At 29.7% G+C, this 72,089-nt stretch overlaps 4 protein-coding genes and 1 pseudogene across 5 annotated transcripts; 2 read left to right on the top strand and 3 right to left on the bottom strand.

Moving 5' to 3' along the window:
- Positions 1-5,890: 5,890 nt before the first annotated feature.
- Positions 5,891-7,931, bottom strand: LOC123203996 (myb-related protein 306). The gene is made up of 3 exons (XM_044620510.1): positions 7,656-7,931; positions 7,376-7,505; positions 5,891-6,990 (listed from the first exon to the last, which is right to left on the bottom strand). Exons 1-3 carry the CDS (start codon positions 7,786-7,788, stop codon positions 6,267-6,269), a joined length of 987 nt encoding a protein of 328 aa, XP_044476445.1. The 5' UTR covers positions 7,789-7,931; the 3' UTR covers positions 5,891-6,266.
- Positions 7,932-29,603: 21,672 nt separating this feature from the next.
- LOC123204958 lies at positions 29,604-33,547 on the bottom strand. The gene is made up of 4 exons (XM_044621784.1): positions 33,199-33,547; positions 32,615-32,930; positions 31,342-31,501; positions 29,604-30,203 (listed from the first exon to the last, which is right to left on the bottom strand). The coding sequence occupies exons 1-4, from the start codon at positions 33,406-33,408 to the stop codon at positions 29,735-29,737; spliced, it is 1,155 nt and encodes a 384-aa protein (XP_044477719.1). The 5' UTR covers positions 33,409-33,547; the 3' UTR covers positions 29,604-29,734.
- Positions 33,548-35,645: 2,098 nt separating this feature from the next.
- LOC123204652 (tetraspanin-10-like) lies at positions 35,646-39,780 on the top strand. 2 transcript variants are annotated; one of them, XM_044621425.1, is made up of 11 exons: positions 35,655-36,126; positions 36,593-36,705; positions 36,817-36,871; positions 36,966-37,021; positions 37,983-38,030; positions 38,244-38,292; positions 38,433-38,516; positions 38,595-38,662; positions 38,921-39,046; positions 39,135-39,210; positions 39,418-39,780. In XM_044621425.1, exons 1-11 carry the CDS (start codon positions 36,073-36,075, stop codon positions 39,481-39,483), a joined length of 795 nt encoding a protein of 264 aa, XP_044477360.1. In that variant the 5' UTR covers positions 35,655-36,072; the 3' UTR covers positions 39,484-39,780. The 2 variants fall into 2 exon arrangements, with proteins under 2 accessions (XP_044477361.1, XP_044477360.1); XM_044621426.1 differs by lacking the exons at positions 36,817-36,871; positions 36,966-37,021 and having other exon boundaries at positions 35,646-36,126.
- A 3,417-nt stretch (positions 39,781-43,197) lies between these two features.
- On the top strand, positions 43,198-53,155 carry LOC123204291 (annotated as a pseudogene).
- A 2,980-nt stretch (positions 53,156-56,135) lies between these two features.
- LOC123204651 (salutaridine reductase-like) lies at positions 56,136-57,635 on the bottom strand. Its single transcript, XM_044621424.1, has 5 exons — positions 57,552-57,635; positions 57,224-57,467; positions 57,059-57,142; positions 56,790-56,972; positions 56,136-56,705 (listed from the first exon to the last, which is right to left on the bottom strand). Exons 1-5 carry the CDS (start codon positions 57,599-57,601, stop codon positions 56,331-56,333), a joined length of 936 nt encoding a protein of 311 aa, XP_044477359.1. The 5' UTR covers positions 57,602-57,635; the 3' UTR covers positions 56,136-56,330.
- Positions 57,636-72,089: the final 14,454 nt, after the last annotated feature.

The following is a 72,089-nucleotide window of genomic DNA, read 5'->3' as shown; positions in this document are numbered from 1 at the left end:
TGACCTATGTATTTAAGTCACAAGGATGCCAAAAGAATATGGATAGACATAGGAGGATGTTAGAAATCATTCGTTAGTAACCACATAAAGACTTAGTGATAGAACACTAGGTTTATGAGTTATATTGTGTGCAAGTTGTTGAGAAATCACCTACTTACTGAGTGTTTTTTATTTGCACGTTCCTTTTTATGGTTTTACAAGTAAAAGTGAGTAGTAGGGCATGCAAGAGAGACAACAGTCTAGCTCAGGTAGTTGCATTATTAGCATGGAGTTTGTTTATGTATTTATTTTTTTCCATTTGAGACGATGTTAGTGTTTTAATTACATTTTTTTGCAAGCATTTAAGTTTTATATGATCTTGTTGTATTTTCATTGTGTTTAAGAAAGATATCAAGTTGTGCACGTCTCTTTGAGTTACATTTTATGTAAAGGTATGTACTTGGAGAGGGTTTTACACTATAAGAATAAGTTTGTGGATGAAAGGATAGAGCCTTAACTTAGAGGTATTCTCGATCGAGGGGTAGACATGGATGATATTGTGGTAGAAGATCTTAAGTTTGATGAAATAGTTCACGTTGATACAAATCCATATACATTGGATGTCGATCAAAGTAGGAGAGTCAAGTCTAGTGGAAGGCATAAAGGTCTAGTTTGTCATGGTGCAACCATACTATATGTGTTTGTCACTATTACTAACTCAATACATTGGATTCCACCTTATCCAAATCTTCCTTATGTGGATATCAATGATAGTGATACATAAGGATATAAGGTTTTAAATTACTTGAAATATTTGACAACAAGGATGCGTTATAAGATGCATTTTCAAGACATGGATTAGAAGTGGGTTTTAATACAAAGTTTTATAGTCAACCAAGTCTTAATCGGATGTCAAATGTTTGTATGAGTAATGTCGACAATAGGCATAAGCAATAAGGATTGAAGGTTGTGACTATTTTCAACTGGGTTGTTTAGATATTAACCACACTTTTCCTTGAGATCAAATAATTTCCTATCATAGACAAGCTAGTTCATGGGCACTTGGACAAGTTTTAAAGGAATTCATAGTTTACTATATTTATAAATCGAAAGAAATCATCACTAATATTGTAAACAACTACAAAATTGATATTTCTTACATATAAGCATGGTGTGTCAAGAACTGGGCTATGAATAAGTTAACAGGTTCACTCAAGGAGTCATTCATGCTTCCATCAGAGTACTAATGCAACCCCCAAGTTACATAAACTTGATGTAGTGACACATATTGAGATAGATCATTATAATAAGTTGAAGTTTTCATTCATGACATTGGTGTGCTCAATAAAAGGCATTTCAAGTATACAATCATCAATGATTTGCATAAACGGTGTATTTTTTTAAGGGCAAGTATCACAAGACACTCTTTTATAGTTGTAGCAATAGATGGTAATAACCAAATTTTTTCATTGGTGTCATAAAAAGAAAGAAACAAAAACATCGATTTTGTTTATAAGGAAAATGAATGACGAAATTGGTGACCTTCCAAAGCTATATCAATTAATTTAGATCGACACCATGCCAGTATAGTTTTTGTTACGAACATTTTTCCCAATGCATACCACAATTGTTGTGCTCAACATTTTAAAACCATAAATTTGATAGCATTGTCTTTGTTGTCTCCGTAAGCCTATGCCTCAAAAATTTAATTAAATGTATACTAAACTATATTTAAGGAAATATCTGCTCTTTAGTTGGTTCAACCTTAAAATTGACACAGATGAATATATGTCTATTTAGTGACTAAACCTCAATCCAATCACTAATGCAAACTTCAAAGAGCTAAATCGGACAGTCATTTTATTTAGTTGGAACCAAAACTCTAAAAAAGGTTCTCGATGATTAATTCGCCTAAAAAGCACTAAATGGACAAGCACAATACTAAATCTATTGTCCTTCATATCAATAAATTTTCCAAAACAAGTCCCTAAGAATAATTGCCTTTGAGTCCTACCCAAATTTTCTTGAGTTTTTCCTATGGTGTCCTCATGCCTTTTTACCATTAATTTCGCCCTAAACTAATATGTTTTGTTAAATCTATACTACTCTTCTTCAAAATTAACTAGATATACAAAACCCTTACCCTTTTCTTCTTCCAAAACTGGTCTCTAAAATAAAACAATAAAATTTAATTTAGTGTAAGGAAAATGAATTGTTAATTAAAATAAAATGTAAGAAATAAAAAACAAACAAAAGAAAAAATTATAGAAAAAATATTTAGAAAAGAAAATTTTCATTTCACCCCTAGTAAATGTTTGTTTGCCCCCAGGTAGACACTTCACTTAACTATTTGTCCCTTTTTTATTGAATAATAAACAATATTTATTTGTCCACAAGTAGGCGCTTCGCCTATCATTTGGCCCCCTAATTTGGTTGAAAAAATAGGTGGAGGTAATGAAGAGTAACTAGTTTGATGAACATTAAGTGGATATGATCTTGCCTATTGGGGTTTTCACGCCTAGCAACAAAAAAATCGTCTCATTTCTTATCAAATTCATCATTCCACTTAACAATTCAAACTAGAAGTTAACTAGAAACAATTTTCAATCATCTTATGACTAATTTAAACTAAAAAACTTCATAATACTAATTAAAATTTGAAAATTTAACCCTAAACCCAAAACTTTCTATCAATAGAAAACCTACTATTTTCCAATAAAATAAACAGCTTCTACACTCAAACCCCACTGTGGTCTAACAAATAAGTAATATCTATCAACTAACAACTAATTTCAAACTCTAGAATATGATATTAATTACCAAAATTAGATATTCTAAATGGAAAAGAAAATAATGATTATAAACATTAAAAAATCAAATAAACAAGTTAATGCTAACCTTGTAACTCATTTTGAAGATGAATTTGACGAAAATATTAACGGAAATTGAAGATTTTGAAGGTGGATATTTTATTGTAGGAGTGGATATTTTATATTAAATTAATATGTAAAAGTAATGCCATATTATTTTTATAAAAAATTTAGTTTATTCGTGGCCTCTTGACTGAATTACCAATGAAGAAACTATTAAGGTGCTATTAGGGAATGGTTTTCTGAATAAATTTTCGACTTTACAAATAGTAAATATGAGAACCATAAATATGGTAACAAATTATATGAGAATATTGGCCATAAAATTTGTGTACGTGAAATATGTGGAATGTGTATAAATAAGTTTAACACGACATATCATCGACAATGTATTTCTAAAAATAGGATGATATTAAACCTAATTCAATCACATTTCATAAATTATCTAATTAAAATCAATATAACATTTCAAATACAATTTGTTCAATTGACTGTTAGACCTGATATAACACATTACACAATTTGTTCAATTATACTCTCTCATACACATGACAAATCCCATTAGTAAATTATAACAATTTATTTTTTCTATTTTACATGCATAAAGAGATTCAACAATAAGATATTATTTATGTTTCTCTTTTATACTCGATAGAATATAATCAAGTCAGATTCATGTCAAGTAGACATCATCCTCATAAGTAAAAAACCACTTTCAGAAAATTTTTAAAAAAATCCTAAACCTAAATAAAATAATTCTAGTGAAATTACATTGTATCCCTAAAATCTTTATCTTATCCTACGTGATTTGTTCTAACTAAAAAAAACTTTAAGTTTTAGTGATTATATCAGAATAAAATTAATTAGGCTTATATTTTATTTTAAAAAATGAATCAAAATTTGACTCTAATATCAAATGATAAAAAAAAAAAAAAAAAAGATTTATCATCCTCCGTGCTATCAATCAACTTCAACAATTTTTTTGCAATAGAAAACAATAAAAACTAAAACCTATCATTTTTAAGGATATTTTGGTATAAAACTAACAAAATAATAAGTTTCTTATTTTGATTAGGTCATCAGTGTGAATTGTTGTTTTTCAATATCAACAAATTGAACAATGAAATGATGATTTTATGGTAAAAAATACAAATGGGAAAGAAAAATTATGCGATTGCTATGGATATTCAATTTTGAAAGAAAATGAATACAACTAGCTACCACTTATATTTGGGTTGTGTATGCTTTATACAATGTCGTTTTGTACTTTGTTAAAAAATTTTAAAAATATGATAATGTATAATACATTTATTCAATACGTGTTTAATACGAAAAATTTATAAATAGAAGTATTATATACATAACTTTATACACAGATAATAATTTATTATCATGTGATTAGACAATTAAAAATTAAAGATAAAACAATACCCAATCACATAATATTATATCGTTGTTTATATACAAAGTTATACAAAAATATTATATGCATAATGTTATTAATTTATAAAATATGTGTTTTTATATATTTTTGGTTCAAATATACAATAGAACATGTTATAAAACACATATTTACTAACTAACACTACAACAAATTAAATTTGCATTTGATATTGTGCTTATTTGAAGTTCAAGATATAAAAAATAAAAATTTTATCAGAACGATTATTGTATCTTTTCAAACACTTTATGAAACTCTAAAAATATTGAATATATTTTTTATTTAAAAAATAAAACAATAGCCATGCAATGTAAATAAAAGAAGATAACAATAACATAATATATTGACTAATTGAAATTGCATTTATTATTTATTATTTCCAGATGTAACAATCTTATTTAATTTTAAAAGTAAAATATTAATTAATCTGAAATGTAATGTAAGTTAACAAATAAAAAATTATACCATAATTTAAAGCTGTAATCTATATAATATTTAATGCAGGCGATGTATCACGCCACCCACCCTTGGTATAAACAAATTAATAAATTAAAATGTGTTTTTCCTAACAGAAACTCTATCAAATCATGATATATTTTGGTAACCATTGGTGAGCCTGTCAATAATTCGCCCCTGTAAAGTTGTGTTAGATATTTCATTTCTGTGGTCACATTTGATTCATCCTTCCAATCAAAGTCATATACACACCATGTTTATTAAATTGAATTTAACCAAGCATTTAAAAGATTTGGTGTGATATCATGTCTATTTCTATTGATGCTTGATCAACATCTCTTCTTTTATTAACCGTCAATTAATCACATGCTTATATTTATTAAGGGAAACACCAATCATACAGGCAAAATTAAATTCATTAATATTCCCATTCTCAAATATAAATATATATAACAATTATTTTTAATTAATCAAACAGGAATTAAAACTGTATTTCTTCGATGCTCTGCCCTAAAATTGTACAACATATCACAATTGAAGAACAGTAACATCATTGACATTGGAAATTGGAGTCATTACTAATGGAATACACCAACGGTAATATGGCCGTGGGAATCATAATTTTAGTTTTGAAAGAATAGTTTAAATAAGGAAAAAAAGAGATTTTAGATGTGAGAGTAGTAATTCAAATTTATTTTGTCGGTATTTTAAAATTAAATTTTTTATTTATCTTCTTTAAATTGATTAATTCAATTTCAAAATGACACTTTAGATTGTATTGGCATATGAATTAAATATCCCAACATAGCCGGCCTAAGATAAAGGTATCTCAATATTGTCAAGACAATTATAATAATTTTAAAAGATTCCAGAATTAAATAAAAATTCATATATTCATCATCTTATTATATGAAACTAGAGCATCTTTATGATGAAAGAGTATCAACAAGAGAATCCAAGAAGAAATTTATTGTCTAAAAGAGTACCTAGCACATTAATTAATGGTAAAAGATAGCATATGTAATTTACATTGTACTTTCTTCAACTAAGAGGAGTTGATACTGCTTAGGCAAGGAAGAGCCCCCGGAGTTACTTCATCAACCAAAGTTGCCCAAAGTACAACGATTACAATTTCTAAGAACAATAGAGAAATAAGAGATTTATTTTATGAACTAATACATATTATAACATATTAATTTAGTAATATAATTTACAGTTTTTGTTCTTCTGCCAGGGAGAGAGAGTTTTAAGTTTCTGTTTAGGCTGAGCTAGAAATGAACAGCTTTGATCTCTTCTAGCTCAAGGCCTTAAACCCCCAAAAACAGAGAAATAAAAGGTCTATGTTTGTATCTCAGTAATTCTATACATACCCCTTTTGAGTACACAAATAGGTTATTATCATATAATTAGATATTATTTTATCTTTAATTTAATATCACCTAATTATATGATAATATATATCACATATCAATGTGTATTTATTTGCATGCTCAAGCTTGGTAGACATAGTTTTGTTGCTTCTAAAATAACGCTGCACTATCCTCTAACGACATGTTAATTAGGTCTTCATTACCCTGAACGGCACCATCATCAAACAGCCATTTCTCCAGCAATGTTAGAGGGACTTGGTTAGTCTCCGAAGTCGGCTTGCTTTCGTCTTGAAAGAGGCTTGTCTCGGGTGTCAAATTCGCCGTCGCTGTCGTCATCGTCTCGTCCAGCGACATCGATTGAGAGGCGTCTGAGTTAGAAGAGTTGAAGCTGAAGAGTGAGTCAAAACCCTCAGGTGTGGTGGTACTAGCTGCCCCTTCACTGCAATTGGAACCCGTTGTTGCAACGGCGTTGTTGAACGAATCTGAGTTTTTTTGAGGTTTTTTTGATGGATTTTTAATCCATTTTTCAAGCAGTCTAGATATATTTTCAGCGCTTGATGCATAGGTAGAACCCTGACTTGGAGCTGTGTAAGGAGGATAGATATTTGTAGTGTTAGGCTTTAAGCCAGCCGGTAAAGAGCTTGTTTTGTCAAGAGATAAAGCCTCACAAAGGGCTTGTTTCGCCATGTGAATGTCTGTTTGCAGCCTTCTCTCCCACTGGCCCTTTGAGACTTGTGAAGCAGACAACACATCTTGATTGTGACCATCGACGCCCGTTTGAAGCTTTCTCAGCTTCTTCTTCAAATGGGTATTCCAATAATTTTTTATATCGTTGTCTGTTCGCTGAGGAAGGTAAGACGCTATGGCTGCCCATCTGCACCAATATAACTTAGTCATATTTCAATTCCAAATTCCATACCCATAAACAATTGACAAAAAAAAAAAAAAAAGAATTTTTCAATATCTTATGGTCGCCTTGATATCATCAGAAAATAAAATTAACATTAAATTTTCCATGTTGGGGATAGCATCTTAAATTTATTAGATCCCACCCAGATTCTGAAACCTTGAGCTTAATTTTGAAGAATTAAAAGAGGTAAGAGTAAGATTATACGCACAAATGATTATATGTCATTATATGATGCTTAATTGATATTGTTTTATTTTTTATTTAAAATTATTCAATGATATAGTTATATATTATGTTTAAACACATGTTTGTGCTTAATGATATAGTAATTTTATTGCAGTTTTAATACCTGTTGCCTAAAAGAGCTTGGAGGTGGATGATCATCTTCTCTTCAAGATCGGTGAAGTTACCGCGTTTAATACCTGGCCGTAGGTAATTTGTCCATCTAAGCCTGCAGCTCTTGCTGCATCTAAGCAAACCTGAATATCAAAGAAGAGAAAGAGAACGCAGATTATTGGTAAAGAATGAAGAAGTTGCAGAGTATTTATTACACCAATTTAATGAGTTAACCAAGCGAAACCTAAAAGAGAAGAGAAAGAAAAAATCTTGATGAAGTTATCATTTAATACCTGTATTAGTAGGAACCGATCTCCAATTGCCAGGTCCATGATCTTGAATATAAGAGACCAAGATGATATCTTCTTCAGGAGTCCAAGGTCCTTTCTTGACACCAATCTTATCGCAGCAAGGAGGTCTTCCCATTTAAAAACTTTCTACGAAATTCTAATTTCAACAAAAGGGTTGTTGTAACAATCAGAGAGTTGAGTTGAGTAAAGACTGTTTGTTTGTTTGCTTGCAGAGAAAGTGAGAGAAGCTAGAGTCCAAAGAGGTTGAGACTGGGTGTAGAAAAAGAGAAGTGTATATATAGGAAGAAGAGCTGACCGGTGTGAGGTAAAAAAGGACTCGGTGCTTACAAAGATTCAAAACGTGTTGCATTTGCTCATTTGTTTGGAAAAAGAAAGAGTCAGCTATGCCTTGGCCCTTTCCTTTTTCCTCTTTCTATCCATGGGCGGCTGGCGCCCCACAAAACCGTGTTGCATTCATTAAGGGCATTTTGGAGAGGTGGCATGCTCTGAATACTCTCTTGATTCTTCAAATATCCTTCTCTATTACCTAAAGATGTCGAAGGGTTGTGCTAGGTCAAGCTTTATCAGGATATGTTACTTAGCCCATGGGCACGACCCAGTTATCCCATGGGTTTTGTATGACCTATAATTTTATGGATCATGTCATCTACAACTCTATTTAAAAAAGAGGTTCGGCTAAACCTCCATCTAACCCCCTCTGTCATCTCTATTGTTAACTAAGCTTCTTTAACTTCACTCATTAAATACTTTTACTAACCTAAATTACCAAAGAATTTAAACCTCTACTTGTCCAATTTTATGTGTGAAGCTATAGTTTTTAAGTAATCAAACCCTCCTATACAAATTTACATGGTATAATTCATTTATTAATGCACTATTTATCTATGTGAATTCAGTATATATGAAACTGATTTATCTATAAATTCGTCCACTCACTTTTAGCCACATAAGTTTGCATAAAGAGTTTGTTTATTTGGAATTATTAATTCATAAAATATTTTGTTTGTAAGTCAACTCCATAAATATTGAATTAATATAGATAGATGATTTTCAAAGAAAAGAAAGCTTGTACCTAACCAATTTTAATAGGACACAATAATCTAAATAACTCAATTAATAGATGATATAAGATATTTGTTAAATGTAGCACGTGTCAATACATATATACCATATATGAGATTAACTAATATTTAACAATAAAATATCAATATTATGTTTACATATTTTTAATATATAATTTATATAAGCAAACATATCTTCATTACTAATACAAAATTTATTAATTTTTTTAATTAATATCTTTTTATAGGAGAAAAATAACTTGTTTTATCAAGACACGATCATGAATAGATATACACAAAAAAAAAAAAAAACCTAATCAACTACACAAATTACTGTAAATGAAAATAAGCAAATATATTTGTTCTCAAAATCAACCACAATTGTATATTACGAGTTTTCTAACGCAATTCATTCCAAACAAATAATGAGAAAAAGAATAAAAAATATAATAGATGAGTAAAAATTGTGGAGTTCTAGTGGGGCAAAGGAGACCTAAAAGGCTTTTTGAAAAAATATGGATAAATATAAATTGATGGTTGACTTGTGAGTTTTAATTTGTGAAGAAAAAAAATCTTATAGATAAAATTATTATAAATGTCATAATATATATTAAACTTGAATTCTCATATTTTTTTAGTGGTTTTAAAATAAATACCATAACAAAAATGCCACTAAATATTTTTTAAGTGTAAATTATTATAAATGTCACAATATTTATTAATTTTTTCACTTTTCATAACTTTTAGTAGCTTTTGATTAGATATCACTAAATATTTTCATAGTGTCAATTATTACTAATGTCATAATATGTTATTAATTTATTTTACTTCACATAATTTTTAGTAGCTTTTTATTAAATATCATAAAAGATGTCAATAAATATTCTGTTTATTGTGGTGTTATGTTATGTCCAATACGAAAAAATTAGGAAGTTAATTTTTTAATTTAAATTTGATATGTAATTAATAAAATTGTAACCATTTCCCTTCTTCCTTTAAATATAAAAGATCATTCAAGGGCAAAGCTTGAAGAGAAGAGGAAAATTGAATAGCAAACTGTAGATACAACTCCATATAACCAACATCTGACAATTGGGTTAGATTAGTATCATCTTAAGATATGTGAGAAGACTTTCATAGAAATCCATCTATTTTATTTAGAACACTTGTCAAACATCAAATCCTTCTTAATACACCTCTTCTATAATCTTTGATTTACACTTTACAATAGCACATTTTTAGAGTTATCAATAATATATTATGTAACACCCATATGTTAGCCCAAGGGCATTTTAGTCTTTTCATTTATTTAAATTGAGTTGATAAATGTTTTCTAGAGGGATACATGCCTTTGTGTGTGGGCATACACAACTATACATCATTAGCAGAATTTAAATTTTGGATAAGATTACAATCGCAACGAAATCAGATGAATTTTCATAGTTGTGTGACACAACACACACTCGTGTATAGTGGCTACACTTCTGTGTCTTGTCCAGAGGCAAAATAAATGCACGTTTGACCTAATTTTTTCATTATCTTTCATTCACCCTAGCCAGATTTAGAGAGAGAGAAAAGGAAGAAGAGATTCATGGTTGCCAGAGGAAGCCACTAATCATCAAAAATCACTAGAACCATGCAAAGAACTGTTTGTAAGCCAAAAGAGAAGTAAGTAGAATGGCTTTTCGATTAATCATCCTATGAAAACATGTTATCTAAGGAATTATTGAGATGCTGAATTTTATTTGATGCTTATTAATATCATTTTCATGCTAAATATATGTGATTATTTGAATACATGATTGCATACTTATCAATATGGATATTGAATGGATTATATTGATGAACTTAGTACCAAAGGCTATGATTAGAAGCATGCATGAACATGTATATATTTATGGTCATATTAGTGATTATATACACATATACTTAGAAGAAGGGATTGGCAAATTCTTGGGTGAACTTTTATATATGCATGATTGAAATGAATGTGATAGATTGAGGATAATGATGATTTGATTGTGAATGTTAAGTATGTTCTTGTGTTTTCAAGTATGATAAATTTATTTGGGAGGACTAGAAATAGGTTTTGAAACTTGTATTGGCTTGCATGGTTGGAGACTGGTCGAAAAAGCATAGAACTCGTAAGCTTCATGATCTCTAGATCACGACACACAGTCGTGTATGACCTCATACACGTCTATGTGTCCTTAGTTTCAAATAGAAAATTTTGTAATTTTCATGCTCTCATTTTGAGGAAAGACATGCATGATCGTGTGGTATAAGACACAAGGGTGCACATTAGACACACACCCATGTAGTAAGTTAAAAGACTATTTTACCCTTAGTTTAAGCACAATGAAGGGAGAAGAAAAGAAAAAGAAAATAATAGGAGAATTTAGTTAAAAAAAGAAAAGAAAAGAAAAGAGTATTTACACCGAGTTAGCCACCATTTATGTGCATGAGTGACAAGATACGTGGAAGCAATAAGGTTGGATACCTATGAGATGTATCATGCACTCGGTGCCAAGGTGTATAGCCATTTAGTTTAGTTTAAGTGTGCATGATAAGGGATTGTGGCTTTTTAGTTATTCCTCATGTGATCAATAGGATGCATCACATACGTACTCATGGTAGAGGCCATCCCAAGATGGTTTTGGCAGTAGTTTTGATTAGTGTATGTGGTAAGGGAAATGAGTAATCTCGAATTTCCTCGTGTGACTAAGGTGTCCCAATTAGTAAGCATAATAGAGCATATGACATGTGCATATGGCATGTGCATAAGGCATGATAAATAGCGACAAACAATATGTCTTATGCTTTTTCACTAAGACATCAAATATGTCGATTTTAACTTAGACCTTAGTAACCTTTGTGGATGGCCTATGTGGTTTGGTTACCAAGATTATTGATGTGGTTTGAAAGGTCTTCGTATGTAATTTTTTTAAGTCATTTGTAAACAACACAAACTAGTGTTTTTTTTTTTTTCTTTCGTAAGTAACACAAACTAGTATTATATTATGTGTTTTGCTAATAGTTAATTAACATATTTGTGAGAAGAAAATGAAATACTAAAAAGAATTCAAGAGAGTGAAAATAGTTGAAGATTTTGAGTTAATTTGGATTGTATCACATCAATTTAAACATAGTTCAAATCGGGTTAAAATTGAGAGTTTTCATCACTACTTTAATTTGAAGTAGGTTAAAGTTGAGAGTTTCTAAATCAAAATTCAAACTAATATGATACAAATATATTTGAAATAATCCTATAAAGTTACCAAGTCAACCCTAGGTGGCACCCTGTATTTAATGCTACCATGAGTTTTTTTGTTTTCCTCTTCCTAGTAATAATTTTAAGAGAGATTAATTTTATCTTTTATCATTTTCAAGTTCGAATATCTAGCAAAATAATAACCCTACTATTGAAAAAGTTAAACTATTTTCATTATTTGCCCTACAGTAATAATTTTAAGAGAGAAATTAAACTTTTTTTCCATTTATATTTTTTCATTATTTGAGATTAATCGTATAACTTATTCATTTAATTCAACTAAGGAATCAAACCCTTAACAAAATTAGTTGTTTACAGTGGATTGATTTGTGATCTAAAAATAATTTTAAAAAATTTAAGAAATAATTTATATTTTTGAGTTACATTTTAATATTTTAAATTTTATTTTATATAATATTTATACATATATTGTTTTCAAATTATAGAATATAGAGGAGGATCGAAAATTGTAAAATCTACGACTAATTATTTTTTATATTTACACAAGCTAAAAGGATTGTATTAAAAAACTATTTTCTGAAAACAACTCAAGTCCCTTTTACAAAACATATTTATTTAAGATTCCTTTTATCTCTTGTTAAAAAAAAAAAAAATGTATTTAAATTCTCTATCAAAACAAGTTAACCTTACATGTAATTTTGATTAGGAAAGATCAATTATTATATATGTCACATCTTTATTTGTTGACCTCTAATATAATGTATATTAGTTTTTTTTTTTTTTTCAATTTTTTCCTCCCTAATTTACTTTTATATTTTCTCTATTTTTAAAACTCTTCCTTTTTTTTTAACCCATCTTAATTAGTTATCAAATTGTAAAAATAAAAGTCCTCATATATATATATATATATATATATATATATATATATATATATATATATATATATATATATATATATAATATAAATTTATATATAAATAATAATAAATCATTATATAATTTAGTGATTTTGAATTAAATATAAAACAATAGTCAATCATATAGTGATATATTATTGTTTATGCATAAATTTATGTCTGTTGTTTATGTGTATAGTACTATTAATATAGGTTTATATAAACAATATTTTATATATATATATTGGAGATACAATCAGATACATGAATAATATGTTATTATGTGATTGAATGTTAATTTATCTTTAATTTAAATAAATTTAATTATAGAATACATTTGTGTATTTAATTATGCATAAAAAATATGTACACATAATTTTATTAATATTCGTATAACTAAGTAATCATGGACCAAACGAATGGCATGAATCACAAGTTAATATATTTGGAGTTTGATATCATTTTAAACACCTAAATAATTTTAAACACATGAATTGAACACCATGCACCATTTTTAGCTTCCTATTTTCGATGCTGATTTATATTTCTTATGTAATACTTTAATACATTATTCAATTATATAACTAAATTTGTTGCATATATATATATTTTGCTATTATAGCCTTAAACAATAAAGCCCTAGTTTTATTTCCGGGAGCTAAATGAGGAAATTTTCACACATTGTATCGAAAATCAATATTATATATACACATTTTGTATACATAGATGATGAGTCATCATATGATTGAATGTTATTTTTATTTTTAATTCAAAATTATTCAATCGCATAATGATATATTACTTATATACTCAATTTATATACTAAAAATATGTATACGTAGTTTTATTATTTATCAAGTTGTTGGTGTAAATTAAATTTGGGTTATAATTGGAGAGTGTGTATAAGTAAAATATAAATTGACAACTCTTACAGAGAAAATTGATCATTTTATTTTATGAAGAGATAGGTCATGAGTTGTTTTTAACGACTAATATTTTCATAGTTATGTAGCATATTAAATCATTTGAGGGTTGGGTCAGTTTAATTAGTGAACAGATTAATAAACTATATATTTAAATAAATATTAAAAATAATATTTAAATTAATTTTTTATAATTAATTATTAATATATAATTTTAATTACTTTAACTTAAAAATAAATTTAGTCTTATGGCATATGAATTATACTAATACATGAGATTTTGGGTTAAATACTAGAATTGTAAAATTTTTATTATCTACTTACTAAAAGAAAAATTATTATTTTCCTTATAACATACAAAAAGATAGATTAAAATAACTAAAGTAATCTTTCATGTGGCATGCGGCTTTTCCACCTTATGGGCTTAGTTTTGCAAAATAAAATAATTCTTTCTTTTTTCTTTAATTTTGTGTTAACATCTTCACAAGAGTTTATTAGGAGTAAATTGTCAATTAAACTGCGAACCCAAATAGTGCTAAGAATTTGACCGAAAATTACGTTGATCTAAGAACTAACCTTGTTTTTGTAGTCCAAACTTGTCCCATCAAATCAATCTGATCAGAGTTTTAAGTCATTGCTTACGATTATGAGAAGAGATACTATAAATTCAAGGGTGGTTTGAATTTAAGGATGGCATGGTAAGACAAATGGATGGTCCAAGATGTGCCATGATTAAATGAAAATGATACAATATAAGCTTCAAGAGTAAGAGCCCTCTTATCCCTCATCCTTTTCTCTCTTTGCACTATCTTATTGGAGAAGATGAAGTGCTATTGATTAAACCTATCACTTCTCTTTATTATTTTTCAAGTTTAATCTCATTATTTGATTTTATGGTTTAGTTGCTAGATATTTATTGTCTTCAATGAATTAAATTTCAAATCCACTTAATTAATGTGATGAATATAGAAAAGACAATATGATATAAACATAACAAAATTAATTATCTCTATTTCGCAACAACCAATTTATCAAAGCCCTAATTTTTCAAAATTTCGAAATATTTCATAGAAAAACATATCAAAGTTCATCATCAGAAACCAATTTTCATAAACATACAAACATGCACAAACTAAGAATTGTAGAGTGCTTTGGAAGATTGTGTTATGCAAAGTCTTGAGACTTAGGAAACTTATCCAAATGAGCATAACAAAATTGAAGACACTTTTTGTATTCTTGTAAGGATTATATAATGCCACATGTTATACAGTAACTTTCGGCACACAGGATTTTTACTTTGAGAGTTGCCTCTGAATAAGTTCAAAATGTCAAGACAAGTTATCAAACTCTAATCAACGACCAATTGATATTTTGAACAATTTGTATTTGATATTTTGGATAACAAGAAGACTACCGCTAAAAGATATGTCTATTGAAGATATTCTTTTATTATGCATCAATAACAACAAACAAAAAGGTTTTTTCACCTTCCTAACTAGGTTATTTTCAATATTCATAATATTCATTTTCAGTTAAACTGAAACAAGAATGCACTAATAAGAATCTCATAAGGATCGGAAATCATGAAATTTCTCCTCGTTAATCCTATAAATATGAATAATTATTTTATTATAAGAATCATTATTCATTTTCAGTATATGAATATGGGATTTCAATACTCACTTCCTATTTTGGCGTTCAATATATTGCCTTGTTTTGATGTATTATATGTTTCCTGAATTGTATTTCTTTCCTTAGTTTAGTTTTTGTTGCTGCCAACGAAGTTGTATATATGTACTCTTATTACCAATGAATTGGTAAGCTATTCAACAATTAAAAATTTGCTCCAATCAATTTTTACATTTGCAATCAATTTCTTCTCTTGTTTTAGTTTTTCCTTGTCTTACCACTTTTTTTTTTTTTTTTGGATTGTATTTGTGTCCTATCTTATTTTAATAGTTATATCAAAAAATTTTCAAATTCTAAACACCATTAGTTTGGTATATCTTATTCAATGCTAAAATTTGCATTTATTAATTGATAAGGAAAAATTACATCAACATCACATTTACTGTTAATGAATAAGGATAGAAAAGCTACTACCCTTGAAGAAAATGGAGTGGGAAAAAGACAGCAACTTGTGTGTGTGCCTGCGTGTGAAAGGAAAGACTTGTTTAAGCTTACTGGATTTTTAAATAAACACAATTTGACTTATTTTCCTTTTATCATTTGTTGGGAGGAAAGCTGACGAAGACACTTCACACAAATGAAGCAACGTGTTAAACTGAAGCTCCATCTATGTCAATTCATCCCCATCAATACAAAAATGTGGACGTTCCAGAATTTTTTTTTTCTGTGTGATAAATTTTTGGTGTTCTTGCTATTCACATTGTGTTCGCTAGCCAGGAGGATATATAATTATATTATAATATTGCAGTAATTATTTAAAAGCTATGCATCAGAAAATAACGATGGAGCTAGCAAAGCTATTGTGCTTTCAATTCTGTAGAGCTCACTGGGAACCAAATAAAATAAAATAAAATAAATTCAATATTATTCATAATCAAGATGTGGTTGCATACTCTGGTGGGATAATTTGAATGATAAAAGAGAGAGATACTAAATATGAGTACAGGGGTTTAAATCCTATATACGATATATAAAAAACTTTTAACTTATTTGGTATAATGTTTATGGGATCAGTCACTGAACCCAAGGTTTCACTTGCTTAGTATGTTGGTTCAACTCTTAAGGGATGATTTGACTCAAGTACAGGTTTCTTGTTAAAAAAAAAGTAGATGCATAAGAGTCATGAGGGGTAGGCGTGATTTAAGTCAATTCAATATCAAATCGTTATTTGGTTTGAACAAGCCAAATTCAAAGGAAAAAATTTTAGCTCATCAATCTTGAGCTTAATTTGAGAGCAACATCGCACCAAAACTCATCCTATTAATGATTTTTTTTTTTTTCCATCAAATCTTGTTCTTCCTTAGAGATTCTTGTTCTTCTCCTACTTTTTTTTCTCTAACAATTCTTCTTCTTTTTCAGTGACTTTTCTTCTTCTTTTTTAGTATTATTATTCATCAATCAAGAGAGTTAAGCTCAACTTAAACTGATTATTCTATATTCTAATCGAACTTAAATTATTAACTCTTATTTAGATTCTATTTAAATCTGCCTCCACTTACGAACTGTACACTTTATTTAATGCTTGATTATCACCTTGAAAATATATTCCACACTCTCTTATTTAAAATGAATCAAATATTTGTTTTCAATTTCCAAATATTTTTTAAAGATACCCTACAAAATTAAGAGATGTGTTTTTTTAATCCAATGATAATATTAAAAATTTAAGAAATACTTTGGCATTTAACTTAAAGAAGTAATGAAACTTGAACAGGATGCATCAGCATGTTTCAAGAGTAAGGTATTTTACACAGTAAAGGACGCGAAAAATCAAACAAATACTTAAATTCTGGAAGCAAATTCAAGGTGTTAATTAACTTAATAAAAATGATAATAATTTGGTGCACCAAAGTTATAACACATGTTTTTAGTTTAAATTATTATTTTTTAATTTCAAGCCTCTTCGTTGTAAAAATCAAAGAGAGGTTGCAATTGAAGGCAATTCAAGGTGTTAATCAAACGAGATGAAAAAAGAATGGCATATCTAGAAATTTTGTGTTCAGGATATATTTATTCACATGTTTTTAGTGTAAATTGTTGTTTATCGAACCCATTATTTAACTTGCGCAACATGTGCAAGACCACAATTGATGTATAATCGTTCATTTTTAATATTTTTATATTTACGAACAATAAATGGGATAATAATCAAATCGCTATGCATGTTTAAAAATTTTGAAAATATATATTAGAAAAAGTATGCTCCCAATTGTAAAAAATTAAATTGTTTTCATGTTTGCTTTTAAATATTGGGTTAAAATAAGTGAAAAACTTTTTAATTTAAACTACAATAGCATTGAGTGCTTGAAATAGTGTTTATAAGTGGTTGTTAGAAGGATATAATATCCAAAAAACGCCCATTTAATTTGAAGGAGATGTTTGATTTAAGTATTCAAAAATTATTTTAAAAATATATCTTTTTATTTCTTATATTGATTTGTTTAGTTTCTCGAATAATAAAATATTTTAATAATTTTTTATTATCAATTATGCATTTGATTTGAGTAATATTTTATTATTAAAATTGAAAGATTTCATTAAATATTGATTATTTGGAAATTTTATATGTATAAATGATTACGATGTTTAACAAAAATTTAGTAAAATTTGATAGATATAAATAATTATTATGTTTGATTAAAGATAATAAAAGAATACTAGTATATTATTTTACTTAAATGTTCTATAAAATTTTGTTCATATTACTTGTTATATTAATTGGAAATTAGATTGTTTTTATCCTAAAAAAATTAATAAATAAGAATATAATTATAATAAAATCAAGGTTATTTTGGTAATCTTTTACTACTTAAAGTGAAGGTGGTAATCAGATTGTCACTTACATTATATGTCACATCACCATTAGTAATAAAAAATTATCAGAATCTTTTATTATCTTACAACCGAACAAAGTAATGTCATTAATAAAAAATAAATTACCAGAGTAATCTTTTTATACATTAAAGCAAACTCCCTCAAAGAGTAATTTAATTACCATATCTATCTTATTTAATCTTTATTTTTTTACAAGTTTATCCTTGTTAATTTTCTAGAACAAAAATACTTTCACTTTCAATTAATATAACAAGTTATATGAAAAATATTTTAAAATAATTATATCTAAGAACATTCAAATAAAATAATATCTTATTTTGTTTTATTACATCTAATCAAATACGATAATTATTTATACTTATAAATTTTTATCAAATATAAAAATAATTTATATCTAATAATTTTTTAAATAATCTAGATAATCTTCATTTTTTATAATAAAACATAACTTAAACTAAGCACACCTAAGTACTTTGGTAATAATAAATTGCTTCAATTTATATGAAAAATATATAATTATATAATATCATATTAACCCCACTTTTTTTTTTTTTTAAAGAAAATTGGAGATGCCCTCTGGCTGCTAGCTGCCTTTAAATTAACAATGAAATAATAACCATATATTAATGGTTGATGGTAACTCACCGAATATAAGTATTTTCTCAAGAGCCAAAAAAGTTGACAATCTTCGCCAAAAATGCTGGTAGAATTTGACTTGGATATATTAATGATCTTATCGATCGATAGCAACGAGAAGTTGCCAATATTTCGATTAAACTATAATTGTTATGACTTCTTGAACTTGGAATTAATTCGCAACCAATTTACGTTTTGATAAGCTTTTACTTAAATTAATATTGAATTAGTTAGATATTTATCAATAGCATTTAAAAAGACTAGTATTGATTCATTTATTTTTCCTGTTTTGGACTCTTTTATCATCCATATATTCTAGACTTGACACTTTATATCATTAGATTATATTTATACCGTATTAATTTAGATTTTTTATCAAAAATTTTTAATTTTAACTTAATCTAAATTAGAATCGTACTGAAATTTTTTAACCTTAACCTAACTCTTTAATATTCGAATTGACCAAACTCAACCTAAATTAATCGAAAATTATCTATTGTTTTTACTCTCTAAGTGTTTTTACCGTTTTAGTTTTTTACTACTTAATAATCAAACTATATTCTTACTACTTAATAATAAAATAAATTATTTAAATAAAAATAAAAAATAGTATAAGTAATTATAATTATATAAAGATGCAACCGTATGCAATATGTAAAGATTCCAATTGTTACTAATATTATCTTTTAACATTTTGAAAATTTATTTCTTGTAAATTCTGTTAAAGTAATATTTCTCTAAAACATTTTAATCAATTTGAATCATATCAAGTTACTTATATATCAATTCTAATACTACATAATTTAATTTTGAATTGTGTCAAATTTATCCAAAACAATTTTGTATCGAAAAAACTTAACCCTAGATTTTTATCATATCAGTATCGTATTAATGATATCAATATCATTTTAAATGAATCATATTGAAAATTCCCAGTTTTAGTATAGTCCTAGTTGCCAAAATCTACATCAATTAGATAGATTCACAACCCTGAATTATTTATATCATTGGCTTTGTTTTGAAACTTTTTTTTAAATTTTTTAACAAAGGAATCTCCTCTAAATTATATCGGCTTACTGAAGCAGGACTAAACAAATCAAATTTTCAATAACAGACCACATTTATTTTGGTATATTGTTGGGGAAATTGAATTCAAATTTTTCATCTTAGAATTTTACCTCTTTACCACTCAAACCAGTAAACAAGGGCCTTTGCTTTGAAACTTTGACAAGCTATGGATTTAGATAATTACATAAAAATTGGCTTATCAATCAATACCAATAATCCTCCAATTTCGCGACAAATCAAAACTATTGGGGTTTGTTTAAGTTACAAGATTTGTTATTATTTTACTTTTAAACAATTAACTATTAGGGTATACTTTTCATCTGTGTAAATTTACACATCAATGAATTGGCAACAGAAGGTGGCCCTCTTATAGAAGTTCTCATGTTTCCAACATAATCTTTTTTTTTTAGCACATATCTTCATCTTTAATGACATCACAACGAAAAAGAATTACCACTCTATGGTTATTATAGTGCCTGTAAGGACATCAATTCCCCGCAAGTAGTTGATGAGAAGTCCCACGCCTCTTGACCAAATTCTCCACTCCTTAAGGGAAGATGATGGACAACTTCTATGGTGAGGAGTAAGTCCCGTCTCTGGTGTGCAGATGATAACTCATGCAACAAACTTGTCATATCTCATCATGGGATTGGCACTTATAATACAGATCTAAACTGACTAGGTGATGATACTTACCCACAAACTATATCTCATAACTCATAACCTGTCAAGGTTGATTTTCAGTATGCAAAGCATTTCATTGTCACACGTATAGGCAACCCATAACATGTTAAAAACCGAGACCGACACCACAACAGAGCCACATAATATCATGTGGATCTCCACCCACCACTTAAATATTAGTTATAATCATGGAGTTAAGAGAGACTACTTATATGTCTAACTTATTCAGCTTTGCAAATAGTGTAATATGAAAGAATATCTTGTTTATATACAGAGGTGTATTTGTTACATAAAAACTAGTAGTTAAAATAATATATAGTTAAATTTGTTGGTTTAAAATATACTTATATTTTAATTAATATTACCTAAAATTCACTAAAAAATATTATATTTAGAGTTATAAAATATCGACTCCCTAAAATTCTTTACAATAATCTTTAAATATTTGCCGCCCATGTGGCTTGCGAGAGTGAGGAAGACAAGAAGTAACAATCACACATTTAAATACAACTAAATATGTTGGACATTTACCATTCAAAAGACTGTGGTTAGGTATAATAATAAGGGTATAAATATATATTTTTAATAAATAATTTAGATATGAAAGTGATATATTATATCATATCATTAAATATTATTTTATTTTTAATTTAAAATTATTAAATTATATAATAATATATTAATTAATTATTTATATAAATTATATATAAAAATTGTGTGCGTACAAATTTATTTATTATAAATAAAGGCTAAAAGACTTATTTTTTGATGTCATCGGTCTAATATTGAGCATCAAAAGGAGAGACAACACTAGGAGGGAGAGAGATCAACCATCATTGGCTAGAAATTTGTTAGTGAAATTAGAAACCCTAAGTAAGAAAAAATATTACTTTTTAAAAGTTAATTTAAAAAAAATTATTAATTTTTTAAATTAAATAAGTAAAATAATATAAGTTTTAAATATTATTATTAAATAATGATTTTACCCTTGACTCTAACTTAATTTTAGAAAAAAATTGTTAGTTTTCTAAATTATTGACAGATGTTTGGGTTTTTGAAAGTTAGAGGGTTGGACTAGGATTTTACTATACCTTGGGTGGGAATAAGTGTTTTGGCCTTAAATAAATAACATTAATTAGGCCAATTTAACTCACACACCTCTATTTTAATGCCACGTGGCCTTATAAGATCCACTTTTGCTCTGAACTCTGATTTTTTCGCAGGACTAAAACGATCCAGGGGCAGAGGTATGTAATTCTGCCACAAATTTAATGCATTTAATACTGATTTTTTTGCTATTTATTACTCACCAGAAACCAACCATAAACTAAATTAATTTCTTTTAATCACTGTGCTTTAACTTGAGCTTAAAAGAGTTCGGATTTGATTTCGAGAGTTAAATATTTTTAAATTAGAATTTAAATATGAGTTTTAGGATTGTTTAGTTCATTAAACTTATGAATTTAACAAATTTTAATATAAATTAATTAAAATAATATTATTTTAATTAAAACACAAAAAAAATAAGATTATTTTAGCTATTTTTCCTTTAAAACTTAACTCAAACTTAAATTCAAATCAAAATCAAACTTGGCTCTCGTTAAATGAGTTAAAGTCAAACGATTTTAAAATAAACTTGAATTTAAATTTAGTTTTATTCAAATTAAATTTAAATTTAATTTAATTCAAATTCAAATCGATTCCAAATTTAGTTTGACTCCACTCTAATCCCTATGTTTGGCTACAATTAAAAAAAATCAGAAGTGACGTTTGCAATAATTTTGGATCACATAAATGCCACACAAATCCTGCGGTCACTCAGCATGTCTCTGAAATCCAATTTAATGCTGTCTCAGAGTTGGTTGGCTATGCATCTAATTCAAGTAAATGCCCATGAAAATATTGTCCACATATTAAGTAATATTTTATATATAAATAAATTATACAAATTTATCTATATATATTAAAATAATTATATTTAATTAAATAATTTTAAAATAAAAAAATAATTATATTACTTAATCATAAGTTATTATCTTAATTTGTTAAGATAGATTTATATAATTTATTTGTATTTATAGTTATATTCTTCTTTCATTACTCTTTAATTAAGTCATGTTAATATTTTACTTATGAATAATATTATATATACATAATTTTGAATACTTAATTAGATATATAGTTAATATGTCATTATACGTTAACAAAAATGTTATTCTAAATTAAAGATAAAATTGCTCATAATTACATGATGATATTTTTTTTTTTAACGCAAAATTTATTTCGGATAAATCCGATATGACTCAAAATTAAATTAGGTAGTGTTAGAATTCATATAAAAGTAACTCGATATGATTCAAATCAATTTGAATGTTTTAGAAAAATGTTATTTTAATATAATTTATTAAAGATAAATTATAAAAATATTAAAAAATAATATCAATAACAGTTAAAATCTTTATAAATTATATATAATTGTATCTTTATCTATTTGTAATTACTTATATTATTTTTTATTTTTATTTAAATATTTTATTTTATTATTAAGTAATAAAAATGTTATTCAGTTAGTCAAATTATAGATATGTTTTAAAAGTTTTAATATGAAATTTTCAGATTATTTGTAAATAAAATAAAATCTTATATTGTATGTTTTATTTATAGTAGTTTAGAATAATTTGACGAAAAAATTAAAACGATAAAAATACTTTAAAGAATGAAAATAATAGATAATTTTAGGATAATATAAGTTGAGTTAGATCAACTGAATATTAAATGATTGCGTTAAAGTTAACAAATTTCAACATAATTTTAATTCGAATCGTATTAAAATTGAAAATCTCTAACATAAAATCTAAACTAATATGATATAATTATGATCCGATGATACAAAAGGCAAGATCTACATACAACAAACCCTTTCGCTCCTCCTACTACATGATTAAGTTATTTGTACAAAAGGACAAAAATATCCTGACGTCATTTGGTGGAAGATAACGACTTGATCTAATAGGAATAAAGAGACTTGATTTGATCTTTCTGGACTAAATTGATAAGTTTACAAACCCGGGGGATGCAAAGTTAACTCATGAAGTTCACCGACACCTAAGGGGCATTAAATTATCCTATTTCAACTAAATTAGTGAAATATTAAATTATGTTTACGTCGATTGTTGTCAAAAGAAAACCAGTTATCAATCAATTTAGATTATAATTTGTATATAAATAATGACATATTATAATATGATTCAATAATTTTAAATTAAAAATAAAATAATATTTATTTATATAATAATATTTTATTATTTGTATATAAAATTATACACATTATTTATATATATAATTTTATTATTATTATGTATAAATATAGAGGTAATTCCTTTTGGTCCTTGTGGTTAAATATACTAAATTTTAGTTCAATCATTTCAAATGCAAGTCTTGGTCCTTTCTCATTTCAAATTACTACTATTTATACCTTGGACTTAATAATAATGGTTTACGTGACTATTAAAATTTAATAATTGAGTATTTAATGAAATATTCAGATAATATATTATTATATAATTAAGTGATTTTGAATTAAAAATAAATAGACATAAATTACATTATGATATATCTACGTACCCCATAGGTAGGAAAAAATAGGAGCACATAAGAATAAGATTGCTAATTAAAATTATATTAAAATGACAAGAAACCCTTTTTTTAAATGAAGCATTACTTACACAAACAACACTAAACTGAAAAAAAAAAAAAAACCACATTACAAGCCACATTGAAATTAAAAAAAAAATGATCCCAAGGGTTAGCAAAACTAATTGAACATTAAAGTTTATAAGAAGAAAGTTTAAGTTCGAATCTTTGTCATATTTGTGAAACTTTAACTTATTTAATACAATAGCTATAGGCTCGATTGAGTTTATACATCCAACTAATACGGGCGATATTTATATAATTCTAAATCTCTAATGTGTGTTATGTTTTTTTTTTCAAATTTGTCATATACAATGTGCTTTTTTTTTAATTTTAATGTATTAATTATTTACTTAATGTATATGTAGACACACTTTTTATTGCACATATTTTTGAAAATGCATTAATAAACTTTTAAGAACTTAAAAAAGGAAGGATATTTTTGTCATTTCAATATAAATTTAACAATCTACTAACTAACGTAATTTAATTCAAAGGACAAAAAGAAAACGTATTAATAAACTTCTAATAACTTAAAAAAGAAAGATATTTTTTTCATTTCATTATAAATTTAAAATTGACTAACTAGCGTAATTTAATTCAAAGAAGGAAAGAAAATAGTAATTTCAAATGAAAAGGACAAATATAATATTTGAAAGGACATTAATATTAAATTTGATTAGTACTTATTTAATGGTGAAACACGTGTATCTAATTAAAGAGAAAATAAATAACACCAACCCAACCCAACCCATTTTCTCACAAATAGAAACACAATATAATTGCAAACAACTAACCTACACTGACGTTAGCCCGACTTGTACAATCTTCAATCGTACTTTTTTTTAACATTTTAGATTCTTCTATATAATGTATGCATATTCAATTTTAAATACTCAATTAGGTATTCAAATAATACATTATTTTTTAATTGCAAAGTGCAAACAACCGCTTTTCATAATGTTATAGGGTTTATTTGATTAAGACATTATTTAAAGTGTCATTTGAGTGATGAAAAACAAAATTTATGAGTGTGTTTTTTCTTTTGTCTTAATTTTAAACCTATAATTGTTTATGACAATAGAGGCTGCCCAAAGCCCAACATATATTTAAAGTGTTGAAGGGCCCATGAAGATTAAGGCTCAGCAGGATGGGATGGCAACATTGTAATAAATGTTGGGTGTTCTGTTTTCAGGAAACACACAAAACTGTTTCAAACATCCAGCATTAAATTACACAAAACCTGCTCAGTCAAGCTATAAACGGCTAAATTTTAAGGATTATTTTAGGGAAATTGAATTAATTACCCATTTTACCTTTTATTAAGCAAAAATACCCACTTTTTCTATTCCTAAATAAAAATACCCACTTTTCAAACTTTTAAGCAAAAGTGCCCTAAATATTTTTTAAAATACTAAAACTACCTTTTACTACATTTATATAAACTCTTTCACTCTCACTACATATATTTCTCAAATAATTTATATACTCACTCTCACTCTCATTTTTACTCAATATCAATTACTGCGGGTTCGTTTAAAAGAAAAAAATTCATATTTTTTAATTTGAGTAAAAAAAAAAGTTAATTTGTGATAAAAAAAAAATATTTATACGAATCTTAACTCAAAACTTAATTTTAATTGTTAAATCTAGTTCATATGTCATATAAAAGAGGTATTTGGATATTTGATAATAATTTAAGGGTTAAATGAAATGTCAGAAAAATATGGGGGCATTTTAATATTACATAATATATGAAGAATTTAAATAAAATGTTAAGAATAGATAGATGTATTTCGATACAAGATAACCTATGAGGTTGTTAAATGAAATGTTAGATAATTATAGGAGGTTAAATGAAATGTTAGAAAAATATAAGGGCATTTTGATATTAAACATTGTAAGAATGTTCTAAATGAAATGTTAGAAATAGATAGATGTATTTTGATACAAGACAACATATAAGGGTGTTAAATAAAATGTTAGATAATTATAAGGGGTTAAATAAAATGTTAAAAAATATGGGGTTATTTTAATATTAAACATTTTATGACGATTTTAAATGATATGCTAAGAGTAGATAAATATATTTTCATACAAAACAACATATGAGAGTGTTATATGAAATATTAAATAATTATAGAAAGTTAATTAAACTGTTGGAAAAATATGGGAGACTTTTTTATATTAAACATTTTAAGATAGTTTTAAATGAGATGTTAAAAGTAGATAAATACATTTCGAGACAAGATAATATATGTGAGTGTTAAATGAAATGTTAAATAATTATAGGAGTTAAATAAATGTTAAAAAAAATATAGGGGTATTTTGATATTAAACATTGTAAGATGGTTTTAAATGACAAATCAATAGTAGATAGATGCATTTCTAGACAACACAACACTTGGGGATGTTAAATGAAATGTTAGATAATTATAGGGGTTAAATAAATGTTAGAAAAATATGAGAGTATTTTGATATTAAACATTGTAAAAAGGTTTTAAATAAAATGTTAGAAATAGATATATGTATTTTGATACAAGACAACATATAAGGGTGTTAAAAAAATATTAGAAAAATATGGGGATATTTCGATTTTTTATTACATACCTTATTTTGTTTGGTTTATAAGTAATAAAAGATTCTTATAATATTTTATTATCAATGGTCATATAACATGTAATATAATAGATAATCTGATTATCATATTCACCTTAAGTATTAAAATGTTACAAAGATAATCTTTATTTTATTATAACTATATTTGTATTTATTAATTTTTTTAGAGTGAAAATAATCTCATTTTCAATTAATATAACAAATAATATAAAAAAATATTTTAGAATAATTATACCCAAATGTATTTAAGTAAAATAATACATCAATATTCTTTTATTACTTCTATCAAATAAAATAATTATTTATACTTATTCAGTTTTATCAGATTTTTTCAAATATAATAATAATAATAATTTACACTTAGTAATTCTCAAGATAATCTATCTTTAAGGTAGTCTTTTAATTTTAGTAATAAAATATTTCTCGAACCAAACTCCCATAAGAGAAATTAAGGGCATTACATTTGATTTGCTACATTTTCTTTATTTTTGACATTTCTCATTCTTAATCATTCGTCCAAACAATCTGATTCCTTAAGTTTAAATGTAGAAGATAGTTGATTATCATGGCTAAATCAATAAAGGTTTTTTTTTTTTGGCAGGTTAACAATAATAATAAAATTATATATATATATATATATATATATATATATATATATATATATATATATATATATATATTTAGTACATAATTTAACTATATAAATAATATGTTATTACATAATTAAATAATTTTAAATTAAAAATAAAGTAACACTAAATCATATGATAATATATCATATATATATATTTGAATTATGTACTAAAAATATATATGTATAGTATTACTTTGATAATAATTAAAAATTAAAAAACACTATAGTAATGGAGGTGGGTGTACGAACACAAAGTAAAATAGTTAAGGAGTCACAATAATAAAACTATGTTTATCTAGTTTTAAGTATTTAATTTAGTATTTAAATAATAAATTATCATATAATTAAATAATTTTAAATTAAAAATAAAATTAAATTCAAACACTTAATGAAACATCGTTTAAGTATTTAATTAAATATTCATAATTAAATGTACATATAACATGACTCTTTGGCACAATTTGATTTAAGTATATGTTTTGATGGTCAATATAATTTTTCTCCCGAATTTTGTTTAAATAAAATTTGTCATCCCTTGAATGCTCTAGATTATTCTTTTCATGGGCTTACCATTTGTGATGATCATTATACATTTTCTGCCTAAAATGTCATGGGTTCTGTCTAAGCATGTAAGCCCAAGACACTCTAAAAAGTAAGCTTATGTCATTCTAGTTATATAAGCCCAACACACTTTTCTTTTAATAACCAATGACGCTTTTAGACTTTTTCTGCTAAACAGCACATCAAATGATGGCACAAATTGGCTCGTAAGGCCCATCACACATATGTTGCTATAAAGCCTATTATATAATGAAGAAGTGTTATGGACATAAATAATATGTATGATTTTATAATTTCAAGAGTTAAAAAAATTAATAGAACATTAAACTTTCAAAATAAAGACTTAAGTATAAATTTTTATCATGTTTATGAAACCTTGACTTATCTGATACAGTGATTATCTGAGTTTACCCATATATAATTTTATATACAAATAATAATATATTATTATACTATTAGATTGTTTTAAATTAAAAATAAAATAATATCTAATTATTTGATGATATGTAATTTTATTGTATATGATCACACTCCATTGCTACAAAGGGCTTGATACAATGACACATGTTGTTAACAGCCCATCATATGATGCCGTTCCTCACATAAAAAAGCCCATCACACAATGAGATCTATTGCCACAAACCACATCCTGCATTGGCTTAAATTTATACATAAATAATAATATATCATTATATAATTAAATATTATTTTATTTTTAATTTAAAATTATCTAATTATATAATTATATATTATTATTTGTGTATATAATTTTATTGTTGATTTTATTTCAAGCACTCGAATCTATACATATCCTTTCAAAAGCCTTTCCTTGAACTATTCCAACTTAAATTTTGGTAGGTTTTACAAGCAAAAAGGCCTACAAACAAAGCACATGATAAACAAGAGTAATCATTTTTCACTCTTAAGGCTGGTGTACCAAAGCCACTTTATGAATAATATTATACGTACAAATTAATACACATTTATATGTGTCATTATATAATTAAATATTATTTTATCTTTAATTTAAAATCACCTACAAATATTAAATATTTATTTATTTGTATATTTAAAATCAATACCTATAGTTTTATCGGCTACGAGTAATGTTATATATCCACACTTTGAATATATAAAATACACATACAAATAATATATCATCATGTGATTGAATATTATTTTATCTTTAATTTATAATCACCTAATTACATAATTATATATTATCTATATACCTATTTTATATACTTAAAATATATACATATAATTTTATTATAAATTAATTAATCAATTAACTTTACTAAAATTAGTCATTAATAGTAAAAAATTATAGTCTTAAAGTCTATGTTTTTGAAGCTAAACCACCCTTTAAATACTCTTAGAAAACCCTAAACCCTAGACCTTAAACAATCGCAATTATTTTCTATTCATTTCCTTCTACTAACCTCTACAACGCATTAACCTGTTTGCAGTAATAAATTTACTTATTATCTCAACAGCATTACTTCAATAAAAAAAACAATTTGATTGATATCATGCGTTTGCTTCAGAAATTTCTTGCAGAAACCGGTAAAGCTCCTCTGCAACAATTGTGGGAAACTCTTCTTGTGGCAACAGAGCACCTGGAACCTCAACAAACTTGCTGACCCCTTTGGCTCCTTTGAGTGCTTCCATCTCAGCTTTTGACCTCTTTGGAGAACTTGCACTTGACATGACCAGAACCGGTATTTTTCCCTCCAAATCTGCAAACAATTCAAGGAACTCCTCTCGTGAATTAACTGGGTCGAGGAGACCAGTCAAGAAAGAAGCAGGAACATATCGTGCTCCTTTCCTTTTTGTAAGAGCATATCTGCTTTCTACAATGTCTGAAGTTACATTGTCAGGATTTTCATAGACATGAGATTTATATTGGGATTGAATTGCCTTCTCATTGCTGACAAGCATGTTATACATCATCCAGCCTACGCCTGGAGCCCTTAAGGTTCCCCTCAGCAGCCCATATCTTGTAATTTCACACAAAATCGGAAAAATGAAATCAGTTTCCTGAACTAAACAGACATATAATCCTTATATCCATATTTCTCATTAATTTCTGGTTCAAGCGAATCAATGTAGAGTCAGAAGAACAAACTAATCAAATCAGCTGGAAAGAACCAATAACTATCTTTTGTTCACTTAAAAGAGAACTTGCACACTTATTTTTAAGAGTTATGGAGGACACATTATCTTGTAAGATAAAAATTTCAATTCAGATTTTACACTGTACCATTACAGGTACTATTAGGAAGACAGCTCATTTCTAAATACATTCATGAAGAGGAAATAAAAGAAAGAGAAACTACTACCATAAGGCCTTGCAGCTAAAATTTTTTCCCTTTCTGGTAATGAAGTTTGAGTAGTAACAAAGGAAATATTAGTATTAAGAAGACCCTATTCTCTTAACAAAAGAAATCAGATAAAATTCTTAAATCCTAAAACAAAATTAGTTCTATATATGCTAGACCTTAATTTTACCTAAAATTGAATAAACCCAGTAAAAGCCATTGTGGAGAGAGCCAATTGTTTCTCTGATGAATGCTCTAAAAACTTTTGTGCCAGTAGGTTCCTTCTAGTTTAGAAGAGGTACAGTTTATTAAAATTTAAAATAATGATATTCTTGGGGTTTATACATCTGTTTGTAATCCTAAAATCATTACAAAAGTAAATGCTTAGATAAAAAGACTTTGGAGATGGAAATTATTCTTTCTCTCTTTTATAACAGGATCTCATCCCCATTCAAACATGACTTTCTTGCCTTGTCTTATTTAGTAATCTATTCTATGCAACTTGAATTCAAGTGAAAGTAGGCACTAAGCCAGAATCTAAAAAATCTAAATTGCATTCTATCTGGAAGAAATGATTAGTTACGGAGATAGCATGACATATATCTTCATCCTTGCAATAACCACTAAAAAGACTCCTAATAGTTTGAGTTCTCACACGAGATTATTAATAGATAACAAGGTGTACTAGTCTGAATTTTTGTGCACCTTGCACAATCCTACCCTACTGTGCACAAACATCTTAAAAAAGCACACACTGAATTTTAGGAACAGAAAACAAGGTCTCTACACTGAAGTTGATACAGAGTTATAGCATACCTTGTTTCCATGCTAGAATCTCGACCAAATACAATGGGGAGTGGACCAGCCCAGGTGGGTGCAACAGCAGCAATTGCTGTGGGTTTTACCAAACCCTTTTTTGCAGCACGAACTGTTATTGTGGCAGCATGCCCCCCTCCAAAGACGACCAAATCATTTTCTGGTTCAAAAATTGAAGATCATTAGATGCAAAACTTGAAAATTGCCCAGCAACATTTGAAACAAGTAATTTAAAATAACAAAAACTCAAAAGAGACAACAAACAAATTATTGTATCAGTTAAAAAACGAAAAACATACAGCCATTCATAAAGCATGACAGGGAATGCAGAAGAGATATATAAGGATGGATACAGGGAGGAACATCAGCTCAAGAATGCTAAACACTATAGCAGGCATGAGCAAAAACAACTGATACAGGGAGATGAAAACAGTGTGTCCTGGAACTAGCATATATATCTATTGCATAGAAACCAACTTGTGCACATATCTTGACAATCAAATTATGAAATCCATGGTTTCATTTTATTAAAAATGGAAAATGCAAGTTACTTCAAATATGTCATTGGATTGACAGATAGTATAGACATTCATAAAATGTCCCCATAAAACTAAAAGCTGGCATGATAAAAGAGAGAAAATATCAGTTAGAGCTAAAGAAAGTTCCTGTTACGATCCATTGAAAAAATTATAGCATATTAACTAGTTAAATCTTAGATTATCAGTTTATTCCTTGCTTTCATACATACAGACTCACGTAATGAACTTATGGTTCATCAAAAAAGTTAGTTTCTCCTTTTATTTCATCTTCTTCATTTTGTTAGGCAGTGACAGGGGCACGGTTTGGACGTAGGTACTGTATATAGGAAACAATTGCATCAGAGAACAAGATATGCTTCAAAAGATTATGACATAAGCTGAAACAAGATTCAGAAATGCAGTTAAACCTCTCATAAAAATAATTACACTGTCAAGAATTAATCAATAAATAAAATCAAGAATAATGAAACTAAATTTAAAAAAAAATTAATTATTCAAACAGAGCAATCACGTTAACAATGATGGCAAAGTGATTAACTCTAGTTAGTAACCTCCAACAACCACAGCCACAAGATAGTTTAATATAATAGGGGTATCTGAACATAAACCACTAGGTGAACCTGGCTTTCATAACACATCAAATAACTACTAGAACTAAAAGTTTAAGTATATAAATAAATGGTTGAATGGTAGACTTAAACTTTAATAAACACAAAAAGTTTGAAATTAACCACCTGATGAGCTTACAGGGCTATCCGGCGCATTGATGAAGTCAACCACGAACGTCTCCATGACATCAGCATTGTAATCCATTTTTGGCCTATCAGAGTAACCCAAACCAGGCCAATCAACAATAGTAGTCCTCCAATTGACTTTGCCCTCTCGTTGAGCAATGTCTTTAGCCACAGATCTCCATTCTTCAACAGTGCTAACATCAGAAATCGTTGGTATCATAAGGATATTTTTGGGAGGGTCAGAGCTCTCCCTGTCATGTTCCTCATAATAGATATTGATTAAATTATCCTTGAATTTCCATTGCCAATTACCACTCTGAATAAACCAACACCATTCGTGAGAGAAAAAAATTAATAGAAACCGAAATTAAACAAAATTAAAATCATAATCTGCTACATCACATTGATCAAGATCAAAAACAATTAATTTCCTATTACATAATTCACAAACTTAAACCTGCAAATTATATAATTACTCAAAAATTCCATCTAGAAGACCCTGAATAATTTCTCAATGAAGAGAAATGAAAAAAAAAACTCAATGAAAAATACAAAACTAACACATGAAACCAAATTAGTCTAACCTTTAATGGGGCGGGTTGTTTTTCGAGGACTGAGGGGGTAGAGTAATCGAGAGAAGTTGAAGAAGCCTTGACTGAAATGGGTTTTCGAAAGCAGAGTTTTTGAGGGACAAATGATCTGTAAAGTTTTTGAGGGAAAAATGGTCCGTACAGTTTGCGAGAAAGAGTGAAAGAAGAAGGTGAAGAGATGGAGAATGATACAGTGGAAGCCATGAGAGGCAGAGTAAGAGAAATATGTGTGAAATGTATTAAGACACGGTCGAAAGGGAGACCGACAACGAAGTTGGCTGGAAGGACAACCACTTGAGTTTACTGTCGTTGTCCGTTGAATAGAAAATGTCAAAATTGGGCATCTTCTTTCAAAATATCAAAAATGAAGGCCAATCCTAGTTGAACAAAATTACGTAAATAATTTTTGTGTGTAACTTTTTTTATATAAATAACGATATATATATATATATATATAAAATTAGATATTATTTTATTTTTATTTTTATTTTTTTAATTATATAAAGATATATTATTATTTATAAATAAAATTATACATATAATATTATTTAATCTAGTTTTAGAATTTTTTAGAATCTTTTGTTATGTAATAAAATTATATCTATACGTTTTTGGTACATAATTTAGATATATAAATAATATGTCATTATACAATTGAATTATTTTAAATTAAATATAAAGTAATACTGAATCACTTAATGATATATTATCTATATATTTAAATTGTGTAAAAAAATATATACATATAACATTATTGTTAGTTACATATAGGACCTCATAACATTTTTTTTTTCATTTTCTCATGTTTTTACATACAATTTCTTCATAGATTTTTAAGATCCAAAGGTGACAAAAATAATGAAATTATTTTGAATTAAAAAAAGAGTAATATTATATACATATATTTTTTAGTATATAATTAAGTACACATATAACATGTTATTATGTGATTATGTATTTCTTTATTTTTATTTTAAAATCTCCTAATTAAATAATAACATATCATTTATCTAAAGTCCTTATGTGGAATGAGTATAGTTGCATTTCAATTTTGACTACTAAAATTTAGAAGAACAATTATTGGAAACGTTAAAAGACCTATTCTCACCCAAGGTTAGGTCTATTCTTAAATTTTATTCGTAAAGTTTTAAGAACTCAAATACTTATAATTTTGTTAAAAGTTTTTGTTATGGCTAAAGGTAAGACCCTTCTTTAACAAAAAATATTTAAAAAATTAAAATTTTTATCTCATTTTCTCATTCATTAAAAAAAAACTAATAACTCCCTCCCCCCTAACTATTATTTTAAAAAGTTATATTTGTCCCTTAGGGTTTTTTTTGTCACCACTTTCTGATGAACTCCATCTTTTTTTATTGCATTCTCTTTCCCTCTAGGTCTTTCTTGGCTCCCTTCATGGTTGTGAGATGAATATTATTATTTTCGTTTGAGATGAAAATTACGAAGATGTCAAATTTTTATCTCATATGAAGACTATTTGTCTTCATCTCAGATAAAGATACACGATTGGAAAGAGAGACGAGAGAGATTGAGGGGAAAGAGAATGTGGTTAGAGACAACAAAATTCACCAGAAAGTGGTGAAGAAAAAAATCAAACCCTAGAGGAGAAAATACAATTTTGTAAAAACTATTAACAAAGAGAAATTATTTATTTTTTAAATTATGTAAGAGAAAATAAGATAAAATTTTAGCTTTTAAAATATTTTTTGTTAAATAATATTTTACCATTAATTTTAATAAAAAATTTTAACATAAGAGATAACCATTTGAATTTTTGAAATTTTACAAACAAATATTTAAGAATTGAACCCAACCTGGATTGGAAAAAAGTCTTTTGGGCTATTGAAAATAGCAAACAATTATTAATGTAAAATGATTGTTATAACTGTGATGGATTTGATCCTCTATTTTCTATGTTGTGGCACTTGAAAGAAAAGATATTCTGCTCAAAGCTCGTCCTACCATACGTTTAAATAGACTGGAGTGACATATCCACTGACTGATCATTGTGGAGAGTCGTGTTCATAAGTTAATTGGAGAAAAAATTTTGACCGTGTAACACATTCCATGTTGTAATTAAAAATAGCGGTAATTTCATATATTCTCTTAAAAGAATTCAGATTTATAATTTTAATAATATTATTAAAAAAATAAAAAATTAATTTAATTTTTCTCTCAAATTTTTAAGTTTTTTCTCTCTTTCTTTGACAGTTAGTTCTTTTTCTCTTTCTTTTTGGTTGATGAGTTCTTATTATTTGAATAGTTTAACGAATAGTATGATGGTACAATAAAAAATCTTTACCTCTTTGTTATAGGTGTGACAAAGAGCGATCTGTCTCATTGTTATATCGCTGTGAACCAGCCAATCATCCTGATGATGAAAATTGATCTGTCGAATGGAGAAAAAAAAAAAAAAAGAAAAAAAATCTCCGGATTGTCTTCAGAGAGGGAGAGAGCAAGTCTTTTGGCCTGAAATAATTGATATTTTAAGAAGAACCCGTTAAAGGCACAATATAAAGTGACATGTCTTGCATTCAGGCTCAAACAATTATCTTTTGAGACACAAATCACCGTTGGAGTTCGACTCAGTTGGACAAATATGTTTCCAACACTCCACTTGACTCACTTCTCTCTACTTTCAATTAAGCTTACTGTTGTCGACCGTAACGTCTGCAACATGATTACCATGAATGCCTTTTTTTCTTGACAATATTACCCTTATTCTCTTTTCTTCTACTTCAAGTGTCATTCCCTAAGCCTACTCACCACCTTTTACTTGTAAAACTTGTCTTACTTTGCTTCAAATCTTATAAGAGAGAGGTAGATTAATCAGCAACGCACAGCTCAACAATGGGTATGGGAACAAGCACTTTTTTAATCAGATGGATTAACTTTCTAACCATGGTACTATCTTTATTTCCCTTCTTTTTACTTTTCATTTTTCTTCTTGTTATTACCAGTGTTTTTCTTTCTTGCCTTTTCCAATGACCCTTTTGTGTGATTGCTCCATTTCTTAATGGGTTTGTTCTGTTCTTGAGTTTATGAAACTTGCTTTATTATAATGTTGTAATTGTTAGGTCTCCATGTGTTTTTATTTTTTGTTTGATGGTGTCATTGTTTTTTATAAAAATTTGAGCTTTTTCTGCCGTTTGCTTTGGCAATTGTACTATCTTATAGCAGAATGAAAATTTAAAATTTTTATTCCGATTCATACAGTACAACACTGGAAAATTTTACTGTGAGATGCTGGGTTAAGTTGGTTGCAGTGTGTAATAGAAGAAACATATCAGGGAAAAGCAATGAAGCAAATGGGTTAATTTATTATTCGAGTAATTGTGAGTTTATTCTTGTTTCTATATCTAATGTGCAGCTCTTTGCTATTGCTGTTATAATTTTTGGGGTATGGATGAGCACTCATCACGACGACTGTCGAAGGTCCCTCACTCTCCCTGTCTTAGGCCTTGGTGCTTTCATCTTTGCAATGTAAGGATCAATTCTAATTCAAGGCTTAATTTTGTACTAGAATGTATATATTTGTTGATATTATTGCTTTATTTGTTTCTGATACTTTTGTTTTTTCCCTTCGGATTTTAGATCTATAATTGGCTTCTTGGGTGCATTGAAGAGAAATTCCATACTATTGTGGATTGTATCCTTATTGCTCAAATAATCTTTCTTCATTCAAGTTCAATAGGTTTTGATATTTCTCTGGTGAAAACATTTCTTTGACTTTTCACTTACAGTATCTCATCATGTTGTGCTTGGTTTTGGTGGCAATTTTGGTGTTCACAGTGTTGGTGTAAGTATTCTAGTGCGGTTTTAGAAGTAGATTTCTATTGTAGTTTTAGCATGAATACATAATAACTTTTTCTTTAACTTTATGCAATTTTTTAGGACCTCATTTTCTTTGTTCTCTGATTATTCTGAAATACTGATATTTTGAACTTTTTATATTTTTTGTAAAACTTGAATCAAAACTTTTTATTTTTTTCCGTTCCGTTATAATAAAACAATATTTGGAATGCAGTTAGGCTTACTTAATCCTATCAGTTTATTGAGTGGCTGATGTGGTGCTTTTTTTTTGGTCCCAAATTTATTGACAAGAGATGGTTGCTTTGTGATATCCAGTTAGGCTCACTTTTCTGTCTTAGCTAATTATTGATCATGCTTTTAGAAAAATGTGGCTTCTCTCTGTTTATGAAATTGTTTATCATCAACCTTCATAGATGATCATTGAAATGTGTTATGTTGCAGTTTGGCATAGTTCATATGAAATCATTGTAACGACTTATATGGGAGATATATCCTGTATAGGTTTAGAAATATATGTTTTTCAGAATTTTATTTATCATTTCCCTTTTGTGGGTACTTAGAATACAACTTATCTGTTGAAGAGACAATGAAGAAACCCTACAATTTTGCAGATTTAGAAACGTTAATAGTTTTTCTTTTCTTTTGAAAGCTCTCCCTGCATATAAATAGAAGATTCAATGTTGCCTTGTATTGTGTTGACCGCTGTTAAAGAGTTTTAGTGGTGGGATGAAGATTTGTTCTTATTACAATGCTAATGGTAAATATTGGGGAGTGGAATTGTAAATTATAATTAGCACATTAGCCTCCAGGGTTTTAGTCTTTTTATATATTAATATAAGCAGTGAAATTATAATTAGACAAGATGTGCAAAATGTTCAGGTCATGAAAGTCTAAAATAATTATTGAAACAACTTAATCTTTCTCACATTTCCTGCTTTTTGTTGCAGGTTTATTGTCACAAATAATGGATCAGGTCATAGTGTGGCTGGTTTGAGGTAGGAAAAGACTAACTATTTTTTTCCTTCTTCAGTCATAAAATCCTGTTAGTCAGTAGCCTTTCTTTATCTTAGAAAAGGTACAATATGACCTTTTAATCAAATAAATAAGCCAAATATGCTTCTTTCTTATTCTTATATGTGTGTGTGTGTGTGTGTATTCTTGGAAATCTGATACTGTTATGGTAAACTTTTGTTTTCTTAAATGGTTAGGTACAAGGAGTATGAGCTTAAGGATTACAGTTCATGGTTTCGTAAAGAGGTTAAGTTTCCTATTCTTATTTTTGATTTACAGCTGAAGAGAGATGAATTTAATTTATGCAATTTGTGGCATCCACTCTTAACCTTCTGAGAAAAGAAGTGGTCTGTTATGCTACTATTAATGGAATCTCCTTGTTTCAGCTGAACAATACCGAAAATTGGAAGCGCTTGAAGAGCTGTCTTGTGAAAAAACATGACTGCAATAATCTATCAAAAAAATATAAGGTGCATTTTCAACTTCAAGCTCTCATCACTTGTCTTTCTCCACAAAATCAATTGTAATGTTTTCATCATTCATGACAGACTCTTAAGCAGTACAAGTCAGCAAAATTGACCCCCATTGAAGCTGGTTGTTGCCAACCACCATCTGAGTATGTTCCTTCACAGTGTTTTTTCAGTTTCATTTTAATGTTACCTGCGTTGTAGTAGAATTTTCATTCACAAATTCAGTACCAAAATTCATAGTTTTCCAATGAACTATTTTATTTATGTTGGCAGAATTTACTAACCAAGTTTGGTTTGTGCTAGATTGTTCATATTTGCTATTAATTTAACCAAAAATATTCATGATAACTGTAATATCGTATTACTGATGTGATTCATTCATTGGGATTCACCTTTATCTATAGATGCGGTTATCCAGTGGTAAATGCAACATACTACGACTTGAGCTTTCATCCTGTTAGTTCCAACAAAGACTGCAAACTCTATAAAAATTCTCAAGCTGTGAAGTGCTACAATTGTGATTCCTGCAAGTAAATATCATCACTTACCCATACTGTCATTTTTATTCTCTTTTATTTTGATATCTCCTTTACATTTTTTCGCTTTGATCATTTACAGGGCTGGTGTTGCACAATACATGAAAACTGAGTGGAGAATAGTTGCAACTTTTAATATGGTTCTCTTTATTGTGCTGGTAAGAAACCATTCACCAATCTCTGGCAGTCTTAAATTATTCATTAATTATCATAGAAAAAATTGATGCCTTGAGTTGCTTCTGGTTCTTTATTGTGCCTTATAACAATTTTGGCAGCTCTGAATTGCTGCTATTTCTGCTTTAGCGTATATAACTGTCAAAAATGCTATATGCTCATCGATCTCCTATCTTATTTTCCACTGCCAGTCAATTGTATACTTTGTGGGATGCTGTGCAAGGCGAAATGCTGTAAGAAGACGCTCAAAAATTTGAAAACTCTCCATCAATGTGCTAAAAAATGTGTTCAAGAAGCAAATCTACTCGTGCTCCTGAATATTCTGATGTTCTGTAAGAGTGGTTTTGTTTAATTACTTATAATCTAAGAAAATCAGATAACCAATTGTCGTTCTCTCATATGAAGGGTCAAAAAGCTTGTGGCTTTAGGTCTGTATTCGAATTGCTGAACATTGTCTCGGTAAAATTGTTTAATCATCTGAGAGAAAACTACTTCAACAAAACAATGCAGTATCTGTAAATTGTTCATCAGAGTATTCAGTGTTATTTCTTTTACATCTTTCTCTAGCTTGCACAGAAGGAAGTACTAAAATAAACAAACATTGTTGCTTCTGGCACCTCCTTTGGGCGTCAAGTTGCTGGTATAGCAGGTCATATCTGCTTCGACCACTCCAAGGTGGACACTGTTTACCTGGAAACTGATATATTTTCTTGCTATGATTCTTTTATAAGCACTGCTTTGTACACTTTATCTGCAGACACTGTTGAAGGACACCCATTTTTCGGCATCTTATTCTCAAAATCACTCTGAAAGCGCTGCAGAATTTTGTCCAGTTTCTTCACTGTTAGGCCATCTATATCGTCAAGCTCTGCCTTAACGTTTTAATTGTTGATGTACCGAAAGTGAACCACACGTTATAATCATAACATGTTTCTAGCCAAATTCTCCCTTATCACCAATTTATCTCAGTTTGAGTTACCTTTAACTGACCCTAAAAGAAGGCCATGTTCAGAATTCTCGGCGACTAGGAGAAATGCAGTAAAGGGAGAAGTTCTTCACTGACTTTTAATTCCATGGTAATTTGTCTCCACAATTTCTTTTGCATTCTCATATGTTTGCCCCTCCTTAACAAGGTGGCATTTTCATCACTAGGTTGTATGAATACAGGATTAGTCAGTTCTATCTAACTGTTCAATGTGTGCCTCAAGATGCTGAGTAGATTAATTGAAGAAGATGCTGAGTAAATTACTTGGAGAAGAGGTTTTCAGTTAGCTGAAAATAGACATTAAGATTGTTACTTGAAGGATAAGTTTTTTCTCATTATTTTACATGTATAAATTGCACTTTTATTCAATGAAACGAACACATAGTTCTCTATAAAACAACATATTGTTGTCAAAGCTTACTTCTCAAGGGATGTGTGAGTTGTCCTTAAACACAAACAAAAGCATCTTTACCATGGCTCCAAAACTCAGCAATAACATCACCAGTGTTTTCTGGGGAGCATTGCCAAACTTGGGCTGTCAAGATGACAACGCATCTACTGGCTAATGATCGATGGGAGGTAGTTGAGGAGGACCACGAGATAACACCATTGTTAGGATAATCCTACAATGGCTTCGTTGTGGAATCACAAGGAGAAAAAGACAGGTACAAAGCAAAGTATTGCATATGTGCTATTGTGTTGGAAGCGATGTTCATCAAGATTATCAACTTAGAATAAGCAAAAGATAATTGGGATGGGCAAATGATATTAAACTAAGCAATGATACAACTTTACAGTGGTCACAAATTTAAGTTATTATAGATGTCCATCACTAGGTCAATAAGAGATATTAATTCTCGCATTTGAGAGTGATGAATCATCAACCGAACAAACATATGTTTCACGCATCTATCGAAATTCCGGTTACCACTATTTTGATATTCATTTTTCAAGGATTACGTTAAATCAGTATTAAACTATATTAATTTTTATACAAGATGATTCGATGACTTTAAATTAAAATATCACATATATCATTATTTATTAGAGAATATATTTTATAGATACTAGAGTAACTGTTCATATAAAATTCTCTTAATAAATCAGTCTTGTAGACATGTTTACATAATGCACACTTATATATTGTATTAAATTATCAATAAACAGTTTTAACATGTAAGAGCGTTCAATATTACGAGGGTTCTAACTATATTACCTAATTAAAAAAATAATAAAAGAGGACAAATAATTTTCTCATGATTGCAAATTACACAATTAAAAAAGAAAAAAGAAAAAAGAAAAAAGAAAAAAGATTAGAGTTGGATAAACAACTATTGAGAGTCATTTCTGTAATGAAGGCCCAATGGTAATGACACCATCCAGGGCAAGGGGAAATTGCCCACCTCGATTTAAATTAATTTTTACTCAGTATGCCAAAGTGTAATCCCTCTAGTATATAATTTTTTTTCTTAAATTATTCCTACTGAAAATTCATAATATAAGCTCTTTTATTTCATTCGTCCTTTTATTTTAAAATTTTCATTTAAAATTAAAAGAATAACTCATTTTCCATGTAAATTGCCACCATAAAATTCTCATTAAATATAAGTAAGTAATATTATGTGTATCCATTTTATATATATAAGTAATTATATACTTATATGTGTCATCATGTAATTGGATGTTGTTTTATTTTAATTTAAAATTACTCAATTATATGATAATATATATTAAGTGTATACTAATTTATGTATTTAAAATAAATATACATAGTTTTATTGAATATAAGTTGTCCTAGTGTTAATGCCTTCCCTATCTCCAAAATTTTCATTAAATTTTTATATAGATACCTTTATTCACTTATACCTTTGTATGTTCAAAGGTATAAAACATATTTTTTTTTTCACATCCAAATAAATTGTCCACCAGTTAAGTTTGGAAAAGTTGATTTTGCACCCATCTGTCAAAATTTTTAACAAATTTACACTGAAAAGACAAAATAGCCATCAAGCTAAATATCATTTTACACTCAAAATTTAATTCTATAATTTACATCTAATTTATATTAATATTAATTAAAATAAATAAAAATTATTAATATAAATATAGATAAAGGTGTCAATGACATGTAATCATATATTTGAAGTAGGCTGTAATTTTCAAAAACAATGAAATTTTTAAGGAGTTTTTAAAAATTGAAAAAAAGTTTGAGGTGTTTTAATTTTAATATGCACATTAATAGTTTCAAAATTGATAATTACACTTCCAAAATACACAATCAATAAGAGTTATAAATTTCGTATTATAAACTATTGAAACTATATTACATTTTTTAAATATATGAGGTGAATAGTAATTTTTAAATAAGACAAAAAAATATTTATTTATCCTTAATAAATTTAAAAAAAATGACATTGACACCCCCACAATTTATGTCTATTATAATATTAAAAAAAGATATAAATACCCTTTAATGGTAACAGTTGATTTTAATAAATAGATGATATATTATTTTTTAAATTTAACAGGTGGGAATATCATTGATCAAACCTTGGGCGGGAATTAGACATTTGGCCTTCTATTTCCTACCAGACAGGAGCCGCCAGCCTTTTTCACTTCCTGTGTCTGGTCAAGTTATGTTAATTTTAAGATAATATCATAAGTTTATTTTGATATATATATATATATATATATATATATATATAGAATTAAATAATATTTTATTTTTAGTTTAAATTTATTTAATCTTATAATAATACATATATGCATTACATATTTAAAATAAATTCAAATAATTTTGTTATAATTTTAAGCCAATATATTATATTATGGTAAAATCAGGTGGCCAGAATGAGGTCACCATATTGCTGGAAATCTGTCATGGCATACGTTTACAGAAATTTTTCTGTGAAGATATAAGTATTACCCTTGACAATCGTTTGAACATCAGAAATCAGCTTATCACATACAAATGAAAAAACGAAAAATGGAAGAAACACTTGCACTTCCCTCAAGAAAAAGGTACTTCTTTCTCTTATCTTATGATGTGTAGTTTATGTTACTCCTGCATTAAAGCTTTAAGCAAAATCTCTTAAAACTTTCTTCCCTTTGTTTTCCTTTGAATTTCAGGATTGCGGTTGTTACAGGAGCGAATAAAGGGGTTGGCTTAGAAATATGCAGGCAGCTGGCTTCTAATGGGGTATTGGTGATTTTAACTGCTAGAGATGAGAAGAGAGGCCATGAGGCTATTAAAAGTTTGCATGATTCAGGACTTTCTGATGTACTTTTTCAGCAACTTGATGTGACGGATCTCAGTAGTATTGATTCCTTGGCAAATTTTATCAGAACCCAGTTTCAAAGGCTTGATATACTCGTAAGCTAGTTGGTGGAATTTCTTAAATTGGTATTTCATGAATAAGAAAATATTTATATTGAACTTAAAATGTAAATTGGGCAGGTAAATAATGCAGGAATCCCTGGAGCTACATTTGACGCTGAAGCTTTTATTAGCTTGAATCTCAAGAGTGGTGAGGTAAATAAAGCTTTATTAGCATAGATGTTTTAATACATAATCATGGTAGTGATTGATAACCAGATTATGGCTTTTCATGTAGATTTTGGGCGAAAAGGCAGACTTGGTGAAACAAATAGTGAAACAAACCTATGAGACAGCTGAAGGGTGCTTAAAAACAAACTACTATGGAACTAAGAACGTGACAGAAGCACTTATTCCACTTCTTCTACAGTCTGATTCACCAAGAATAGTGAATGTCTCCTCAGCCTTGGGGCAGTTAAAGGTATAAAAAGATTATTATGTCTTTGTCTTTGAGAAGAGCAAATATTATGTGTATAAATTTTTAAGTATATAATTGAATATACATATGATGTATATAATTAAATGATTTTAATTTAAATATAAAATAATACTCAACATATAATAACAAATTATTTGTTTACTCAATTATGTGTTACTAAAATGTGTACATATGATTTTATTGTTTTGAGATAAAGACACAAAATATGACATTTACTCTGTTCATTGCCAATTTATTTCAGTTCCTCTCACATGAAAGGGCTAAGGGGCTACTTGGCGACATCAATAGCCTGACAGAGGAGAAAATAGATGAGGTTATCAAGGAGTTCTTGGGGGATGCTAAGGAGGATTTGCTGGAAACCAAAGGCTGGCCGATTAATGCCTCGGCTTATGTGCTCTCTAAAGCGGCTGTTAATGCCTATACAAGAATTTTGGCCAAGAAACTACCTAATATTAACATAAATGCAGTGAGTCCAGGGTTTGTGAAAACAGACTTTAACCATAACTGTGGGCAGTTCACTGTTGAAGAAGGTGCAAGAGGACCTGTGATGCTGGCTTTAGCGGCTAATGGTGGATCATCTGGCCTATTTTACAATCAGATGGAATTATCAACATTTTGAAATGAAGCATCATAAGAATTTACTTAGATAACTTTTGGCATAATTTTGTTTCAATAATATTTGACTTTCTGTAGCCTCACCTAAGTAATTGAACCGCCGAAATTTCACAATAATAAACTTGAAGGCTTGCTTCAAGCAAAGAAAATGCCTGTGATATGCACCTAGATATTGGAAAAATATATCCGTTGTTCGTTGCCTCCTAGATTTCACTTAGAAGGGAATGTTTCAAAATTATCCTGGGTTGAAGAATGGGGTTAACTCTTCCAATATTAATGAGATCATAAGCTCGAAACATGTATATTCAAAATTGTTTTAGCATTGGCAGATGAAAATTTTCATTGAAGACCATGACAACCATGCTGCATATGTGGAATAACAAACTTAACGATATAGGATGAAGTTGTTTGCTATATTCAAATTGATACTTACTATAATTATATACTTATAATAAGTATACATTTGAATATTAATGATGATATATCATTAATTATATGATTTGGTTTTACGTTTTTATTAATTCAAAATCATTCAATTATATATTTATATATATCTTGGTAGTTTTATTCATACAAAATTATTAAAAGTTTGGCTTGGGTTGCTTAACTTTTGTCATAATCTCTTATGAACGAAGTTTTGAACAAAAAAAAAAAGAGAAAAAAATCGGAAAATTTGTGTGACAGATTCACTGCCTGACAACCAATAACAATTATTGGAATCCATCATCAATGGCGAATCCAGTAACAGTGCAAACACGATTGAGATAAAATGGTTGTTTCTCGTTTTAGTGTAGAGTCTAAGTGTCATACTCTTGTTCATGTTGTTGCTGATATTCAATAATTTTGTTATCATCTATGTGAGTTCAACATTCATCTCCGCTCTTCTTTGCTATGCTCTATACCTATCAACCGCTCTTTATTCACCAGTTAGTTGATCAAGGAACTCTTCATCTTCAACGTGTTCCTATGGTCTTTGAGCTTACAGATAATTTCATTTAGGGGTTCTCTCATAAATGCTTTCATTCGTTATGTCTTCAATGGAAACTCCGCAAACTTTTGTTACAATTTCAGGGGAGGTATTAAATGAATATTACATTTTCATTTGTTGATTACATGTTTTCTATTATTTATCATATTTTGTTTTCCTTGTTTAATTGAAATTAATTTATTCTTTTATTTTAGGATTATGATTCCATTTTTAAATATGCTGTAGTGGAATATATTGAACAATTCATTATTACTGAATTACTCAATTTTATTCACAATTCTTAATTAGTAGCGCTCTAGGTAGAAGGTTTATCTTGCCAAGTAGATCGAGACGAAGCATCATCTTGCATCAACAAATCACGTTCAACCTCAAAAATTTGCTCAGGCAGGTACATCAACACGGACTCATTCTTGACAGGTTCAAGTTTTTCTGGCCAAAATAGACGTCAATGTAGAAATGGTTGCCTTAAAAGAAAAGAGAAGGCAACACAAGTTTGCAATTCATCTTCGGGTTTTTATGTCTCCTGTTCGTACAGAACAAAAAATATCACGACTATAATACAAGTAAGCTCTCGATTGCTTGTATTCTGTAAATTTCTTTTTGTTCTCTACTTTATTTTATCTACTTAAATTTCTCTGTATGGTTTGAGTACATCAACAAAGTCGTTGGTACTACACTGCAGTAGTAGGAGGAAAATATATAATTGGCAACAAGAAAGCTATAATTTATTAGTATGGTTTGGAAGCAACAGTAGATGTAAGAAATGATAAAAAGATGTAACAATATATTATAAGCATGAGTAGAACAAATTACTCATGTCTTGCATTAGAAGGATGAGACTTCCATTCGATCATAGAAGAGGCCAGAAGACCCACCATCGCGCAAAGCTAGCATTACAGGACCTTTTGCACCTTCTTCGACAGTCAACACCCCAGTATTGTGATTAAGGTCAGTTCTGGTATGGCCAGGACTAACTGAGTTGATCACAATTGTGGTGTATTTCTTTGCCAAAATCCTTGTGAAAGCATTGAGAGTTGCCTTGGAGACAATATAAGCTGAATAGTTAGTAGGCCACCCTTTGCTTTCCACTAAGTTCTCCTTCACATCTCCTAGAAACTCTTCCACCATCTTGTCCACTTTTTCCTCGGTGAGACCATCAACATCTCCCAGGACTCTCCTGACTCTTTCATTTGGAATACGCTGAAATTGGGTGACACATTTTATGCTTTGCTAAGAAGGAGTGTATTATACTACTAATAATAGATCCTTTTGCAGGAAATCATGAGTTATAAATTTTGTACCTTTAGCTGACCCAAGGTGGAGGAAACATTCACAATTCTCGCTGAATTAGATAGTTGAAGAAGTGGAATAAGCGCTTTGGTCACTTGCTTGCTTCCATAGTAGTTTGTTCTTAAACAGTTCTCAGCAGATTCAAAGGTTTGATATGCAAATTCTTTCAAGGCTGGTGAACTTGCTATTTCAGTCTGTCATCACACACACTGGTTAATAATTGTCTTTTGGTAAGATTCTGACACTGGTAAGATATTTAAATTTCCATCAAAATACCTACTTCATCCATATCAGGCTTTATAGTGCGTCGAAATCCAGAATAACCTGCGTTGATCACTGAGCCAGCAACTCCTGCATTGTTTACCTATAAATTGAAACAATATTAGATTCAGAATACTGAACAATTATTAGAACTTAAAAGAGATATGTTTAGGAACGACAATTACCAGTATATCAAGCTTTCCATAATTGGTTTCAATGAAACTTGCAAGAGAAGCAGCACTGGCAGCACTTGTAACATCTAGTTGATGGAAAACTACATCACAAAGCCCAAAAGACCGGAGCTTCTGAACAGCAGCGTTCCCCCTCTTCACGTCCCTTGCAGTTAAAACCACACTAATACCATTGGAAGCTAATTGTCTGCAAATCTCAAATCCAATCCCCTTGTTGCCCCCTGTAACAGCTGCAATCCTACAGCAAAATTCAGACAAAAAGTGACTTCCAATTGGATTGCTAAATTCAATAATACTCACAGAAACATTATGAGATTTAGAAAGCCCATATTACCATTTTGTTGTCATTTTTGTGTATGATTTATGTGTGTAATTTGCCAACAAAGATGGATTCAGGTTTAAAAAAAGTTGTTCTGAGGCGTTGTATATTATAGATATTTATAGTTCAAATTGTTGAGCTCACTGCTTGCGTGGGTTCTCACATGTGCCATTACGTCAGTCTTCCTTATTTGACCAAGTTTTAGTTAATAATGCAGTAAAAGTTTTTATTTATTAGTGCCGCTGATGTTTGGATTCATTCAAGTGATTAATCCAAATGTTAATAGCTTCTCTATATCCAAAATTTTATATGGATACATTAATCACTGAGCCGCCTGCCTTTTTGACTTTCTGTATATTTGGTTCTCTTACAATCACTGGTCAAGTTACATTAATTTTAAATCAAGAGTGGTGCTATCACTCCAATATTATATTATGGTAAAACCTAAATCAAGAGTGGTGCTATGACTCCAATATTATATTATGGTAAAATCAAGCGGCCAGAATGAGGTCACCATATAGCTGGAAATCGGTCATGTCATATGTTAACAAAAATTTGTCTGCGAAGATGTCAGTATTATCCTTGGCAATCATTTGAACATCAGAAATCTGCTTATGATTACATACAAATTAAAATAACTGGAAGAAACACTTGCATTTCCTTCTACAAAAAGATTCTTCTTTCTCTAATCTTCTGATATGTAGTTTATGTTTCTCTGGAATTGAAGCTTTAAGCAAAATTTCTTAAAACTTTCTTCCCTTTGTTTTCTTTTGCACTTCAGGATTGTGGTTGTTACAAGAGCGAATAAAGGGATTGGCTTAGAAATATGCAGACTGTTAGAAATTTTCTGACATGGGATTACATTAATTATGATTTTGATTTAATAAAACCGGGTAATTGAATAGTCCAATGTCAGTTTACAGACAGATTTAAGTGATCAATAAGGGTAAACCTAATATACTTAAAGATTATGATATAGGTAGACAACACAAATATGAGTCTTAAGGTTTATTGGACCTTGATGGGGGGTCAATTAACCTACTATAAATTGGCTAGGTCTCTACTCGAAAACCTAATGCAATATAACTTACCCATTTAAAACTATCATTCATGGAGGTTTCTGGAGTAGAAAACCAAGTCACATGAGAGGTAATCTCGATAGATAATTTTAGGTGATTTCGATAGGTTTTTCAGTTTCAAATTACGTGAAGATCCAAATATTTCTAAAACCCTAAAATTTAATTCAGTATTTTATAATTTATGTGTAGATCCTGGGATTATAATTGAATAATTTATTTTATTCTGTTTTATGAAATAAATCTTACATGTGGTATCAGAACAATACGCATTAGGTTATAAAATCTAAATTTGGTGATTAAACTTTGAAATTATATTTTGAAAACTCTAAATATGGTGCTTTAAAGTTTTTTTTTAATTATTGTCTTTAATAATTCCAATTTTGAATTAAGGTTATTGAATTAGAATTAAGACTTAAATTTTTTTTTTCATTAGGGTTTTACTTGAAATTGGGGTTTCAAATTTATAGACAAAACTCTAAAGTTACGGTCCGAGAATCATTGGTCTAAGTTTTTAGGGGTTGAATTTCAATTCGGTTAGGTTAATTTTGGAATTCGGCATCATATTCTAGCCAAAATTGGTTTAGAAACCGCCATGTGCGGCGGTGTCACCAGATCCTTGACCTGCATGAGTCATGAGCTCATGCCCAGTAAAAACCCTAATATTATGAACTCAAACGGCGGCTAGAGAAGACAAAATAAAAATCGTTGGGGTCGGTAGATTTCCTTCCTCTGCCATGTGTCTCCAGCTTGAATCTGAGATGTTTGTGGCTCCTCAGTCGTTAATGGTGTATCAAATGCCTTCATTGTTGGTCAGAATCATCAATTGTTGCCAGAATCGGGCAAGATTGGTGTCGACGTGATGAAATTTGTCAGTTAGGTTTTATGCTAATCACGGGTCCTAACAGGGTTAGGAAAACCCAAAAACCCGACCTGCAAGTGAATGGATTAAGATCAACTCGATCAAAATCAAACCAGGTCATAAAGATTCGGTCAATGGTCAACACAATTGCTTTGACCCATGTACCCGACTCGTGTGTCAACTGAATTACCCAGCTCAAGGCGCATGAAGCTCACGTGTAGAAGCATGCAACATGGCGCATGCATGCGATTGTGAAAAGACATTGAAGCACGTGACAGGAAAAGATGGAGCAGGGGACTCAATTAGAGGCACATGTTCATGCGTGAATAGTTTTGGATGCGTGTAAAAGCGCATAGACGATTCATGGAAATCCATGAAAGCGCGTGAAACATTATGGGAGCTCCTTTTTGTTGTGTAAGCGTCCTTTTAGCATGTGCAGTGTGTTGACATCCTCTATCAGTGCATTGGTAGTCCTTAAAGGTACATGCAAGTTTATAATTTGCGTAAGTAACATGTACGGTCTTTTAAAAGCATGTTAATGTATATAAATAATTAATTATATTGAGTGGTTGTATATAATTGTGTGCAATTTGTTCCTAATAAGTGTGTGCATGCATAAAGAATCATTTGGACAAATTTTTGTATGTGTCAAAATCCTTTGATAGCATGTAATAAAGTTTTAAAGTTCTTTTGGGGTATGTAAAACACATAAAGGTTTTATAAGGTACATGTGAGTATATGATAGTTAGTTAAGCACACTAGTATGTGTAAAAGCCTAAGGTAATGTGTGAAACCCAATAAGAACATGTGATTGTAAGTGATTTAAAGGTTTAAGGGTGCACATTACAACATATGAAAGGCAAACAACAACCCTTGACTAGCATTAAAGACAAATATCAACATGTGAATGGGTTGTGGTGGCATATAAAGACATATTAGATATCTTATAAGTCTCCAGTTGAGATGAATTGAATTTTAAGTTAACTATTGTGACATAAAATACTCCCTTAAAGTAAAAAATTATTGTTTATTGGGATAGATGCAATAATTTAAAAAAGATTGTCAGAGACAATAAAGTATTATGGCTCATGAAATCTTACTTAGGATAATAATATTTAGTATCATTAGAATATTTTTTGAGTAAGTTTCACTGGTTTTCTGATAGTGATTGGGCAGATTCAATTGATGACATAAGGAGTATAACTAGAGTTATTTGAGATTTGGTTCAAGAATGCTTTCTTGGTGCTCAAATAAGCAAGAATTAGTTATGAATTTGAACCATGAATTTGAGCTATAATTTCAAATCATGAATTCAAAACCAAATTTGAGTCGAATAATTTTTATTTGTGCCAAACTCAAATCATTTTTTAAATTTGGCTTGACGAATTTGAGCCAAATTTGAATTGAGTTTAGTTTAGTTTATATCCACTCCCACTTTTCCACTTTCTGTAAATTTGGTTCACTAATAATCACTGGTCAAGTTATATTAATTTTAAATCAAGAATGGTGCTATCACTCCAATAATGTATCATGGTAAAATCAGGCCGGCCAGAATGAGGTCACCACATAGCTGGAAAGGTGTCATGTCATACGTCAAGAAAAATTCGTCTGTGAAGATATAAATATCATCCTGACAATCAATTGAACATCAGAAATCTGCTTATCAAATACAAATAAAAAAAATGGCAGAAACACTTGCATTTCCTTCCACAAAAAGGTGCTTCTTTTTCTAATCTTCTGATATGTAGTTTATGTCACTCCGGAGTTGAAGCTTTAAGCAAAATCTCTTAAAACTTTCTTCCCATTGTTTTCCTTTGAATTTCAGGATTGCGGTTGTTACAGGGGCGAATAAGGGCATTGGATTAGAAATATGCAGGCAGCTGGCTTCTAATGGGGTATTGGTGATTTTAACAGCTAGAGATGAGAAGAGAGGCCATGAAGCTGTTAGAAGTTTTCATAATTCAGGACTTTCTGATGTACTTTTTCAGCAACTTGATGTCATGGATCCGATTAGTATTGATTCCTTGGCAAATTTTATCAGAACCCCTTTTCTAAGGCTTGATATGTTGGTAACCTAGTTAGTAGAATTTCTTAAATTGGTATTTTATGAACAAGAAAGTATGTATATTCAACTTAAAACGGAAATTGGGCAGGTAAATAATGCTGGAATCCTTGGAGCCACGTTTGACGCTGAAGCTTTAATTAGCTTAGATCTCAAGAGTGGTGAGGTAAATAAAGCTTTATTAGCAATGTGTGTTTATACTTTTGGATTAATTACACGAATTCATCAACAATAGTCATGCAACACAGTTATTTAATTCTCAAGTATACAAGTGATAGAATACTAGAAATTAAAGTTTTAGGAATTTGGACAAATCTAATGTGTCAGAACTAATGTAGAACCATTTCAAATCAGATTGATTCTCGATCTACAAGAATTTGTCTTCCTTTCCCATATCCTCCTATATAATTATATTTTGATGGATGAATAAAGATTTGCATTGGAAAAGGGAACATAACCTCTTATTATAAAAGAATATTCGGTTCTTTCATCAAAGACCCAATAAATTCAATAGCTCACATTTGTATTGTCATAACCTAAATTTTATTTATGAAGTATATGGTGTATTTAACAAAACTGATCATGGTATGCCCACAAAACCAAATTCACTGTATTAAAGCAATAAAAATGTTTGCTCATGTTCAGGAAATTTTCTAACATATACATGTTCATATATGGGAGTGATAGATAACCAGATTATCGCTTTTCATGTAGATTTTGGGGGAAAAGGCACACCTAGTGAAACAAATTATGAAACAAACCTATGAGACAGCTGAAGGGTGCTTAAAAACAAACTACTATGGAACTAAGCAAGTAACAGAAGCACTTATTCCTCTTCTTCTGCAGTCTGATTCACCAAGAATAGTGAATATCTCCTCAGGCATGGGGCAGTTAAAGGTATAAGAAGATAATTTTGTCTCTGTTTCTGATATAATGTTACCAAATTTGACATTTTCTTTGTTCATTGCAAATTTATTTCAGTTCCTCTCACATGAAAGGGCTATACTTGGCGACATCAACAGCCTGACAGAGGAGAAAATAGATGAGGTGATCAAGGAGTTCTTGGGGGATGCTAAGGAGAATTTGCTGGAAAACAAAGGCTGGCCAATTAATGCCTCGGCTTATGTGGTCTCTAAAGTGGCTATTAATGCCTACACAAGAATTTTGGCCAAGAAACTACCTAACATCAACATAAATGCTGTGAATCCAGGTATGGTCAAAACAGACTTTAGCCATAGCTATGGGCAGTTCACTGTTGAAGAAGGTGCAAGAGGACCTGTGATTCTGGCTTTAGCGGTTGATGGTGGACCATCTGGCCTGTTTTACAATCAGATGGAAGTGTCAACATTTTGAAATGAAGCATCGTAAGAATGTTGTACTAAGAGACTTTAATTTAAGGGATATTCAAATTTTTAGCGTTATTTTAATCCGTGTATACATATATATCATTCATTTCAAACTCTAAACAAAAATAGCATAATAGTATTCCCTTTTTCTAAAATACTCTCTTAATGCTACACATGCAAGGAGTTTTTCTCTCTTTTTCGTTGTAACTTTAAAAAACATTTTGTGCCAATAGAAAATAATTGAAGCATTAAAAAACTTTAAAAAATAATTGAAGCACTTGAGATTGATGCAACCCATGACATTTTTTTAAAATTAAATTTAGAGAAAGAGGGTCAGTGTTGGCTTTTAAAAATGAAATTTAGAGGCCAACCCTTGGCTTTTAAATATTAAATTAAGAGAAAGAGGGTTGGTGCCACTCACTAATTAATTCCAGTTAAACCCTATGCGCCAAATGATCTTCTAAATTAATGTTTTACCATATTTGATTTTTCATATCACGTTGAAAGGGATATCAATAACTATCTCACTATTTTAATTTTTAATTATTATCCTATTATATATTATATCATCATCTTACTGTTTCAATTATTTTTTATTGACACAAAATATTTTTCAAAGTTCTAGAGAAGCTAAGAAAACGAAAGAAAATCTCTTTGCATGGGTCATGTCAAGAAAGATATTTTAGAAAAATAGATTATTGTTATAGTATATTTGTTTAGAGTTTGAAATAAATGGTATACATGAATTAAAATAAAGCTAAAAATTTGAATTTCCCTTCATTTAATTTCCAAAATTTCATAATTAAAAACTTGAATTCTTGCTTCAAGTAAAGAAAATGTCTGTGGTATGCATTTAGATATTGTAAAAATATATCCGGTTGCATCCTAGAATTCACCTGTCTGCCCATAGAAGTTCAAAGATACGGGCATTTAAAATTCTTTCTAAAGTTCATCGGATAAGAGTATGTATAATTTAGTTCAAATCGTAAAACTGGACCAAACTATTTAAAAATTATAATTTGATTTGGTTTAATTTATAAAACAATTTAATTTGGATTGATAAATTAAAAAAAAAAAAGTTTATAGCTTGAGTTATGATTTAGACGGTTTTCAAACTGAACCAAACTGTAAACTATATTTTTCTAAATACATATATATAAAATTATATTTGACATTCAAAAAGCAATTAGGTGTATTAATTGTTTTTTAAAAATATATTTTAGTCATTTTCTTTATATGTTTATTATATATGTATTTTATATTCATTTTACATGAATATTTTTCATCCAACATAACTATAATTCAATTATATGTATTAAGTACAAAATATTTAAAAGTGAATAATTTTTAATAAGTTCAAACTGTGATCCAAACTGAATAAAAATGTATTTTTTTAGTTTGGTTTTGTTTGAAATTTTTCCAAACTCTTTTCTTTCAGTTTATTTTGAAAAGTGTTTAAATTACACCAAAGTAGACCATGCGCATCCCTATCTCTTATAATTTATCTGCCTGCCTAAAAAGTTCAAAGATATGGGCATTTAAAATTCTTTCTGAAGTTCAACAGACAAGCTAACTTAGGAGTTAAGTGATCAATTAAATCAGAGGAACTCAGGATTTTTATCATATTGTTTTAGATAATTAATCAAAGTAAAATGGTACAAATGAATGTGCTCTGTATCTATCTATCTATCTATATATATGGCAATGCTTTATAAAATACCTTCTCTTCGTGGTTTTCTAAAATTTTAGAGATATTAAAAGTGAATGTTTTAAAGTCAACCTGGGATGAAGAATCGGGTTAAGAAATAGATGGACTTAGTATATTCAAAATTGTATTAGCACTGGCAGATGAAAATTTTCACTGAAGACCATGGCAACGTCACCACAAAAATATTTTGAAGAATTTCTTTTAATTTAAACAACTAAAAGTCACTTTTAAATTCCAAAAAGCTACAAAAATCCTACAGTTGAAATCCTTAAATAAAATAAATTATTTCAAATGTGTTCACCAAAAAGTCTTAGGTCGCTAGCTTAAGAAAATTTGTTCTTAAATATGTGTTATGGTGTGTACATTTTTATAAGTATCATATGTACAAATATATGTTATGAATTTATTCATACAAACTAATGTGACAAATATATAATTAGAAGATTTTGAAATGAGTAAAAATAAATAAATAATCACATTATTCAAAGATAAAACTACATGTAAAATAATATGATGGGGTGATCTGATTGTTTATTTAGTTTTTTTTACTTTAAAATCTGCTAATCATATGTTATCACGTAAGTTTGTATGTATAAGTTAGTAAGATTAATTAGTTTGTAATAATAAATTATTAAAATTTATTTAAACATGCAATATTACTTATTATTTAATAAGATTTTATTACATTTATTTGTTTGAATAATTTAATAAAAAATTATATTTATATAGATAATTTTATTGAGACTAATATACCAAACCACCTAAATATTATGTCTTTTTTATGCGAAATTTATATTTTTATTATTAAACTCGATGAATTTTTTTCCCTCCACCTTCAACCCTTTCTGCTACGAGATTTTCCAACAATTAATTAATGCATATGACTTATACTTGTCGTATGATATTAGAGATGATCCTCTTCATTTTTACAATTAATTATTTTAATGAAGTGCTAGCTAAAAATTTATTAGCTCCACAATGTTTCAGCCGCATCTAAAAAAAAATAAAAAAGGTTGATTTCCTCTTATTCAAATATGAATGGTGGAGTGATAAAAGGGTGATTTGAATGATAAAAGGACGTGATGTCACCTCTGGTGGCATATTAAAATTATATTATTAACTAATCTAGGGCAATGATTATTAGATCAATCACTTGATTGAAGGATTCAATTGCTTGGTATAGTTGTTTCGATTCTGAAGGACCAATGTGGCTCAGATGGGATTTCTTGTTGCAATATATATATATATATATATATATATATATATGTATAATGGAATTTGGATTTTGGTTTGCAAAATTATATGGAATTAGAATATGAATAACGGAATTAGGCTTAGCTTTCAGTTTTCCTGTGCTTGGATCTTCGCATGGTTTGAGTACATCAACAAAGTCATTGGCACAACACTGTATTAGAATGGAAAAATAATTGGCTACAAGAAAGCTAGAATCTATTATTATGGTTTGGAAGCATAGTGTAAAGTAACGGTAGATGCATAAAAAGACGTAAAATTAAGCAATAGTAGAACAAATTACTCTCTGTTCATCATTGATAAAAATGGGTTTGAACTGTTTTCCATGTCTTGCATTAGAAGGATGAGACTTCCATCCGATCATAATAGAGACCAGAAGACCCACCATCACGCAAAGCTAGCATTACAGGACCTTTTGCACCTTCTTCAACACTCAACACCCCACTATTGTGATTAAGGTCAGTGCTGGTATAGCCAGGATTAACTGAGCTGATGACAATTGTGGTGTATTTCTTTGCCAAAATCCTTGTAAATGCATTGAGAGTTGCCTTGGAGACAATATAAGCTGAATAGTTAATAGGCCACCCTTTGCTTTCCACCAAGCTCTCCTTCACATCTCCTAGAAACTCCTCCACGATCTTGTCCACTTTTTCTTCTGTGAGACCGTCGATATCTCCCAGGACTCTCCTGACTCTTTCATTGGGAATAGCCTGTAATTGGGCGACAAGAAGGAATGTATTATAACACTAATAATAGATGCTTTTCCAGAAAATCATGAGTTATAAATTTTGTACCTTTAGCTGACCCAGGGAGGAGGAAACATTGACAATTCTCGCTGAATTGGATAGTTGAAGTAGTGGAATAAGCGCTTTGGCCACTTGCTTGCTTCCATAGTAGTTTGTTCTCAAACAGGTCTCCGCGGATTCAAAGGTTTGATATAAAAATTCTTTCAACACTGGTGAACTTGCAACTTCAGTCTGTCATCACATGCACTGGTTAATAATTGTCTTTTGTTAAGATTTTGACACTGATAAGATACTTAATTTTCATTCAAAAGACTTACTACATCCATATCAGGCCTGATAGTTCGTCGAAATCCAGAATCATCTGCGTTGATCACTGACCCAGCGACTCCTGCATTGTTTACCTATAAATTGAAACAATATTAGTTTTAGAATACTAAACAATTATTAGAACTTAAAAAGAGATGTTTACGAAGGAGAATTGCCAGTATATCAAGCTTTCCATAGTTGATTTCAATAAAACTTGCAAGAGAAGCAATACTGGCAGCATCAGTGACATCTAGTTGATGGAAAACTACATCACAAAGCCCAAAAGACTGGAGCTTCTGAACAGCATCATTCCCCCTCTTCCCATCCCTTGCAGTTAAAACCACAGTAATCCCATTGGAAGCTAATTGTCTGCAAATCTCAAATCCAATCCCCTTGTTGCCCCCAGTAACAACTGCAATCCTACAGCAAAATTCAAACAAAGTGGGACTTCTAAATTCAATAATACTCAGAGAAACATTCAGAGATTTAGAAAACCCATATTACCATTTTGTTTTAGAAGTCATGCTAGAGGCAGTTACGGTTGCTGTAGTCATTTTTGTGTGTATAATTTGCCAACAAAAATTGATGAAGGTTTAAAAGTTGTAGTTCTGAGGCGTTGTCTGGTGTAGATATTTATAGTTCAATTTGTTGAGCTCACTGCTTACGTGGGTCTCACATATGGCATTACGTAAGTTTTCCATGACCAGGTCTTAGTTGATAAGAAAAATTGAATTTTTTATCATTAAATGGACGCCTGTACAAATTTATCTATTTTTTAGATATTAAATATTCATACTATAAAGATACTATAACAGCTAAATTATCATTATTTTCAACCTTATAAACACAAAGAGGGAAGAATCGGCCTTTTCACACTAAAAAGCATATATCTTTTAAAAATCTTATAAGAAAATAATTTTAATTCATGTTAGTATTAATCCATCCCCTTTTATGTTATGTGTTTTTTTGATTAAAAATTAAAAACCAAAGTGTGTCCGCTAGATAAAGTAGGTAATTTATGGGAAATATAATCTAAGTTATTGTTCAATGTTGTTATATATAAGTTAAAGTAGTTGGAGTACTAATAGTTCAACTAAGAAAATAAAAAGTGACTATGTGGAATGAGTTGACCATATCTGATAAAATTTGGATAAAAATACACCCGAATAATTGTCATAGGCAAGATCACTAAGGGTAGGGGATCTTGCCAACCTGTTCTTCCTTACCCATAAATTCCTAATTAGTTATCCAAGGTTATTTGTTTTATGTTGTAGGTTTAGTTTAAGAAAAAAATGAAGAAAAAAAAAACGCATTTAAGATTCATTACGAAGGGCAATGGATTACAAATGATGATAATGTAATGTGATATGTCAATGGGAATGTGATATGTCAATGGGAATGAGAGACCAATCTATATATGACACAAGTATTGATTTCGAAGGATTTGTGGTAAAAATATGCTATCTTCTCAAAATCGATTGAAGTTAGTCAAATGTTCATATATTTATCCCTGACAATACATTGGTGGGCCCATATAAGATTGGAGACAATAATGATCTTGAGCATGTGCTGGTTGTAGCAAAAAGTTGATGAGGATTGACAAAACTTTTTATTATTGAGAGTTTTATTGAAGAAAGAGACAATCAACAAGACGAAGAGGTTCATGAGAAAGAAATTGAGGATCATTTGACAACAACTGGGCACAGCCACAAAGTTTCTAAGAGTATGTTGTGAATCATGGTGATGATGATGATGATAATCATGATGATATGGATGAGGATTATGATGGCTAGGGTAATGACGATGACGACAACAATGATGATGATGATGAATTTACAGGGTATGATGATGGTAACGACATGTGCTACATACTGAGTAAAGATATTAGGAGAAGTCAAACCAATACTTGTAATGATGAGATCAAATGTAGTGTGGGACATCATGACTCTATAGATATCGGAACATATACAAGTTATATTCCTAATCCTAATCCATTTCAGTAGGTTCCTAAGCCTATTGTGGATATTGAGAACATGGGTATTGGTAATCGGGAAACACAAAAAGACAACCATCTAAAGGTAATGGGATTTTATAATTCGAAGACAGAATTGAAAGCTTTATTTCAAAGATATGCGTTAGAGATAGGTATTTAATAGAAAGTCAGTTACTTTAATAGGAAAAGGTATGAAATTCAATGTGTATATGAACAATGCTTATGACGGGCATAAACAAGAAGGGAGGAGGATAGAGACTACCAGGTGTTATGACGTAAATATGACATACACACTTGTCCATGAGATTAAATCTTGTCACATCATAGATAAACTAGTGCCAGTGCATTAGGCACTATCCTTAAATTATTATTCATGGTTAATCGCATATATCGATCGAAGAAAATTATTTTCGACATGACAGATAAGTACAAGATCAACATTTCATACACATAAGCATGACGTGTGAAGACATATGCAATAAATATATTATGAAGATCTCTTGATGAGTCTTTCATGCTCTTGCTTAAGAATTCTCACAATTTAGAGCTAAAAAACTTAGGAATTGTAACACATATTGATACAGGAATGAAAAATATGTTCAAACTTTTCTTTATGGGTTTGATAAGAGAGTTCCAAAAGTTTCATCGCTTAGTGATTTGCATTGACGCTTCATATTTAAATGGAAAGCACCTTGGGACTCTTTTCATTGTTGTTGCGAAGGACAATAATAATTAAACCTATCCATTGACCTTTAGTATCAAGGACAATGAGGGAATTGAGATATGGTCCTTGTTCTTAAGGTACCTATGTATCTACATCAGTGTCGTTCCAAATTCGGATCGACATAATTCAATTATTGTGTCGATGGCCAAAATAATGTCTCATGTCATCCATGGCTTTTGTAACTACCATATAAAAGATAACATGCAAACACAATCCAACCAAACCAAGCATATAGAGATATTATTTTGGATAGGGGTGAGTAAAAAAAATGGACCAAAACCGAAATTATAGGTACTCGGCTTTCAACTCTAGTCTCTACTTGAAATCGATCTATCTTGGGTAGGTTTTGGTTCCAATTTTTTGGAACTAGATGGTTTTAGTATTGGTTCCGGTTTCACCTTGCAAAAAACTGAAACCTATAAATAGACATCATGTTAAAAAAAAAATCTTCTAAATATTTAATTATTTTAGATAATTTAACCTTAATTTCAATGAACATCATTCTAATTAAATTAGGAATCTTTACTCTCCAACAATTAATTATGTATTATCTATACATAGTATGTATAAAATGTGTTATATCACCTTTCTCCCCTTAGATTTGGGGAAATCCATCTCCACGAGTTTTTGTATTTGTTACCCATCCACCACTAGTTTAGTATATTAACTTTGTTAATATAATGTTCTAAACTTGAACTAAATAAGGATGTGTCTGCTATTAACACATCTTCTAATTTAGAAGAAGAGATTGTCCATAAAGAATGTTCAATAGGCATAAGAGACGATTAGAAAAAGGCCTAAAGTAGGCATAAGTTTTCCTCTACCCCAATAGATGAAGTCTTGGCAAAAGCTTTTATCTAGTAGCGAGTTATTCCTAGAAAAGTATAATAGTCTCTAAGATACTGCAATGTCATAGACACTACATTTAACAACAATAGTATGATTTATAAAAACATAAGTAAAATTAAGATCAAATTATGATTTATAGAAACATAGCATATACTTTAGTATTTTATACTTTTTAATACAGTATAGGTTCTGGCTAGGAGTCGAAACCTACCCAGAATCGATTTTGTAGGTTTTAGGTTTTGATTCTTATTTTTAGGAGCTGACATGTTTTTGTTCTAGTTTCAATTCCTTAAAATTTCATGGGATACCTGAACCCGTGTACCTCTAATTTTGGATAGCTACTAAGACATATTGTATAAGTGATTTTGAATTTGCCATTAGTAGAATTACCTTGGTAAATGTTGCTGCAACAACTTATTTGGCCAATATTGGGTATGAAAAATAAGTGTACGCCCACTTTGATGGATGGCGGTATAATATAATGACAACCAATATTGATGAGTCCTTCAACACTTTCACATAGACTTCTTGTGCTTTACCTATCATCATATTGGTTGAGTTTCTTAGGAGCATAATACAACATTGGTTTTACAATAGGTGAAACCTAACAAGTATATTTAACTAAAAATTGGTTTTAATTTTTTATTTTTTATTACAATAGGTGAAACCTAACAAGTATACTGTTAACACCATGGGTCGAGAACAAAATTGTTGGACATGTGTGCAAATATGCCAATATAATGGTTAAACCGATCAACATCCTCAGATAAGAAGTAAATGATTCATAACAATAGATGTGGATCGTGAATATTACGCAATAGACTTACAAGTGTGGGAAATTTCAACTTTCTGAAATTCCATGTACATATGTCATGGCTATGACAAGGTTCAATAACCTCTTAAACTATTTCATATGGGCCAGTGTATATTACTTGATGGAATATTTATAGGTGGTGTATAGAGAAGATGTTAATCCAATAGAGAATCAGTCGACCTGGCCACTATTTAATATGCTAGTAATAAATTTGCCTTTGATGCAACAATAATGGTCTGATCATCTATCCAACCATACAAGGAGAAGAACTTCAACTACAAAATTATAGATGATGTCATCAACCTAAACATACTTAATTGAATTTTTTGAATCTTGCTCTAGTCTCGTTGTTATCTGATCCTACATATTATAAGGTTGAAGCAGTCATGGGGTAGCCTATCGATGAAATAGTTTATCATGGTTTATTTTTTGTATTGACTTGTACTGCAATTTAATGTTTAAATAATTTGCATCTTTATCTTATCTTTTTTGGTTTTGTCTGTTTTTTATTGTATTAATTTTGTAATGGTTTATTTTCAAGTTCATGCTAGTATAGGATCACAATGTCTCAGAAGAAAAAAGTTACTGTCTTCTTTGTAACAAAACCACTTATCCTGCATTAGATCATCCAAAGTTTTTTGGCTAAGCTGGTGTAGGAAAATGGTTTGGTTACTTAATTGTGAAGTGTGCAATCAAGTGGCTTGGATTATCATCATTTATTTTGTGTACAGACTTTAACTTTAATATAATGCTTTCTTAATTTTCATTATTAGTTATTTTTATGTTGTATTGAATATTAATATGCTCTTTTAATTTGGCTCAAGTACGGGATCACAGATTCATCTACATTAGATGAGCTTTGTTATAGACAATGGTGTTAATGTCCCTTTAGGATAACTTTATTGCATACTACATAGACCGTATGAGGTCATACTTCTAGTGAAGTGTACAACAAAGCCATCCTGAGAGTATACAAATCATTGAAGTCATTTTCATTTAATGTATTTTACAAACTGACTCATAGTCATTGGATATGAAATGTACATAGCTATTGTAATCCATAATGAAATAAACAAAGGTGCCTAAAGTAATTATATATAAAGTGATTACATAAGTAAAACTTCAATTAAATGAAGTCTAACAAATCTACATGCATACCCTCTATTAAGTGAATTTCTTCGAATATGCAAAGACAACCAAGATATTTCATTAATGAAACATCTAACTAATCATGTAAATGTATAACATGTGCAACAAATAATTTTTACCAAATGCTCTCTTGTTAAATATATACATGGTGACTTACTTCCTCAACAACTTTGAATGTTTGCTGTGAAGTTGAATTCACGATTTTGGGCAAGGTAATCTATAAAAATGAGCATAAATTCTTTACAATCTCTTTTTATTGGCTTATATTTTAGGAAATTCTAGATACACCTGAATTTTAACATTTGTAGCTTAGTTGGTGGTTGGATATTGTTTGATTGATAATAATTGTTGGTCGCAATAATGTATGACAATACCTTATACGAGGCCATCAACTTCATGAATTTCAATCTATTGGTTGTATATTTTGTGGAGTCGTATACATATAACATCTAATAGCTCAAAAATACCTGAGACATAATGCAAATTAAAAATATTGTATAACATCATAATCAAATTAACCAATAAAAGTATATCACCTTTTCGATTTGGCTCTATGTTCGAAAGAGGGAGACGTTGTGGATTTGATGCAGGAAAAAAATGGCCACTCAATTTTCAAGCCCAATCATTTGAACTCTCTTGCATAAGCCAGAAGATACGTCACAAACTGGGTAGAGATCATTGTTTAGTTACCTTCCAAATAAGTTTTACAAAGTACTCTAAGGAAAGCTTTAATGTGTTATGTTTAAGAAGAAATGATATAATTAGTTAAACATGAGAAATAAAATAAAACATAAAACTAGTGCATACCATGTTACCAAGTATTACCCTTGCGTAACCAATAGGGTCCACCATACTTCTTTGGTCACATAACTAGTGGTACCATTAGGTCCAACAAGGAAGACATATACTCTTTCTTCATCTAATTAATTGTGGTATCACATGTTAAATGTTGTGTAGAACATGACCAATGTCTGGTTCACAATAACAACAGGCTCCCTCTAAAATAAATTTACAAGGACATTAGTAGGCTTTTTGTCTTTTGTTATAACATCCTTTTGTGTCCTTGTCAAATTTATGAACAGATTAATCAATTGTTTACCTTTTTGAAGAACACAACCAAATGCTAACTATTTTAAAATTGTCAAAACCTTCTTGGCTCTTTTGGATAGGACATCCTCTTGTTATGACATATCATCCTACTGGGGCACAACCTCTTATGGAGGCACATCCACCAAAACAAATTGCATACTTGTCATTTTATCATAGCACATATAAAAAAATATAATCAAATAAAAAGAGGTGTATCACAAACTTGCACGATTCTTGATCTATGAATATATGAATCCTCAAGTGCTTTCATTTGATATATTATAAAGGATTAGCGTTCTTATATCTCTCTCTACATGATCATAGGTCGTTGCTAAAGAATTTATTATTTCTCTTCCCACATCATTGCTGTTTGTTAGTCATGGTGTTATTGCATCTAACAACTAATCATTGAGACGTGCTATGAGAGAAACTATTAGAGACAATCCTATGATACATTATTGTAAATAGTATTGTGAAATGAGTGTCTTGTATGATAGACCCTTTGAGACTCTTAACAGTGGAAGACACAAGAGGTAAACATCCATAAGTTACATAGATGAAGGTGACACTAGAGAGCTAGAGGCTAGCTACCAAACTAAGAGGGTTTGCATAAGGAGCTATGGCTCGTGCGAGGGATAACTAAAATGGGGGTGTTAGCATAGGGGATAGAGGTTGGCCACCCGTGTGAGGGATACCAAAGTTTGGGGAGATGACATGGGGAGCTTGAGTTTTAAACCCCAATAGTAGAGGATTAAGAAGACCCTATTGAGGGTGCTTAGAGAACAGGATGTCATGTTAATTAAGCATTGTTATCATCATCAAATTATATCACCTTATCATTTGATAAAGTAATTGGTGTTTGTTCTCCGATGAAATTCAAAGCCTGTATGTACCACTCGATTTTTTACTTAATTTTAGTTAGACATAATGCAAGTGTAATATTGGTAATTACTAATCAAATGTAATATCAAAAGAATAATTATAAATCTATGAATGATCAACTTACCAGAGAAATTCTCAAAATTTTCCAATGACATCCAAAGTCGGCAATACAATGGTCCTCCACTTTAGTATACAGGGGTCCGATTGTCTGCTTGGAGACTAACATAAATTGATAGGTTTCCAACTATCTTGTTAATTCAATATTGTATAATGAAAAACATTTATGGTTAGTATTTACAATTGTGTGTATGAATTTTAACTTGATAGATTATGTGATACTTACTTGTAATACAATGAGGAATCTGATAATTAGGTAGTTAACCATAGGGATCGACCTCTTGAAAACAAGGTAGTGTTATAGACAATACTTATATTTTTTATGTATGCCCTGACATATGGATTTCACTATCTTGTTCCATACCGCCAAACCCCATGGGTAGTGATTGAATGCATCTAGATCCTCGACTAAATGCAAGAAGTGATCTTTGATAATGTTTCTATTGCCTACCTCTAGTAGTTTTGCATGAGATAAATACAATGTCACAAAGTTCATAGCATCCTTAGTATTGCCTTCCTCAATTTGTGCCTGAATTGTATTCTCAATGTCCATATGGTTTAATAACCTATTAATACCTAAGAAATATTCCTCTTTCAATTGAGGCAGTACTGCACAATCAACATAGTTGGACACTTTCATGTTATGTGTATAGATCATACTAATCACTAGTATAAACTCAATAAGATTAAATCAAACCTTAGCACTATTTAACCTGAATCACATTTCTCTCACTTGGTCCTTACGGTTAATCATACAAAGCAATATCGTATGTATAAAAACGACAATAAACATTGGCTCCAAATCTAAGAAGCGCCTAAAACAGGTTGTCCAAAATATCTTTCTTTAAGTCATCATTAGTTTGTCCCTGATGACAGGTAGTCACAGTATCCATCTTCATCTAGAATGTCATATGCACTTGAAATTCAAACAACTTATGGAACATGTAAGCTCTCTCCTGATAGTTGATCGCAAATTCCTGAAAAAATCATGCACTTCCAAATAAGACCTAAAATGTCAACTAAAACCATGCTAAATCACACTTAACCATATCAAAACCAACAAATTAAGCCTTATTTTCCTACCCAGTCCCCAAATCTAACAAAATTGCATATTAATAAAAAACAAGGTTGGGTTGGCAAGGTTGCCAAACCTTAGCGAGGTCACCAACCTATTATTCCAAACAAAACCTAACCTTTAACTAAAATTAGAAGCAACAAAACAATAAGACTTTTCATATCCAACCTTTATATCTAACAAATAACAATCCATTCAACATGCCATCAATAGGAAAGAATTACTCAGCTATCTTACTTCTATTGCATTATTGTCGAAGTTGTCTACGATACTTGGATGTTGCATTGTTATCAACTGTTCTCAGTGAAATGTGGGTTTGGAGCATTTAATTTCAAACAAAAGTGCACTTCTGGCTAAATTCTAGGGATTTGACTATAAAGGCTCATGGGTGTTGTTGTTGATTCACACGTGAACAGTGCCAAACAAGGGTATTTTAAGGCTTCTACAGGTTTTGTGCTATAAATGCTTAACTTTTGAAATGTGTCATGTTTATGTATGGGCAATTACTTTTTATGATAAAAATTTTAATATCCTAGTATATAATGTAGGTAAAGGTTCTTGTTTATTAGTGTCATTGATGTTTGAATTCCTTTAATGAGACACATGTTTGAAAATGGAGGGAGGTGGCATCTTCACTTCCCATATTCACGCTAATAAAGGATCTTTTATAATAAGAAATAAGTTAAACTTAAAGTGGTAGTATCCGATTGAATAATTTTAAAATGAGAGAAAAATTAAACAATCATGTTACTCATCATAAACTAATAGATCCAATATTTATAAAAATAAGTTTGTGCAATTTTTTTGTACACATATATTCCATATTGCAATAGCTCATATAGTTAGGAATTATTTTTTACCTTTATACATTTTTATCTCAGTATAATATATTTTATATAAACGAGAAAAAAATATAATTGATCTTCTCGTATTAATAACACAATTCTTTAATTTTAAATTTTTTGTTTTATTATAATTATCTTTGAAAATGTAATATATGACGTTTTGAAGTGGAATTAAATCTTGAAAATTTATTAAAAGACTGTTAACAAGAATTAAAATTATCTCTTGATAATGTTACTAATTTTTTTTATGTTTTTACCCTTTGTACTATGTTTGGTAAAAGTTTCACTAATGAGAGTATAAAAAATTAGGTATGTGATTTTATGCATGCAATAATAAATAAAGCAAGATTTTTAAAGTGGTTCCCTATAACACCCATAGGTATGTACAAGGGCACTTTCGTCTTTTTCCCAGAATTTAATTGGTTGAGTATGTGTTGTTTGGGAGGAAGGAAAGTCATGTGTTGTAAGGTTATACGTTTGTGCATGTCTTAAGAAGGTCAAATTTGTCATTTCACAATGAGAATATGAAAATGGCTAAGTAAAGGATGACGAACGATTGTGCATGTTGAGAATGCATGCCCGTGCGTCCGTAGTGTTTATAATGAACGATTATGATTGGGACGGATGACCATGATTGAAAGGTAAGGACTTAATAGATGTTACTCAAGTTTTAAGCCATAGTTAGTCTAGGTTATAGACGAACGCCCTTTACTAGTAAGGGCAAATGCCCATGTAGAAGCTAAGTGAAAAGCATGGGGAGTAAAGGCTAGGAACCCTTGTTCATACATTATAAAAGACCATTCTACCCCTATTTTATATGTTGGAAGGGGGATAAGAATAAAGATGCCCTAACAAAGGCGAACTAAGATAGCTAGCTAAATTGAGTGTGGAAGACGATACAGGCCATGATTGGAGAGGATTAGATTTAGGATGAACATAAGAAAAGCAATGTAGATCAAGATTGCCACTAGTTGTGTATAAAAGTGACACTATATGTGAAAGCAATAGGCATAAGAGATAAATAAATACCTATGAGATGCATCATGTACTTAGCACCAAGGCGCAATAGCCATTAATTTCAATTTAGTTTAGGTGTGCATGTTAAGAAAGAGTGATAATTAGTTTCCTCATGTGGTCAGAGAGATACTTCATGTATACGTCAATGGTAGGGGTCATCCTACTATGGTAATAGAGTTAGCATTCTCATAGATGTGCGTATGTGGTAAAGGGTGAAATTGTGATCAAATTTCTTGTGTGACCAAGGTATTAGTATTAGTAGCCCGAAGTCCAACTGGTAAATGAATAATTGAAAGAAAGGAAATCAATTAGTTATTCATTAAAGTTTCATTGATTCAAGGCCAAATGAGTATTTCCTACCCAAGATTTGGTGCAAACCCAACTTTCTGCCTATTAACTTTCAAAAAGCTAAATACCCACCTACCTTTTAAATTTTACTATTACTGTTACGGGTCCAATCATCATTAAAAAATTTTATTTAAATTCATGTTTTAATATTACCCTAAAGTTTTATTTTTGCTCCCAATCTTATATTTTCTAGGTTTAAAAACTGACTTCCCCCTTCAAGTCTCAGATTTTAAACCTTTATCTTTTTTCCCATTTAGTTGCTACCCAAGATTTTCAAAAAAATTTGGTTACACCCGAGTATTCATTTTTCCTTTTCTTCGATGATGATTCACCACTATCGGTCGTCAGTCTCTCCCTCCTACCTCACTGGTCACTCTCTCTTACTACTCTATTTGTCTTCATTAGAGAATAAGACAAAGAGTCTTTGTTTTCGTTTCCAATGAAAATAGCTAGAGTGGGAAAGAAGAATGGTTGGAAGGAAAAGAGTCAATGATTAGAAATGATATATGATCATTAGAGACCAAATCTAAAAACTAAGGAAGAGAGAAGGGATGAAATTGGAATATTTAGAAAGTTAGGGGCAACTATACTGGGAAATGGGAAAAAAGATAAGGGTTTAAAACTAGACTTAGGGAGAGGAAAGTCAATTTTTAAACTTGGAAAATATGAGGTTAGGGGCAAATATAAACATCTTAAAACTTTAAAATAATACTAAAATATAAGTTTAAATAAAATTTATTAATGATGATTTTACCCTTAATAGTAACAGTGAAATTACACAGATAAGTGGATGTTTAAATTTTCAATAGTTAGAGGGTGGGAACTTGGGTTTGCACCAAACCTTGGGTGGGAAATAGTCATTTGGCCTTTATTCAATGGCCAGAATTATATGAGGATATATAGCTCGAAGATGTAGAACAAAACTTCATTTATTTGTTTCAAGCTTTTGTAAAGCTCATTCAAGACTTACTCAAGCAATTACTCAACAGAAAATAAAAACTTTGGCTTTGGCTCATCATGATAGATATAGGGAAAAAAATATTTTTTTCTCGTTTGTGGATCACTCGAATAAATGCAGTGATTCTACAAGATTGAATATCCTATATTTATAGTAGATTACTGTACAATCTATATAAGGGGCAATTGCTTTTTAATTGTAAAATACTTGCATAGATAACTATATCAGTAGATATCTAAGATGTTGATTGTTTTCATATGACATCACATATGCCAAGTTCAGCTTTGGCCTTAGTTATCTAAGATGACATCACCTATATATTTAGGGCACAAGGGTGCTAAGATGGGACGGATAGGCATAAGAGATTGTTAAAAAAATATCCACAAGTAACCACATTATGAGTTAGAGATGGAACACCAAGATATTGTGTGTATTGTGTCGTAAGATCAACTACTTACTAAGTGATTTTTACTTATATGTTTTTTTTTTTTTTTTTGTGGTTTTGTATGTAAATGAGGTAAGTAACGGGGCATACAAAGAGTTGACAGTCCAACTTAGGAGATTGCATAAGATTAGGGGCATTTTAATCATTTTATTTTATGTAATTACTTGACAGTTGGGACTTTGTCATTAATGATACACTTCCAGTTATGATTTTTATGTTCAAACACTTTGTATTAGGATTATGAATTTAATTAATAATGACATGTTTAGTTAAGTTTACATTTCTACACCTTTTTACACGTATTTAAAATTGAGTGTTTAATATTATGCTTGTAATCCAATGTAAGGTAGTAGAAGTTCAAGTTAGGCACGTCTTTTCTAGATCATGATTTTAGAACCCAAAAAGGTGTTAAATCTAAGTGTGTCTACATGTACATAAGATAAGTAGAAATACCCCTTATGAAATGTTGATCACTCTCGTACACTTGCTTTTGTAAATATATTTTAATTTGTATTAAGATAATAGTACATTTGTCTGAATCTATGTATTTATTTCAGGACGAGAAGATTTAGAAGGCTTATAAAAGAGAATCAAGATGTCCTTACTCTAAAGAGGAGCCAAGCAGAGGCTTTAGGACAAGCCTTTGATGTAGCAACACCACCTATAGACAACTTCATGATTAAGAATATTGTACAAAAGGTTCTTAGAGAGAGTCGTAAGGCATTTGAGAGCATTAAACTGCTAGTCAAGGTTCATTTGGTAGCTAAGCAGCTGCCTCAACACGATAGAATGGGTGAGGAGGTAGAGAGAGTTGCAGTAGGTGGTTGTCAAGGGCAACTTCACCCAATTTATAGTTTAGTAGGCAAACATCAACCTCTTGAGTTTAAAGTTGGCTTAGGTTCAGAATCAGTGAAAGTAGAGGAATGGTTAAAGGCAATTAAGGATGCCATGGGATTATTTGACATGTTCGATCAAGATCGGATTCGATATGCCAATTTCTTGCTCAAATGTGATGTCAAGGTATGTTGATGGATGGTACTTGAGACCTGTTGAGCTATAGAGATGATATAGGTAGATTTCAAAGGTTATTTGAGGAAGAGTATTTGTTTGTGGGTATCATGTACGTCTGAACCTAGGTGTTTATAAAATTGAGTAAGGCTCTATGAAAGTTAAAGAGTTCTCCACTAGGTTTCATTCATTGGTCATGTATGCTCTAGGAATGCCCAACAAAGTTAGAGGGAAAATTGAGGTCTTTATTTATGGGTTAAGATCAACTATAGCCAAGAATGTCATGATGAGAGATCATTCCCTTAGTATACAATTTTTTTTTTTCAAAATTATTTCTACACACTTTTGGTATATTTTAGTTATATAGATGATGTATTATTATACGATTGAATATTATTTCATTTTAATTTAAAATCATTTAATTACATAATGATATATTATCTATGTATCAAAAAAATATATACGTAGTTTTATTGTTTTGGTTAACATATGCGTATATATTATATACACATAAGGTTGTCTCTCAAGTACATTCATATGTAATGTCCTCAATAAGTGAAGCTCAATGAACTTCCGCTATAATGTGAGGGGAAGTGTTAAATGAGTATCACTTTGTTGATTATATATTTTCTACTATTGATTATATGTTGTTTTCTTTATTTAATTGTAACTAACTTATTCTTTTACTTTAGGATTACGATTCTTTTTTTGTTTGGGTATTATGATTTCTTTTAAAAATATACAGTAGTAGTATAAATTGAAAAATTCATTAGTAATAAAATACTCAATTTTATTCACAATTCTTAATAAGTAGCACTCTGGGTAGAAGGTCTATCTGGAAAGTAGATCGACACAAAGCATCATCTTGCATCAACAAATCACATTCAACCTCAAAAATCTGCTCAGGCAGGTGCATCAACAAAGATCCATCCTCGACAGATTCAAGTTTTTCTGGCCAAAACAGACATTAATATAGAAATGCTTGCCTTAAAAGAAAAGAGAAGGCAAGGCAAGTCCATAATTCATCTTCGGGTTTATTTATGTCTTCTGTCCATAAAGAACAAAAAGTATCATGACTATAATAGGCCAAACGACTATTTCCCACCCAAGGTATGCTGTAATGACGAGTTTCCACCCTTTAACTATGGAAACACCAAACACCCACCCATGGCCGGTTAGATTTAACCAAACCCTAACGGTGACAAGGGTAAAATTGTCATTTTCTCTAGAATATTAAAAATAAACTAAAATAGAATATATTTTGCCCCCCTAAACTTTAAAAACTAAAATTCCCCCCCCCCAGCCTAAGTTTTCAAAAATCGCAGTTTCACCCTCCCGAAGCATTGCCGACGGTCTCCGGCTCCACTGCCGACGGTCTCTCCCTCCCGAAGCATCCTCACCTTCCAGAGAACTCTTTCCTCCCATTTGGACTTCCAATCGGAGTCGGAGAAGCTGTGGAAGACGAAGAACTTCGTCGGGGAAGACGAAGTTCTTCGTCTTCCCAGTCGTCGTCGTCGTCTGGGAAGACGACGTCTTCCCAGACGAAGACGAGACGACGAGACGACTCGTCGTCCTCTGGGAAGACGAGTCGTCTTCATCTGGGAAGACGATTTCTCTTCCCAGACGGCTTATCTCTGCGTCGGATACGTTGAGGTCGAGTTGAGAGGCGCCGTCGGTGGAAGAGAAACCGTCGGGAGGGGAAGACGGCCGGTGATGGCGCCGGAGAAAG

Source organism: Mangifera indica, chromosome 20 (genome assembly GCF_011075055.1).
Source record: "Mangifera indica cultivar Alphonso chromosome 20, CATAS_Mindica_2.1, whole genome shotgun sequence".
Classification (NCBI taxonomy): domain Eukaryota; kingdom Viridiplantae; phylum Streptophyta; class Magnoliopsida; order Sapindales; family Anacardiaceae; genus Mangifera; species Mangifera indica.
Note: the sequence above shows the minus strand (reverse complement) of the source record. Positions and strands in the feature narration are given on the sequence as shown.

Excerpts from the sequence above, each read along its gene's own strand:
- LOC123203996 (XM_044620510.1), bottom strand. The coding sequence starts at position 7,788 with ATGGGAAGACCTCCTTGCTGCGATAAGATTGGTGTCAAGAAAGGACCT. Across the intron at positions 7,506-7,655 it reads ATCGGTTCCTACTAATACAG|GTTTGCTTAGATGCAGCAAG; the intron begins GTATTAAATGAT and ends TTTGATATTCAG. Across the intron at positions 6,991-7,375 it reads CAAGCTCTTTTAGGCAACAG|ATGGGCAGCCATAGCGTCTT; the intron begins GTATTAAAACTG and ends ATATTGGTGCAG.
- LOC123204958 (XM_044621784.1), bottom strand. The coding sequence starts at position 33,408 with ATGGCTTCCACTGTATCATTCTCCATCTCTTCACCTTCTTCTTTCACT. Across the intron at positions 32,931-33,198 it reads AACAACCCGCCCCATTAAAG|AGTGGTAATTGGCAATGGAA; the intron begins GTTAGACTAATT and ends TGGTTTATTCAG. Across the intron at positions 30,204-31,341 it reads GATTCTAGCATGGAAACAAG|ATATGGGCTGCTGAGGGGAA; the intron begins GTATGCTATAAC and ends TGAAATTACAAG.
- LOC123204652 (XM_044621425.1), top strand. The coding sequence starts at position 36,073 with ATGGGTATGGGAACAAGCACTTTTTTAATCAGATGGATTAACTTTCTA. Across the intron at positions 36,872-36,965 it reads ATTCCATACTATTGTGGATT|TATCTCATCATGTTGTGCTT; the intron begins GTATCCTTATTG and ends TTTCACTTACAG. Across the intron at positions 37,022-37,982 it reads TTGGTGTTCACAGTGTTGGT|GTTTATTGTCACAAATAATG; the intron begins GTAAGTATTCTA and ends TTTTTGTTGCAG.
- LOC123204651 (XM_044621424.1), bottom strand. The coding sequence starts at position 57,601 with ATGACTACAGCAACCGTAACTGCCTCTAGCATGACTTCTAAAACAAAA. Across the intron at positions 57,468-57,551 it reads ATGACTTCTAAAACAAAATG|GATTGCAGTTGTTACTGGGG; the intron begins GTAATATGGGTT and ends ATTTTGCTGTAG. Across the intron at positions 56,706-56,789 it reads CCTCCCTGGGTCAGCTAAAG|GCTATTCCCAATGAAAGAGT; the intron begins GTACAAAATTTA and ends GCCCAATTACAG.